This window comes from Diospyros lotus, chromosome 4 (assembly GCF_014633365.1).
Source record: "Diospyros lotus cultivar Yz01 chromosome 4, ASM1463336v1, whole genome shotgun sequence".
In the NCBI taxonomy this organism is placed as follows: domain Eukaryota; kingdom Viridiplantae; phylum Streptophyta; class Magnoliopsida; order Ericales; family Ebenaceae; genus Diospyros; species Diospyros lotus.
In genome coordinates, this window is record NC_068341.1 from 37,255,348 (window position 1) to 37,327,436 (window position 72,089).

At 35.0% G+C, this 72,089-nt stretch overlaps 3 protein-coding genes and 1 long non-coding RNA gene across 7 annotated transcripts; all 4 read right to left on the reverse strand.

The window, feature by feature from the left end:
• Positions 1 to 6,835: 6,835 nt before the first annotated feature.
• Positions 6,836 to 12,435, reverse strand: LOC127800805 (ABC transporter B family member 15-like). Its single transcript, XM_052335633.1, has 7 exons — positions 12,090 to 12,435; positions 11,931 to 11,985; positions 11,653 to 11,831; positions 11,001 to 11,458; positions 10,337 to 10,877; positions 8,495 to 9,397; positions 6,836 to 8,376 (listed from the first exon to the last, which is right to left on the reverse strand). Exons 1-7 carry the CDS (start codon positions 12,297 to 12,299, stop codon positions 7,003 to 7,005), a joined length of 3,720 nt encoding a protein of 1,239 aa, XP_052191593.1. The 5' UTR covers positions 12,300 to 12,435; the 3' UTR covers positions 6,836 to 7,002.
• A 1,264-nt stretch (positions 12,436 to 13,699) lies between these two features.
• LOC127800307 (uncharacterized) lies at positions 13,700 to 18,023 on the reverse strand. 2 transcript variants are annotated; one of them, XR_008022758.1, is made up of 5 exons: positions 17,977 to 18,023; positions 17,783 to 17,847; positions 17,409 to 17,486; positions 16,327 to 16,778; positions 13,700 to 15,724 (listed from the first exon to the last, which is right to left on the reverse strand). It is a non-coding gene; the product is annotated as an uncharacterized LOC127800307 (long non-coding RNA). The 2 variants fall into 2 exon arrangements; XR_008022757.1 differs by having other exon boundaries at positions 16,327 to 16,841.
• A 6,795-nt stretch (positions 18,024 to 24,818) lies between these two features.
• LOC127798872 (protein transport protein SEC13 homolog B-like) lies at positions 24,819 to 26,792 on the reverse strand. 2 transcript variants are annotated; one of them, XM_052332512.1, is made up of 2 exons: positions 26,693 to 26,792; positions 24,819 to 25,956 (listed from the first exon to the last, which is right to left on the reverse strand). In XM_052332512.1, exon 2 carries the CDS (start codon positions 25,885 to 25,887, stop codon positions 24,982 to 24,984), a length of 906 nt encoding a protein of 301 aa, XP_052188472.1. In that variant the 5' UTR covers positions 25,888 to 25,956; positions 26,693 to 26,792; the 3' UTR covers positions 24,819 to 24,981. The 2 variants fall into 2 exon arrangements, with proteins under 2 accessions (XP_052188472.1, XP_052188471.1); XM_052332511.1 differs by having other exon boundaries at positions 24,819 to 25,961; positions 26,693 to 26,775.
• Positions 26,793 to 50,389: 23,597 nt separating this feature from the next.
• Positions 50,390 to 54,144, reverse strand: LOC127800365 (paired amphipathic helix protein Sin3-like 2). 2 transcript variants are annotated; one of them, XM_052334942.1, is made up of 5 exons: positions 54,048 to 54,137; positions 53,881 to 53,959; positions 51,424 to 51,559; positions 51,088 to 51,183; positions 50,390 to 50,879 (listed from the first exon to the last, which is right to left on the reverse strand). In XM_052334942.1, exons 2-5 carry the CDS (start codon positions 53,955 to 53,957, stop codon positions 50,676 to 50,678), a joined length of 513 nt encoding a protein of 170 aa, XP_052190902.1. In that variant the 5' UTR covers positions 53,958 to 53,959; positions 54,048 to 54,137; the 3' UTR covers positions 50,390 to 50,675. The 2 variants fall into 2 exon arrangements, with proteins under 2 accessions (XP_052190902.1, XP_052190901.1); XM_052334941.1 differs by having other exon boundaries at positions 50,391 to 50,879; positions 53,881 to 54,144.
• Between the last annotated feature and the right edge of the window lie 17,945 nt (positions 54,145 to 72,089).

Here is a 72,089-nt window from a genome sequence, read left to right on the forward strand (position 1 = left end):
ATATAAATCCCTCATTATAACTCTACCTTCATCTAACTCCATTCGTCCAAAATTGCACACATCTTAATCTGTCATAGTGAGAATCAAATATTCCAATCCAATAATGGAATATCATACTTCAAAATAGCTAATATGAAGATCAAATAATCCCAAATAATTCCAAGCGATCGATAAGCAAAATTTCAATTGAAAACGAACCAAAATAACTGATTTGGGCCAAATCTTGACAAAAAACAAATCTAGGTTTGTTAATTTGGCTGACTGGATTTGAAGCGAGTTGGATCCTAACGGGCTAGGTCTAATTTGACCAGATCTGGCAATAATCTGGGTGAAGTTGAAGCCTTGGACTACTTCGTTCATGGCTGACCGTTGATAGAGGCAGGAAGGCTCACCGACGACAACAAGATAAGACCGATGATGGCATGGCTTGAGGAGGCGAAAGCTGTTGGTTAACGATGATGGACGCTATGTGGTCGTTAGTGACGACCTTCAGAATTATGAACGACAATAGTCAAACTAGTGTTCGAAGAAGATGAAGGGTCGATGGCGAGGGGCCAAATGTTGTGAAAACGGTTGTAGGCTAAGGCGGCTAATGGCAAAGCGACCGATGGAGGCAGATCGACAGCGAGAAAGCCCCAAAGAAATGAGAAAGGTTGCACAGATGGTGGTTGTGGGTTGTTTGCGAGTAGGAATAAGACTAGGTTATCTGTGGAGGTAGTGAAGGCGATCATCGATAGCAGTGGCAAGGGTAGTTGACGACGTCTCGAAACTGCAGTGGCGATGGCAACAGTTAGGCAACCTGTGTTTTAAAAGACGACGAAGATGATGTAGATCCAATGGCTGTGATTTGCCAAATATTAATGGTTTGATCTAATAGCTCTAATACCACTTTGTTATGAAATTGAATTGGCAACAAACTACAATCAAACCAATCAACCACACACGAACACATAATTTTACATGAAAAACCCAAATCAAGAAAAAACACGAGCAAAAAGAACAAAAATATCACTAACCAAATGTTGGTAGTATAAAAGTGATATTGACACACTCAAAATATCACAAAACAAATAATTGCTACAACGAAAGTGATATAACTGCAACTAATTCTAGAGCATTGAGCACCTATTTATAGAACTAAAATCATCTATAGATGTACACATGAAACCATATCTTAACCGGAAGGTGATTAATGAGAATATTCTTCCAAATTAGATAAATCTCACATAAAATTAAATTTAACTAACATTCTAATCACAGTAAAATTTGAAATTATAATCACAGTCAAACTGAGAGTCCCAATCTTAGTCAAATTTAAATTCTAGATCACAATTGTAACACCAACAAATGAAACACATATCAAACCATATTTGTTTGCATGATATGTAGTATCAAATGACACATCTCCAAAAGCATCATTGCTAACCCTAGATCTCTCATCCCTCCAAAAGAAAATTGCCATTTGACCTTCTTGATCGAGTTGGACATCCCAAAAAACAACCATTCCTCATTACCTTCTTGCTTGAAGTAATTCACCAAATTCTATGGATCATTTATCTTAATCTAAGAAGTCTTTATCTCATGTATATAATTATACACATCTCCTTTAGTGAACTCAATATTTTCCACAACACCACTTTCATCTACTTAATACTATAATCATTGACAAGTGGAATTATAGCATTTAACATGGACTATAACACACCACCATTGCTTTGTGATATCGATCAAGAAGATCTCAACAGATGCTTTATGTGATACTTGGCCATTTCATGATTGTGCTCTCGAATGAATTGCTTAATTTTAAAAAATCATTTTCATCACATTCAAACAAAATCATTGTCTTACAACCCGTCCTCTTATCCAATTTTTGATATAAAGATTCCCCAAAAATACTCATTTTCTCATCCTTGTATCATTCTTCCCAACAAACAATTTTTTTTGATCTAATTTTTTAAGTACCTGTGAAATAATATTATTTTGATTTCCTAAGATTGAATTCCAAAGCATGAGCATAATCACAATGCATCTGATATGCCTCTTCCTCACTATTTGCTACTTTATTAACAAGCTTATTTTCCGAATCTTGAATATAATTATTAACATAAACCTCATCCACAGCAATTTCTTCCACAACAACTTCTTCACTATTTTCTCCATCCACATTTCTATCTTTCATCACTATCAAGGCAAATAACATCCCCACAACTTGAAGTTTGATACTCTGAACTTAACATCCCTATTGAAAATAAATATTAATACAGGTAGTAGATAGTGAAGAAAATTACCTCTTGAATCGAAATTATATTTTCCTTGTAATAGACAACAATGTCGGTAGAGAGAGTCAAAGGATGACGAACTGGGCTAATGAAGGGACACAATTAAGGGTAGAGTGGATTTGGAGAGAGAGAAAGGGTTTTAGAGGGAAAGGGTAGAAAAGGTGGATCAGAGGAGTGGCACTACAAAAAAATTAATTTTTTGTGGCGATTTTTTTGTGCCAATTTCTAAAACTGCCGTAAAATTCATTAAAAACTTGAATTTAGTAGTAGTTTTTAAAGAATCGCTGCTAAATTCAGAAAATAAATAAATAATTAAAAAATTAAATTAAATTTTGTAACAATTTTTGAAAAATCGTCGCTAAATTCAAATAGAATTAAATAATTAAATAAAAATTAAATTAATATTTGCGACGATTTTAAAAAAACAGTCGCAAAATACAATTTTTTAATCAATTTAGTGGTGGTTTTAGAAATCATTGTTAAATTTAAAAAATAATTAAATAATAAAATAAAAATCAAATTAATATTTACACCAAAATTTAATTAAAAAATAATTAAAAATCAAATTTCATTAAGAAATTTAATTTAAAAAAAAAACATGCAGCAAAGTTTTAATAATTTTAAAATGAAATTTTAAAAAAATGTAAAATCTTCATTTTGATTTTTAATCAATTAATTTATTTAATTTAATCTAATTAATTTATTTAAAATTTATTCCATTATCATTTTAAAAAATAATCCATTAATTTATGTTTTTCAATTTATTTTAAATTTATATTAAAAAAATATAGAATATAATTCTGAAAAATGGAATTGGTTTAGTATATAATTTATATGTGCAAATATTTAATAAGTAGGCTTTACAGATCAGATGGTTTCGCAGGCACACTCACGTACAAGAGGTTGTGGGTTCGAATCCAGGCAAAGAAGAGGCTGGAAAATTAAATTTCCAACATGACCATGTGATGCTCAGGGTCAGGTGCGGGCGTGCCTGCACGTACCCACAAGCGGCCGGGTGCTTGGCCTTGTAACTTACTAGTGCACTGGTGCAGTAAATAGCGGCGGTTGCTAAAATGATTGCTAAATATTTTAAAAACCACGGCTAAATCACTTAGTTTGCGGCGTTTTATAAACCACCGCAAAAAATAGCATTTAGTGACTGTTACTCCAATGGTTGTTGAAAACGGCCGCTAAATGCTTCATGACGCCTAATATAACGGCGGCTTTCAAAGCTGCCGCTAAATTTCTTTAACCGTTGCAAAATGTAAAAAATAACCGCAAAATGCAAAAAAAAATCGCCACTAAATATTGATTTTTTTGTAGTGTGGGTAGAATAAAGGAACATGATTTGAACTTGTGGTGAACGAAGAGGGAACTCATGACTGGAGAGATGGTGATCGGACCTTGTGGCCAAAAATGGGTGAATCGGGTAGGGAAAGTTCTACAAATAGAAGGAGAGATGGTGATTAGGGAGGGATTGAGAAGATGGTGGCTAGAAAAAAAAGGAAAGGCAATGAATGGAAAAAGAGCCAAGGAGACTCTTGTCATTGGAGAGCGGCATCGAGGAGAGATAAAGGGAGTCAATGAGACGAGAAGAGATGAATGGTGAGAGAGAAAGAGAGTTAAGGAGACGAGGTAAGCTGGTGAATGACTTCAGTGAATGGTGAAAGGGAAAAAGTTGTGGAGACAATCAAAAAGAAAAAGAGATAAAGCTGGTGAACTAGGCAAACGGAGAGCTGAAGAGAGAGAAAGGGAGTTGAGAAGATGTCGCTAGAGCTGAAGAGATATAGCCGAAGAGAGAAAAAGAGATAAGCTGGTGAACTGGGCAAACGGAGAGCTGAAGAGAGAGAAAGAGAGTTGAGAAGATGTCGCTAGAGCTGAAGAGATATAGCCGAAGAAAGAAAAAGAGATTGGAGACGCCATCAAATCTGAAGAGATAGGGATTTAAAGAGACATCGTCGGAGTTGAGGAAATATAGTCTAAGAGAGGAAATTGGAGATGTAGCCACACACAGAGAGAGAGAGAGAGAGAGAGAGAGAGAGAGAGAGAGAGAGAGAGAGAGAGAGAGAGAGAGAGAGGGGGGGGGGGGGGGGGGGGGAAATAACTTTTTAAATTAACTTTTTTTACAACTTTTGTTACATGTGATGCGCCGCCCTTCTCTTGGCCTGGTCCACGAGTGGAGCCGTGGATTGGGTTCGGCTTTGAATTTCTCTTTACCCAGAGGTCAAGCAGAAAGAATAAGCAAAAAGGGACATATCAAAGCCATTTTCGTTGGGGAATACTTTCTGAGTCTTCCTTCGTCTCCAGAAAGACGAATTCTTGGTGTACTCATCAACAGAAAGACGACTGCTGGCATCAAGGACTGGTGACCAGTTATTAGACACTACTACCTAATATTATATATATTCATAAAGAAATCTGATCAAGTATTGCAACACAGTGCTTTCTTCATGGCTGCCTCCATCAGTAACACCTTTCGCTCAAAATCATTTTGCCTATCCCGGACCAATTGTTTTTTCTTTTTTTATTTTTTTCGGCTATCTGAGAGCAGAATTATTGAGAACAATTTTGAGCAAAAGAAGGGGACTTAAAGAATGGTTATACTTATAGCCCCCCATTCCGTCAAGGAGACCACACCACAGAATCATATCAAAACTGCATTACCTAAATGTTTGTAATCCAAGAGACCAGATAGATAATCACCAGTCAGTGACTATCACCATCGCTAGGATACCCCTATTATTAGAATTTAAATAGCTTATGGCTCTAGCTGTGTATGGGATTTTCCTGCATTTATGTTCCAATAAGCCAAAGAAGAAATAACTCTGTATCCGTAGGGTGGGCGTGAAAGCGGCAATCTCGTTTCATATGGTAATGAGAGAATAAAGCATCTAAGCTCTAGGTTTTTAGGAAAAGCTACAGTCATTGCCTTTAGGTTTAGGGTGTGGGTGAACGAAACGAAGCTTCACCAATAGCAAGTCAAGTTGGCTGGCCTCCTCTGAACATTTTTTGATAGCAAGTCAAGTTGGCTGGCCTCTGAACATTTTTTGAGAAGTTTCGGTAGTGTATTTTTCATGTTTTAGTTTTGAGTTTTTAATTTATTTTTAATTTTGTATTTTAATATTTATTTTGAGATTTTTAAAAATACATTCTTTTTATCTGAAAATTTATTTCTTAAAAAACTAAAAAACACTTTATTTTGGAATTTTGAAAAACTATTGTGTTTTTTTCTTCTTTTCTCTTTTCTTCTTCTATTCTCCGACACCAACAACCACTATCGATCGTAGATTCACACAATCAGAGCCTACTATTAGAAACTCTAAACCAAGAGGGTTAACATACACAAAAATGGGTCAAGTTTAACAGTTGAATTTTCGTAAATCTAATTTTTAATTTTCAAGCAACACCTATATATACACTATCGGTGGTTTCCGGCTATCAAAGGCAACCACTCAACACCCAAGGGTCCATCAACCAACATACCCAAAAAACAACGAGATTCAACTGCCAAATCTCCTTAGATTTAATGGCAACCAGCAAAATTGAATGGCGATTAAGAGAAGAGATGAGAGCACAGACAAGAAAGGAAACAACCAGCAAAATCAAATGGCGAGGGGCGATCTACGACGACTCGTGGCCATGACAAAGATGGCTGGTGCAGTTGATGACATGCGTGGCATGTATGAAAAACACCATCAGTTAGAGAAGACGGGGGATGGTCGATGGCGACTCGCAAGACTGGTGGCAGGAACAATTGACGACAGTGGTAGCGGGTGCAATCGACAGTGATGATAGCGACGGCGACAGTCGATGGCCGAAGGAATAAAAGAGAGGAGAAATGAGAAAAGAGAAGAGAGAGAGGAGAGATGTGGGTTTGCAAGATTGGGGTGGGGGGTGTTTCTGCGTTTTGGACGATTTTGGGTGTTTTCAATGTGTTTTGCCTTAAAACATCCAAAACAATAAAATATTATTTTGAGTTTTCTTTATAATTTTTTTTATTTTCAAAAATATATTTTTAAAAATAACAAAATAAACGCATTTTCAGTATTTTAAAAAATTAAAAACTAAAAACGAATTGAAAATAATAAAGAGAACACAACATCTTAGATTTCATCCATTTTTCATCGTATTTAGCTCCGATTTATAAATAAGTAATGCTACAAGACATGACTAATAACAATCGTCAGTATATGTGACAGTCATGTGGCATGAACCCCACATCTAATTGGACATTCTAGTTTATCAAAAAAGTAATAAAAAAAAATTTAAAAAAAAAAATCTCTCCAACTTTTCTCATGTTATTATGTCGGTTTTCATTCCTTCAAACCCATCTTCTCTCCCAGTTTGAAGAAATTTTCTCTGCACATGTATTGTCGGAGAGGGCGTCGGAATCACGAATCCCACCACAACTCACCTCCTGATTATGTTAACTACCACGATATGTGATCGAAATCACTTCAAATAGAAGTCATTCCTCATAATTGTGAGTTTAATAAACCCTAAAATCATTTATAAATCTAAACAAGAATAAATTTAAATTACTGTAGAAATATCGATATCAAAATGATTGTAAATTAATATTAGTTTGGCTTTAAAATCTTCAAAATATTTTATGGGTTTGAGTGGACAAAATTTATAGATATGCAACAGAACAGAGGACCCCGTCACCCCACCTATATGCACAAGAAACTACCATCATAGATACAATTGTCGTTTGATTAATTTAGGAAGTTCTGGGCGTTCTCTGAATGCTAACCAGAGAGTAGTAGGTTCCACTTGGACCTTTAGCCAACAAAGAAGCGTGCGTTCCTTTCTCCTCCACCTTCCCTTGGTCCAGAACCGCGATCGTATCGCAATTCTGTATCGTACTCAGCCGGTGAGCCACCACCACGCTGGTCCTTCCGATCATCACTCGCTCCAGCGCGTCTTGCACTATTTTCTCCGATTGGCTGTCCAGCGCGCTGGTCGCCTCGTCCAACAATAGAATCGCCGGGTTTTTCAGTATGGCGCGGGCTATCGCGATGCGTTGCTTCTGGCCGCCGGAGAGTTGGACTCCTCTGTCGCCGCACCATGTGTCGTAGCCGTCCTGCAGGCTGGAGACGAAATCGTGAGCGTTGGCTGCCTTAGCGGCTTCGATGATCTCTGATTCGTCCATCTTATCGGGCTCGCCGTATGCGATGTTTTCACGGATCGTGCCGGCGAATAGGGTCGGCTCCTGGCTAACGAGTGCGATGCGTTTCCGCAAGGATCTGAGATGGTACGTCCTTATATCACGGCCGTCTATTTTCACTTCTCCCCCGATCGGATCGTAGAAACGCTCTATCAACGAGATGACGGTTGATTTCCCGGACCCGCTTGGCCCAACCAGTGCCGTTGATTTTCCCGCTTCTATGTTGATTGAGAAGCCGTTGAAGATCATCAAATCGGGTCGGGCCGGATACGCGAACACAACTTTGTGGAACTCCACCCGACCCGTTATTTTGTCGGGCCTCTGACCTTCTGGGCTATCTGGTTCAATTTTGGTGGAGCGATCCAGAACGGTGAATACCGACGCAACGGAATCGGAGCCTTTAGCGAGGTCATTTGTCATGGTTCCGGCGTCAGCGATAACCCGGCCGGTGCTCAGCAAGATCATGAACGTCTGGAATAGGGCCTTGGACCCTAGGTAGCCGTCCACAATGAGTTTTCCGCCGTACCAGAAATCTAGAGCCCAGGTGCACGACATGAGGCTTTGAGCGGTGCCAAGCCCGATACCAGCGAACCATGATTGCCGGATACTTTCTCGGAGAGGGCCCTCTTGAGTCTTGTCAAACATTTTGAGAATCCGGGTTTGGGCCGAGAAGGCGGTGACCGTGCGGAGATTGGAGACGGCTTCCGCGGCTAGCTTGCTGCTCTCATCTTGGGCCTTGATAGCCTTCATGGACATGCTTTTGAGCATGATGCGCTTGAAATAGAAGCACATGACGAGGAGAGGCTGGGCCGCTATCACGACGACAGCGAGCTTCCATGCGATGAACAGGCCCATCGAGAAAGCCACGGTCACGGCGGAAATAGTTTGGACAAGAAGTGCCATCCTATCGCCCACCAGAGATCTCACCTGTGCAGTTTGGAACAGCAAGTATAGTTAGATTGTGTCTATGTTTTCCCTTAATTTTCTTGTTTGATTTTGGGCAACCCGATCCTAATACTGAGAAATAGCGGAAGAACAAACGTACCACGTTGGCATCTGTGGCGAGGCGAGAGCAAATAGAACCGGTGGCATTCTCGTCCTGATCAAACCACCCGACTTCGAACGTGAGCATCTTCGACAGCATCCTCTCTCTCACCCTCTTGGTCAAATACTCTCCCATGTAAGCAAAATTATAGTGTTGAATCACGTTAATAACCAGCGAGAAAACCGCCAAACCAAGAAAGCACAAAGCGTACATCCTCGTCTTGGACTTGATCTCGCCGTGGTCGGTCAAGAAATACACAGACACCATCGCGCCCATTGCAAAAGCATACACTGGCTGAACGGCGCCGAACAGTGCCGCGCCTAAGCACCCCATGGACGCTTGCTTCCACTCAGGCAAGTTCATAGCCAGCAGTCTCCGAAACGTCGGCACTGGAAGGACTTGCTCTTTCGCAACCGGAGGGTTAAGATTTTCCATTCTTTGGCTTAACGCCGATGAGTTTGCCGAACTCGACCGGCTCATCATTGAAAACCTCCGACTACTGGCGTTGTGGACATCGAATTTGGCGATTGGGATTGGGTTATCGCTCGTGCTCGGGAAATCTTCTCTGGGCTTTTGCGTTTGTTGGAGGCGGATTAGGGCTGTGTAGGCGCTGGTCTCGTCTCTGATTAGTTCGTCGTGAGAGCCCATTTCGACGACGTGGCCGCTCTGGACGACGGCGATGAGGTCGGCGTTGCAGATGGTGGAGAGGCGGTGGGCTATGACGAGCGTGGTGCGGCCGACGGCGGCCTTGTCGAGCGCTTCCTGGACGATTCGCTCCGATTCGGAGTCGAGCGCGCTTGTGGCCTCGTCCAGGAGAAGGATTCGCGGGGACTTGATTATGGCTCGCGCGATCGCTATTCTCTGCTTTTGACCCCCCGACATTTGGACTCCTCTCTCCCCAACCTAAACCAAAAAAAAAAGACACAGTTTTTAACATTAGTATTGCAGAAATTTGTTCAAGGATATAAATCTATTTGTAAGATTTTGATTAAAAAATTTTGGCATAATTTTCTTTTTTTAGATTACGCGCTATCATTCGCGCTTCGACCAAATCCGCTCTAGAATTATCACGAGAAAAGTAAATCAAGGATACGATTGGGTGACTAACTTTTTTTTTTTTTTTTTTTAGAGTCCTTGTAGGTAGCCTTTGCTTAGACCATGATGTATGGTATCTAACAAATAAATTTATTAGTATTGCTAGTATGATTTCATTAGATGTAGTAGATCTCATTTCAAAAAGTCAAACAACCACTATTAATACGATAGAGATATCCAAACACAATAATAAAAAAGACTAAAGATAAGAATAAAATATGTTAGTATTCAACAAAAAAATTAAGAGATATCAATTTGAGCTAGATATAGACACTTGTTGTCCCATTTTAAACTATTGAGTTGAAAATTTTGCCAACTTACATCATCAGATTGGATTCTCTTGGGTCTACAAATAATAATAAAAAAAAAAAAAGTTTTTATAAAATTTTAACCAAAAATATCTTTTTGTAATTATAAATATTTGAATAAGTGTTTTTGTTTTTGATACATGATTGTCAATAAATTCAATCATTCCCGAAGAAAAATATTGAGCTCAATTGTCAACATCCTAATTAACTTTTTTTTAAAGTGGACTTGACAGACAGTGGACAATTTTCTGTACACCTAGTGAAGAATTAACAAGCAATTTGAGCATATACGTTAAAAAAAGAAACATTTATGTATACACTATATAAAAAGAAAAAAATGAACGTGAAAGACGTATTATAATTTCTTATCATAAGGTTTGACTTGGCATAACGGCAATACTGTTGAAGGCAAAGAGGCAACAGAAGGAGCAGAACATACCTGTGAATCATAGCCCTGAGGCAACTGGGAAATGAAATTATGGGCATTAGAAGCTTTGGCAGCGGCAATAACCTCTTCCGTATCAGCTTCTTCTTTGCCAAATAGTATGTTCTCTTTGATTGTCGTGGCAAATAGAGCAGGCTCTTGACTCACCAGCCCCATCTGAGACCTGAGCCACTTGAGCTGAATCTTATCAATGGGCACCCCGTCAAGCAAAATCTCGCCTCCTAAAGGGTCATAAAACCTCTGCAACAACGCGATCGCCGTTGATTTGCCCGACCCGCTTCCTCCGACCAGCGCCACCGTCTTTCCCGCCGGGACTTTCAGGTTGAAGTCTTTGAAAATGGTGGTCTCTGGTCTTGACGGGTACGCGAATTTGACGTGCTTGAACTCGACTTCCCCAGAGATGTTCTGTAAAATCTGTCCTTCCATGGTGTATGAATCAATTTTGGGCACCCTGTTTATCACCTCCATTATGCGTTCTCCGGCTGCAGATGCTTCGAAGAAGTACTTTATGTTGGATAGTGCAGAACCAAAAGCTCTTATTCACCAAGAAAAATAAAATTTAAGCAATCAGCCCACAACAATCTAAGATAAAATTAGAAGATAAAGATGCTTGAGACACAATTGAGATGATTGATGTAAGGAGGGCAAAGAAGATTACAGTCCGCCAAGGGCGATGCCAATGCCAACCGCATAGACTGTACCACCACGAACATTATGATACATTACCAATCTGCTACCATACCAAGCCATGAAAGACCAAATTGCAAAGGTGATGCCATTGCTGCCAATGGCCAAGCCTTTTGCCAGGCCTTGCCTTAGCCCCAACTTGACGGTGCCTTGAATAGCGGCAGAGTACTCGGCCACGGTCTTGCTCTCTCCAACAAAGGAATAAACTGTTCTGACCGAAGAGATCGCCTTCTCCACCACTGCCCCCGCCTTTCTGTACTCCTGATCCATTTTCCTGGATATAGTTATAAGAGCCCTTCCATATATCAAACCAGGAATTACAAGAACAACCACAAATGGAAATCCCACGATAGCCAATCTCCATAGCATCACAAATCCCGTTATGTAGTTTCCCAGGAAAGTTGATATGTTCATCAAGAAAGCTGGAACCTGAAGTCGAATCCAAACCAAGGTCAGTCTGTAGAGCAGTTGGGAGGGGACTTAAATAGAGGTCAGGTGGACATAAAGGCTAATCCGCGGACTTAGATGAGAGCCATGGAACCCTGTATGCCACATAGACCCAGCTTGAATACTAATGAGGCAATCTCAAGCCCGAAGGCCACCACCAAGTCTTGGAAACGTACCTTTTCGCTGATAACATCCTGGATTACCAAGCTATCGCTGGAGACGCTGGTGATGACCTCGGCCGTGCTTGTCACGTGCAAATCGAAGTAACCCACTTCTTGCCGTAGCACGGCCTTCAAATATCTTGATCTCATCCTTGAAGCTTGTCTCTCTGCTGTTCTTGTCCAGCAATAGCCCTCTGCAAGTATATAATATCCCCCAAGAAATTCAACTAGTATTAATTAATTGCTTATAGTAAGAGAGAAAGAAGAAAGGAAAGGAACTGTCTAAAACCCACCAAGAAAACAAGTTACCCACTGTCCAATGGCCAAGTAACAGAGGAACAATGCATTCTGAAATCCAAAAATTCAAACGGGTTATAGGCAATACATATAAATTATGAATGTGGATTTATAACATAGCTGTAGGAAGGAAGGGAAGGAAGAAATTAATGAACCTTGTTTATGTTCCTAGAGAAGGTATGGGAGTCCAAAGAAGATGACTCGCCGACGTTGTTCATGAGCTTGCTGGTGACGAGCAAGACCACCGGCATGGAAAGGCCGTCGCCGAGAGCGCCGAGAAATCCGAAGAACATGAGCAGGTAATCTGCACCGTCGGCGTGCATGAAAATCGACCGGAAAGAGCTCTTCTTCTTGTGACCCGCCATACTACGTGTTTGCTTTGATTGCCTCTTTCAAATCCACTAGATTACTGTTCTTGTCATTGGGCATTCGCCTAACTTGCTTGCATTTCGGTGGAGAGAAATTGAAGACAAAAGTCCACACTTTTGAGAGAGAAACGAAGTGCGCACACACGTATATATATAGAGAGAAATGCATACTTGTAATTAATACCCTTGTATATATATATATATATATATATATATTGCTCCTGCCTCCATCCTAATAATTTATTTACTCATTTAACACGACCTGATTATCTATATGGTTTAGGGTTTAATTACTAAAAATAGTTCATTTAAAACATATATAATTCATATTCAAATTTCTCAAATCCAAAACCCAACTCATCACCGGCCCCCTGCTTATAATACCCTCGAGAATATATATAGTAACGAATTTACATATATATATACAAAAGAATGAATGATATATTTTGCTGTTCTTTCCTAAACTCGTCACCAGTGACGAAAAGGCTGGATATTACATCAAAAAATTGATGCGACTTACAAGTCAAAACATAAAAAAATTGTATATTTTATTGAAATTAGTATTAAATTGAGATAAATTCACTCGATAGCACACCGTCTCGGGCTGTCATCATAAATTAAATTAATTGCCCTCGGGTTGGTAATGCGAGCGTTTAGATTAAGCGAGCGGGGAATAGGATAAATAATAACGTGCAAGTGACAAGGAGAAGTTGACTTCGCTTGGTTCCTGGGCTTCATTATTAACAACAAAGAGGGTTAATGGGTCCACTGTTGGGATAACGTCAATTCAGCGCACTCATAGAAAGCGGGGCTGTGACTGTCCCCGACGGAATCTGAATCTCATACATAGCACCATTCCTACACGGAATTCAGTGTTAAAAAACGTATTCCCAAAACAGACCACCATTCATGGCCATGCGTGAATTCACTGAGTTTAATCGTGAGGCAGGCGGTAGGGGACGTTCCATGTTTGTCTCGACACTGAATATTAAAATTCATTAAGAAAAATGTGAGAGGACATTTTTCCAACACAAAACAAAGTGGAGGAAGTGAATTGTGATTTTGACATCAAAGGGAGGACGTGATTTTAATATTTTAAATAGCCCGATTTAGTAATGTCTTCTATTAATAATTCTTCCTTTTTCTCTTTTTAAATAGTTTAAATTGTAATAATCATCTTTAAAATAATTTATTTTATTGTTGTCTTGTTGCAATAATGAATTTATAGTGCGAGATCTAAGGTGGACGACTCGAATGAGCCTTCTGAGCTGAAGGACCCTTAAGGGTGATAAATAGGTCTTTGAATGACAGATGAATTTGTTAGTGAGGAATGATCTGTTGAGAAATAGAATGATTAGAGGTATAGGTGTGACAAATAAGTCTTTGAATGACGGATGAATTTGTTGGTGAGGAATGATCTGTTGAGAAATAGACTGACTAGAGGTATAGGTGTGAGTTTTTATGCGGACCCTCCAATACATTAAGTAAAATTTTCAAAATCATTTGAAAAATACTTGAGTGCAAAGAACGAATTCAAGTGATTGTATCTGAAATAAGAGGCAGTCCGGCCCCTTGTTTACAGAGGAAGAGAAAACCAACACGTGCCCATACAGGTCATCCACCCATTGGTCTCTAGGGCATAAGTCATTCAAGCATTAGTCTTCTTCCCATGACCATTCGCATGGTCCTCATTCGCACGCTCCCATGGGCACACACTCCTCGCATACTTTCTAGATCATTCGACCGTGTCTTCATGACTTAACCCACTTGGCTGTGCTTTGCCTTGGCTTGGGCCTAGCCCATTCGGCCATGCTTTGCTTTAGCATGGGCCTTGCTTTGTCATGTGCCGCCTTCATATATGTCTTGGCCTCCAGCCAGCTTCATTAATTGGCATCTCAGCTGGACGGATCATGAGATATAACAATTTTAATTATAAAAATTGTGGTTCGTATTTTAAAAGTGGCAATAACCTCTCATGAATGACTCTTTTGCCTTACCTAAGTTTCTCCTTCCTTTATCATTCTTACACAATATATAATTTTAATTATGAGAAATATTTTTCTAGATATATATAAACTAAAAACTAATGCATATATATATATAAACTAAATATAAATAAATATATTAAAAACTAATGATTAATAGTGTGAGATTACTAAACTACTATTAAAAGACGACAAATCATTAATTGCCACGTACGTGTCCTTATTGCTAAGTTATAAGACAAGGACTTGTATTCCTTTGTCCAACCTAAAGCTAAGGGATAAGTCAACAAATTCGGATTTCTAAACCTCAATTTCAAAGGACCTGAAATAGATTTGATAAATTTTTTGTTATCTTAATCTAATTTGGTGAATCCTTCGTCAGCACATGACTCTTGAGCTTGAGAATTTTGGAGATTAAAATTAGGTATCCTATCTGTCTTGCCTATATAAGGACCAAGACTTCCCCTTAGTAAGGTCATTTGATTCATCTAGGTCACTACATACTTGCTAACACTTATACATTTATGAGCATCAGAGTCTAAATTGGGGAATCCAACCCCGCTTTCTCTTGCAGGTGCTCATGTTGAGAAAAACTTAGGCGATTGGTCCCAACACTATTATCATTTGGAGTCCATTGTGGGGCTAATTGCTTATCTCTACCTCATTTAACATAGCCAAGCCTCTAAATCATTCGAGTTACCCATTATCATGGCTCTAAGATGCCATCTTACTCACAGTCAGCAAGGTGGGAACAATCCGAGCCAAACTCAGGGTAATTTGAGCCAGGCTTAAGGTAACTTGAACTGAAATCAAAACAACCTTGAAAACCCGCTTCCACCTCCAAATTAACTTAGACAGTTGGAGGGCCAAGTGCAATGCCTCATCGAGTTGTTGATGAGATTCATCCAACAATAGGGTGAGTACCACTACCAGCACGAACAATCTAGGTAGGACAATTAATCGCTAGTCATAATAGAATGGAGGAAAGACCATTCTTGCCATAATGAATGGGAGCTATGCCACTTAGAAGAAAATGAGGCTTTTAGCTTGTTCCTTACTTGAGAAGATGAGACTTTACAGGAAAAATGGCTTTGCCTCATGGAAAAAGAGAGTGTGGAACTATAAAGGAAACGAGCAGAGCCCTGAGCCAATCTTTAAGCCAAACTATCATGGCCAAAGTTCCCCAGAAAAGGTTTCGCAACTCAACCATCAAACTCTATAATGGAACCAATAACTCAACGAACTATGTGGAGCTCTTCTCCTCTCACATGTTTAAGCTACAACTAATACCATGTGGTGTAGGGCTTTCTTAGTCACCTTGAAAGGGCACGCGAGGACATAGTACTCAAACCTTCTGCATTGCTCGATCTCCAACTTCAAGTAGTTGAAAGCTTGCTTCTTTGCCCATTTCACACCCTTGAAGCTTTATCATGAATCCTAGATGACCCAAGTTAATGTGAAACAAAATTAAGGGGAGATATTAAAAGAGTTTGCAACTCAGTTCAATGAAGAAATACCAAGCATAGAATATTTTGACCAAGGAATTTCCATATTGGCATTTTAAAATGGATTGACAATATGCCCTTATACTTAGTCTTTGGTAAAGACACGTTTGAAATCTTTCATTGAAATCCTTGGCAGATCACACAAGTATGGACGAGTTTGAATGGCATTTGGCTATTGTAAGAAATAATGTCTTGTTTGGGAAGTGTTTTAGATGCCTTCCTAACATTTTTGTTTTTTTGCGATTGGTAGGGCACCTAGGGTTTGATAATCACTAATGCCCAAAATTGCGCTTGACTTGTCAAGCTGAAGCTAATGTGGTCAGATGGAAGGAAGTGATCTGGCATTGACGAGAAGAGTTGAAAGGGTGAGGCCTGAAAACCAACTCTTGGTGGATCAATGCAAGGGGTAAGGGATTTTTAAAACATTTTTCAAAACCACATGCACAACGAAAGCAAAAATTGACCCCTTGCAAGACTCGATATAAAGCACCCACATGCACAAAATCAAAAACCATAGGGGATTTTCAAAAATACCTCTGAAGAAGCTTTGATGCTGCCGGTTGCCCACAAACTTGCTCCCAAGCACCTGCAAACCGGGTGACTAGCTCACCCCTTCAAATGTTGAGGTTTTAGTCCGTCCACGCCCAAGCTGCCATTGAACCCTTCACCAGAGTATGGCTAGGGACGTTTTGGTGAAGGTGACCCAAAGCTTGAAGTGATTCTTAAGCTTGGAACTTCTGTCCAATAACAAAGACACTAGATGGGAGAAGAAAGCTCAAGAGGAATGGAGCCAGAACAAACCTCTAGCTTTAACATCCATGGAGAATGAAGAGGAATCAAGAAGCAAGAAGAGAAGAGAGCGAGGAATTGACCGTTGAGGCTCTCTGGAAACCCTCTTTTTTTTTTTTCTTCTCCAAGCTTCTGATCACATAAGTGGAGGCTCCACCATCTCTACTCCAATATATAGTGCACGATCATTGGAGGTTCTGCCAGGCAGAAACGATCGACAACCTCTTAGCCACCGGTCGACAATTCTCGCCTACAACCATCTAGAACTATATACATATTACACTTTGCCTCGCTATTATCACAAATTGTTTTTTCACTAACACTTAGTAAAACCAAGGCCCTATTAACTCTTTAACGGTGTGCTCCGAATGGATCACTAATTGGCGCAACACTGTGTGCGTGTGACGCCCCGGCCTCACTACTAACTGCCACTGTAACCTACGGTTACAACCCCGGCCTGTCTCGAAGGACGGCTATGCCCTGCCAACGTAAAATATTAAAATAATATTGGGCGCCCTGGGTGGGGTCCAGCCTTCGTCGCCTTCGACTGTCGAGAACTAGGGTTTTAAAATACTTAGGCAGCAAAATTTACCCGATTCTCGAACCCGATTAGGCCCTTAAATTATAAATCCAATTTCAAATAAAATGAATAAATATATACCCAATACAATACTCCAATGGTCGAACATATCTAGTTCACATTCACTGAGTTACTCATAGTGGGAACCTTACCTTGGTCTAAACCAAATTTTATTTAATTCATTGTCGTCTCCCATAGTTAAATACAAAACATATAAATTGCATAAATAACACAAGACACGACCTACATTCTCACAACTTGCAATCCCTGTTGACCGACGACCATTCCACCAGTATTGCTTTCCATTTCTTAGATCCCAAGCCATCTGTTGGGTTAGTAAGAGTGAAAGGGGTGAGTCTAGGGACTCAGTAAAAGTAATATACAATGTAATAAATTAATAAACATAACATCATAGATAAAAAAAAATGAAGTGCAACGTGCATGCAAGCCCGTCCACCGCACATATCTCAGACTCTAGGTGGCCCCTAGTGGTTTCCTTTATGACCCTGTCCTAGGACTCTCATGGTCCGAAACCCACGGCCCCATGCCTAGGCATTTTCTCAACATCTTATGCAAGACATGACAAAAGAAATTTACACACAAAACATATTAAACCCTTACCTTTTAATTATTTGATGCTTGGTGATCAACTCTATTTCACAAACCGATGATGTACCCACAACACCCTTATCACAATTATACATATATATATATATAAGATTAAGTAATTAATTAACTTAAACTTCAACCTAACCACTAATTAAAATAAATTTAACTCAATTAAATTAATTAAATTACATAATAAACCTAATTACCTCACTGCCGAGCTTCGTTTCACGGACCCTTCCTCTCCTCTCCTTCACTTCATGTCTTGCTTCTTTTCAATTACACTCAGCCTCCTTATATAGAGGTCTTAGCCGCCCCCTTGCATAATTCCACCGTGGGTTAAGCCCACTACTTCCCTTTAATTTAATTAAATATGTACATGGCTGGGGTAAATCCTTGGGGCTAAGGCTATGCCAAAAGCTGCCATGTGGCAGCAAGAAAAGAAGGAGCAATTCTCGGCCATGAACTTGCACAAGATTTTATATATATATATATGCATTATATAGTATATTATGTAATACTCACCCACTGATTTGATTTCACCCACAGATTTGGCCATGAGTATATATACATGCTATAAATCTTATCTGCACAACTATGTAACATATGCCTCACTACACACGTGCACATATATATACATATATATATAATTTATTATATAATAAGAATTCATATAAATCCATAAATTATATTCATACTCTCGCTTCAACCTTTGCATATTACAATTACATCATCCAATATCAATTTTATTTAGATTAAAATACTAAAATTCTAAGATTAATAATTCAAAATTTACTTGATAAAGGCCGATTTCGTCCCTGTGCCTGTACAAGATCTTTATTCCACTCAAAAATGCTTCAGGTTGCTTCATTGGTAAAATCGAACCACCCCTAAGATCCCTTCAACTTCCTGGAGGTCTCATATGACCATTCGGTATCGATATCCATTTAGACTTATACAAAAATTATTCTGGAATTTGTTTCCGATCTGACTGCTTCTAGCATCATTAGTCTTACCTCGAGACGCTCACCAATCTTATGCTCTCTTCATTGGACAGTCAAGTCCCGAGGCATTTCTTGCTATCGATTAAGCAATTTATCAATTTCTTCAAAATTATATATAAATCAATAAATCACCTTAAAACTCATAAATTAATTATTTCCAAAATTAGGGATGTTATAGTGTGTGTGACTTTTTAGATTCATAGCCATATAGTAATCAAGACACGCTAACACTTTGACGCCAGTCGAACAATTTGACGTACTAAGATGATCTCTTCAAATCCCTAAAACATCTTGAAGGTTCCTGAGTATCCCCTAACCTAGACTCAGGACAATCCTAACGGCAATGAAGGTCTGAACTTTAGATGAACCTATTAAGGTTATTCGATTATCATACTCTATAATCCTTCCACTGTTTAACATCGCGATTGAGTGAGAATCATGGACTAATTAAACTCATAGGACTCAATAACCATGTTAGATCTAGTATGGTGTGAATAAGGTAGCATCTCGGAACAACTTCCGACATTGGGAACACTTTACCGATCATGTTTACCTTGTTTACTAACCACAACCAACTAAGACCACATAAGATGTTCACCCCATCTGATGGAGGACAATGGATCTCGTTGACAAATATCTACCTCCATACACCACTTCCCGAAGACCACACAAAAAGCATTCACACCTTTTACTCCGAATGGTTATCCTCAATGGTAAATCTCTGACACCAATGCACAAGACAAATCTGTCACCTCTGGTCAAAGGACCAGATACACAATTGAGAACCAGTAACGGATTATTAATTCTCAAAGTCATGTGATTTGTCGTAAGCGTCACATTCAGTAGATGTTCGACTAACACCCACCCACATGTCTACTACTTGCATCTTATGCAAGATGGCATATGACACACCACCCATACTCATTAGCATCTTATACTAAATAATGATAATAGCATAAGTTCTAGTCCATAATAGATATATCATATTCCCCTTCTAATAAATCTCAGAACTAGGAATATCCTTAAGAAAACCTAAACTAGAAATCTTTACCATATCATATTCTTAACACTTAAGAACTAGATCTCTACTAGGAAATTTAGGGACTAATTCATAAATGAAAACGAAGAGTATGAATGAAGATATGACCTCATATATATATATATAAACATATATGTGACAAGTTTACATCAATAGTGCTAAACACATACATTGCATGTAGTGTAAATCTAGCATCCAGGACACTATCACTAACAAGGGAAATAGGTGTATGATAGTCGGACTCATAATCTTGAATCGAAGGTAGCAGAGCTGAAAGCCGAGATTGAAATCATTTCAATGAAGAACAATTCCCTATTAGAGGAATGCTAGCGAACGAGACGTTTATCCCAGGAGAATCAGAAGGCCTTTGAGGACTCTGAAGCTTCATTTGTGGCTTTGCGTGAGGAGCACGACCGTGTGGTTGAAGAGTTAGCGAGTGCCAAGGCTTATGAGAAGAGGGTGCAACGGGAGTTAGCATGCAAAAGGGATGAGAAGTAAAGGGACATAGAGATTGAATGCTCGAAGACCATTAAGGACTACAGGTTTTCTAAAGATTGCATTGAGTGTAAGGAGGCTTATGCTAGTAGTTTTATAAATTTTGGATTTTACTTGGGTCGGAGCTTTCTTGAGTCTAAGTGCCTTGGTGAGTCCTTTCATGAGATGGTTTTCTTTGATGCGTCTTTTTTTTAGCCTCCGAATTAGGGCCAATATGATCCTGACCCTCGAACCCTTGAGGAGTATCGCAATGCTACGTTGGTTGATAACATGGAAAACCTCTCTAGGCCATGGGATTCGTTTACTCTCGAAAAGAGCATTCCTTTGATGGATATTCTTGAAGCTATTCGAGATATGGGGGAAAGGGTGCCCGAACGATTAGAAGAGGGTTTTGGGGATATTCTTCCTTCATTTCCTAACCTGATTGTTGAATAACCTGACATCCCTCCCCCATCTCTGGTGGATTAGGACTCCATCACTTTTATGGTTTTTCTTTCTTTTTTGGATGTATGTTTGGGTCTGTACTTGAACATGGATGCTTTTAATGTATTAGATGGATGTTATTTACTTATGTTTGATTGTCTCATCTCATTTTTCCCACAATGCGTGTTGTTGTGTTTATGTCATGATGATGTGTGTGTGATTGATCGTGTATGTACATTGAAATACATGTATATTAGGTAATACTTGTTGACGCTATTTCCCTCTGCTTGTGTTTGTTATACATGCTAGCTAAGGAAATAAAGACAATGCTTTGTTTTTCTTCCCAACTCTCATCTCCTCTTTTCAGTCCTACCATATCGGTTAGAGTAAGAAGGATGAAACATGAAGTCATTTAAGAATACCTCGCTATAACTGTATGTTCAAATGTGTCAGCACTGTGTGGTTGTCTTTGGGTTGTTCATCTATGATACTTTTTAGATAAAGATAAGCAAACTACTTGTGGGAATATTTTGGACCACAACTTGGTGAAAGACTCTAGGATCCAAATGCAGCTCGGGATAAGGGCTTATGATTCATGCTTCGAGTACCTACTGATTCTTAACCTTGAATTTGGCCATCATAGAGAATCTAGGTTTGCCTGGGGGTTCAGTACTGGATTATCGCAAGGAATCCAAGTTTGCCTAGGGGCTTAGCATTGGATCATCATAAGGAATCCAAATTAGACTAATGGATTAGCATCAGATTGCTACAAGGAATCTAGATTTATGTCCAGGTATAACATCGGATTATCACAAAGAATCTAGGTTGGCCTGAAGGCTTAGCACCAAATTTACTTCAAGATGGCACACAAACGAGTTTTTTTTTTTACCTCAAATTTGGTCACCATAGAAAATCTAGGTTTGCTTGGAGGCTTAGCACTAGATCATCATGAGGAATCCAGGTTTTGCCTGGAGGCTTAGCACCAGATCGTCACAAGGAATCTAGGTTAGCCTGAGAGTTTAGCACTAGATTGTTACAACGGATCTAGGTTCGCCTCAAGGCATGGTATCGAATCATCATGAGGGATTCAGGTTAGTTTGAATGCTTAGCATCGAATTTGCTTCGAGTTAACACATAAACGAGATTAGGTTGCCGGTCTTACAGGCGCTGGTCTTGCAAATGCTGGTCTTATGGTTGCTGATCAGGCTGCCAATCTTATGGTCACCGATTTTGTAGGTGTCAATCTTATGGTCACCAATATTACAAGTGTCGACCTTATATATGGTCACTAGTCTCAAGAGGAAAGCCCAAACAAACTTTTGGCCATTTAGTTTTGTGTTCGTCTCCTATTATCTTTGTGGGTTTCAAAATTTTTAGAACAATAATTAAAATATATTCTTTTATTTCATGTTTTATTTTAAAGAAATGAAAATTTTATTCAAATAAGGAAAAAATAAAACACCAAAAAAGAGCTCCCATGCTCATTTCATTTCATGTTTTCTCATATCATTTCACTACAAGAAAATCATAATTTAGTGACGGGATTTGTGACGGGGGCCCACCCGTCACTAATTTGTGACGGGTTTAGTGACGGAAATCCGTCACAAAAATATTTTAGCAGCGGCTTACCTATCGCAAAATTTAGTAACGGAATCAGTGACGGAACAGTTCGTCACAGAATCTCAATGACAAAATTTTTGTCACTAATCAGTGACGGGTCACGGATTCTTGTCCCTAAATTGGGACAGCATTGGGAGTCCCATCGCAGATCAGTGATGGGACTGTCGTACCCGTCACTGATCAGTGATGGGCGTGCATGCGCGACGGGCATGGCACACCCGTCACTGATTTAAGTTTAAAACCTCTCTCCCGAATGACCATTCTTCCCCTTCCCTTCTCTGGTTCTCATGCCTTCTTGCCCCCCTCCCTCTATTTTCACACCATTTCTCTATTCTCCCTTGGTTCTCTTGATTTTTTTGCAACTGCTATCTCCCATCGGTATTGTTATTGCTCCGATGCCATTGTCACCATTCTTTTAGTCACTGAGGTAATTTTTTTGCATTGTTTAATTTTAATTATTTTGTGTTAGTTTAGTTTAATGGTTATTTTGTGTTAGTTTAGTTGTAGTTATTTTGTTTTAATTTAGTTATAGTTATTTTGTGTTAGTTTAGTTTAATGGTTATTTGTGTTTTTTTATTTTTAATTGAAAGCAATTTACTTTTAATTAAAATATAATACTGTAATTTTAAATAAAATACATAGGAAATGTTGATGTAATACTGTAATTTTTAATAATTTATTTTTAAATGTAATACAGTTTACTTTTATTGTTATAAATAAAATATACACATTAAAAAATACAAAAATTTCAATTTGACATAAAACATTAAAAATAATAAATAAAATTTCAATTCAAATATTTAAAACTAACATATGAAATAAATTAGATAATTATTTTAATTCAAATATGTAGGTAATTAAATACTAAAAATTAAAATAATATTTAAGAAAAAATATTATTTTGTTTTTATAAAATATGTAGAGCACACTAATAGATTTTAAGATTTTTATCTAAAATAAGACACTAACAAGAAGAAATAAAATTTCAATTCAAATATTTAGAATTAATATTATAAATTAGATAAATATTTATTTTATTTTATTTTAAAATTAATTTTAATATTTTATTTTTTTTATTATTTAAAACGATCTGTGACAGGGTATTCCCGTCGCAGATCTATGATAGGGCTCTATACCTTGTTGCAGATCTGTGACGAGAAAGTTTACCCGTCATAGATCTGCGAAGGGAAAGCTTGCCTGTCATAGATCTGCGACGAGATTGTCCAACTCCGTTACTAAAATTCAGTGACGTCTTTTTTTGTGACGGATTTTTACTCCGTCACTAAAAATTTAGTGGCGAATTTTCTATTTTTAGTGATGGATTTTTTCGTCACTAAATTTGATTTTTCTTATAGTGATTCTTGTTATAACAAATGATATAATATACTATTTGATGTGTTTTGGATTAGAGCCCACTTATAAAAAAGATTAGGGTCAAGAATAAATGAACCCAAAAGATAAAAGTGGAAACCATGAAAAGCCAAGGGACCCTTCTGTTTGGATCCTATCATCTAACTTTTCCAAAGACTTCCTTGGTAACTCTTATTTAGGCATTGGGTGAACTCTAAAAGAGTGATAAGTCTCATATAGACCCCTTTGAATGTGGTTGTAGTCGAAGCATGCCAACTAATCTCTAAAAGTGAAGTCTTGAAAATCGAGATAAATAATTTTAAAAGATGCGACTACTCTCTCATTTATAAGTTTCAACCTCTATAAATAGAGGTGACCCCCCACTCTCTAGATAGGCAAAAAATACATCAAATATACTAATTTCTCTTCTTTATTTTTTGGTTAAAACTGATTGAAGTAACGGAGAGTTCACTTGAGAGACACCTTGTGTTTCTAACTTTTTTTTGTTTTGCAGTCTCTCAAGGATTTGCAATCCCCAAAGACCTGAAGATGTTTCCTCGCATCTACAAATTTATTGTTATATTTCATCAACACTGTTATAATAGTTAATACACTATAAAACAATATAGTTTATTAAATTCTGGAATTGTTAATTTCTATTAATATAGAAACTAATACATCATTTAATAATATAATTATTATGTATTATTAATATATTATAAAAATAATATAATTATATTAAAAAATTGAACGCAAACACAAATCAAACAGTAGTTTGTGTTTTTTTTTTTTTTCAGATTTTTGACAAGCAAACATGAAATGACATCTACTAGCTTTCAATTTTGCAACTAAAAAAGAAACTAACACAGAATTTTATAATCTAACATTGGAATTAAACACAAAAAATGGAAAAGGGTTCTTATATTATGGTAAATTGACAACGCCATCCCAGTATTAATTTGTCACGATTGTCCCTATCATATCACGAGCTTTAATCAGAGTTGAAATGGAAGACCACCACTTGAGTTGAGCAAACAAAACCTTGATTTCCACTAAACTAAATCATTTCTAGGAACAATGGGAATGCAAGAATGGGGGAAAAAAAAAGAAAAGAAATGAATGATTAGAGAATACCCTAAACTTAAAACTTAAAAATAAGTCGATAGTCAGATTAACGCACCAGAATTTGAAACCATGCAAAGTGAAAACCAGCTGGTTCTCAAAATTGCCAAAAAAAAAAAAAACCAGGATTGTTACTAGAAAAATGGAATAAGTAAATCATGCTAATCAACTATTGTCACCTGTTGCCACTCCCCATCAACTGCTTCTTTCCACAGTGTGACATTGTCTTCCCCAGCAGCCACAGCCACCAAGTTCCCTGTTAGGGACCATGACACCCTCCAAACAGGAATCTTGAAATCGTTCAAAACTTTGCCTTCCCATTGCTCACCTTCCTTCGCCATCGTCCACATCACAACGGTCCCGTCTTGTGAAGCGCTGGCAATAGTCGACTTTGGAAGGCCCAAGTTCGGGGCCCAAGCCACATCCCTCACCCAGTCGGCATGCATCTGTAAGGAAGGGAAGCAATCCATCGTCCAATTTCCATTGCATAGTTTCCACACCTTCACTGTATTATCACAACCGCCAGAAGCCAGCTTTTGTATAGGATCCAGTACACCACATCCGACTAAGGCACCAAGAGCCGTGAACGGGGCCCATGAAATTGAGGTCACTCCAAGTGGGTGAGCTTGGTCGATCCGGGTTGTGTCCCAGCCACCGTCGGATAGTGCAGTGAAGACAGAGATATTCCCGTCGGAAGATCCACAAGCTAAGCAGAGTCCGACTTCATGAGGCGCCCAAGCAATTGAATTGACGGATGATTTATGGTCAGTGAAAACATGAGCCTGTGTCCACTCATTTTGATGCCCTTCCTTCCAGATTATTACCCTACCATCATAGGAACAGGAAGCAAGGATTGATCCAAACTTAGGATGAGCCCAGGAAACTTGCCAGACGGGGCCTTGATGTCCACTCAGAGTTGCAAGGTGTTGTGAAGCAGAGTTGTTGCTTACCCCAATTATTTTTATGGTGGTATCGGATGAGACAGTTGCTACACGCTTTCCATAGTAATCCATGGAGACATCATGAACTGTGTCACTGTAACCCATTTCAATCTTCTGGGCAGGCATCTTAGCTTGACCTTGAATACCTGTGATTCCCCTTCTAACTGTCTTCCTAATTTGCCTTTATGTTACCTCCTGAACTACAGCCACAAATCATATTATCATTACAGAAATGTGGAGTAACTGTGGAAACACAACACTAATTGGTTGATGTTATCCTCCGAAACAGAATTAACTCTTAATCGACAAGAAAAGTTTCAGCCATGATTTGTGAATCAGAATACCGATTAGACACTTTAACTTATACGCAAGTAATAGCATCGTATATATTGTGTTTCAAATTCAAGGCTACCCTGCTAAGAATTCCTGTGATTCAACCAAATAAATTGATTGAAGAAATAACCCATTGGCTCAAATTGTCCTGGCTGACGAACACTTAAAGATTCTTTATAGGTATATGTGCTGTCCACATTCCACAATCGAAATATATAAACAAACATATGTAAAGAGAGAATTCAAGGAAATGAACAATTGCAAAAAAAAAAAAAAAAAACAACAAACAACAAATTGCACTTATCTATGAAATGAGCGATTCAGAAAATTGGCAACAAAATCAATCACAAACCAAAAATTCCAGCTTCAACCCGGAAAAATTACAAAAGGTATAGGTAATACTGATCCAACAAGAGAAAAACAAAATAACAAGCACAAATCAAACAGAATCACAAGGAATATTCAGATCTGGGAGCTATCTCCAAAGATCGTAGGGAGGGATCAAAATCGACAACATTATCATCAGATCTAATTTTGATAGAGATGCCAATAGAAGAAGCGCAAAGCTAGCAGCGAGGAAGAGATGCCAATTCTATACCTGAAAATAAATAACCCCACAACTGACGAAGGGAGCAGGGAAGAGGGAGATAACAAGAGAAACTCGGTTTGGACGACTGTAGGTATTAGAGGAATATGAAATTATTTTAGGAATTTTTAGATTTTAGTGAAAGTAATTTGATTATTTTCTTGGTCAACAACTTCTTTTGCGGTCCGTCAAAAAATAAGTTACACCCTGCCAGCTTACAAATTAAGTTATTATAAGAGCTTATAAGCTCTTAAACCAAAAAATAAGTCTAAGCCAACCACCCTCTTAACAAGAATAAAAAGACTATTGCATAGATAATGCAACATCCATAACTTATCAATTTACAGAAGAAATATTGTACAGAATTATTATGTTGTTTGTGACAAACAACGCAATAATTATCCAATATGAATAATTTGAGAGAAGGGGTGTGGGCCCATGGAAGGTGGTGGGGCCCATACACCACCCCCTGTTAGTCCACATCGACCAATGTGGCAACATATCAACTCTCAAATATTGTATCTAATAGCATTGATTACGAGTTATTTATGCAATGTTTTTAAAATATGTAATCTTGTTAGGGGTGTCAAAAAATATCCGAAAACTGATGAATCGAACCGAATCATGCCTTTTGGATTGGTTTTATGGCTCAAAGGTTAGGTTTATATTTGGTTTGGTTATTATTTTTTTTTTTTCAAACCGTGGTTCGAATCAAATCAGAACTAATATTATATTTATATATATATTATAATTTTTTAGGTATATATATATACATACATATGCATAAATAGTATCACTTTCTAGAAAACTAACGAGATTTATGAACTCTTTTATTTATAGACTTTTATATGCTATTGCTATACTAAATGGTCGATGTAATCTCATTTGATGAGATAGTCTACGAATTATTTTATTCTACTTTTACTTCAAGACTTGAAGTATTAATGAAATTATGGGTTTATTTTAATTAACAAATTTGTTTGTAATTTCATATTTTACAAAAATGTTTAGAAGCTAAATGTTAATTGGATAGAACCGAAATCGGTTCGGTGTAACGAATTGGTCATGGTTTGATTTTATATATGTAATGGTTCAGTTACGATTCTTATTTTTTTGGAACCGTTAAAAATGGTTCGGTTACTAAATTCTTATAGAACCGGACCAATTCGAATTGTTGACACCCCTAAATCTTGTTGAGAACAACTGTAACATGTATTTATTTATCTGAAAATGTAGGTAATGATTATAGTTTCTTTATTACTTTTTAATATTTTTCATTTTGTTACCAATTAAAAAATGAAAAAGAAAAAGCCCCCAATAAGCCTAGGTCCTAATTCTATCGCTAAAGATATATATCTAATAACACCTGTATCTAAGTAACTTGGACTCTCTTCGTTAACCTCGATAAAACTTCTTCAAATATTTTATCATAGACTTTTCGAGGGTGTTCGACTTATTGGTTTGACCACTTATAAGCTACTGAATTAACTTATAAGGTATGCAACTTATAAACTATTTTAACAACGTTTAAGCTCTTAAATGTTGCCAAAAAGAAACTTGGTAGTTAGCGTTTGAGATAAGGTCCCCCTTCCCCAACTTTTTTGTTGACCAAGTAAATGATAGATTTGCCCTCACATAACTTCTTAATTTCCAATTTACCCATCTCTTTCATCTCACTGCTTTTTTTTGTCGCCGCCTCCCTCCAACTCCTCGCCTTCTTTTAGCTTCGGTCGTTGCCACATCCAAATCCTCCGTCACCACCTCCAGCCTTTATTGTTGCTGCCTAGTGCCTCCATGTCTGTCACCGTTGTTTGCCTTTTCTATGTCTATCGTCGTTGTCCGTCACCCACGCCTCCTCCATCGTCTACCGCTTCCTCCTCCATCGATTGTCTCTCTGTATATATAATATGTAACACACACACATATATATATATATTATTAATATACTTTTTAATAATTGTGTATAATTTATCAAAGTGTAATTATAGCAATTTTATTAGTTTGATATCAATTTATAATTTATTTTTATTAAAAATTAGTATTTATATGAATTTTATTTGTATTATTTAGCAACATGTTCATTTTTCTTTTTGATAAGTTCTGATAACTAATCAATTTTTTAAAACCAAACACATACCTATTTGATATACAACTTAAAACACATTTATCCAAATACATTATTAACTTAAACACTACTTAAATTTTAAGTTTTACACAGCTTAAAAGTAAAAAGGCTTATAAGCCCTTAAAAAAATTGTGCTTATGACCCAGTACTTAGTAGCTGGTGAGTGATCTTAACAAATCCCACATCGATTCTCCAGTGGGTGGATGCTGTGTAACAGCCCGCCTCCCGAAGTCTCCTCGTGCATAAAGAGGATTTGTGAGAGGGTCACTACTTAAATGATATCGAACAATAACACAAACTAAAATCCACCCACAACCCCTTTTTTTAAAAATCATAACTTTTTACATCACATAACATTTCATAATCATGCTTACATAAACCTTCACCTCGTGAGCCTACCAGGTTACATAATACACATACATCTCAATACCATAAAAGTTTTACCTTGATCGATCACAAAGATAGCTAGGATCTAGTTTTAGGAGAGCTCTGCACTTGTTACTAAGACTGAGCGATCTAGACCCAACCCCGCTGAGTGTACTTGGTATCACAGATGGTTCCCTTACCTGGAATGATGGAAAGCAAACATGAGTCACAAGACTTAGCAAGCTCATGAAAGAAAGGTTGTCGGTTAAGGATAAAACTCTTCCCCAATACCCTATGCAATTCATGCTAGTGCAACGACACACCATGTCATGCTCATTACATGCCTTAAATGCCAAAATGCATAACCACAAAGTCAACTACACATACACGATCATTGGGGCCCACATACTACATACACTGGCGCCCAAGTCCAGCATACAAACCTGTTAACAGCCTCGTATAGGCTACTTTATCATTGTTCCACTGTGGGTCATATCCCATTTCCCATAATTGCTCACACTGTGGGTCGTATCCCACTTCCCATAATCACTCACACTGTGGGTCATATCCCACTTTCCCATAATCACTCTTATTATGGGCCATACCCCACTTCCATCGTGGGCCACTTCCACGGCATACGCTCCGTGGTGGGCACCACCCATCCCCATCACTTATAGCCATACATCCTCACTATGCAATGCAACAAATAGGAAATGTAATGGCTTTTGTAGCATTAACATGATGACAAGGCCCCCATAAACCAAGCATTAGGCCATGCTACGCCCACATAGGAATGCACACATGCGAAATGCTCTAAATGCACTGGCTCACCTAGGGAACCCAAGTTGGCTCTTAGAACAATCGGGTCATGCAAATGCTCATGCATCCCATCACACACAAAGCAATGGGCCCATTTGTTGCAGCTTAAAAGTTACAACTTTTAGCTTCTAGCTTAAAAAAAGTGGGAATGTAGTGTTTGTTCTAGCTTTTAGCTTATAGCTTCTACTAGCTTTTAGAAGTGGTAGAAACTGACTTTTTCAAAGCTGGGGTACCCCATCTTCTACAACTTCTGCTTAAACTTTACATTTTTGTGACAATTTTGTCCCTATTTTTAACAAATAATTACTCTCCTGTCCACACAATCAAGGGTCTTTATTCTCCACCGCTATCTCCATTTTTAGATCTCTTCCTCTCTCTCGCCATCTCCCTCTCTCTCTATACTCTAATTAATTTTTGTATAACACTTAAAACTTATACATATATACTAATTAATTTTTAAATTATCATTCTATAATTACTAAGGGTATTATGGACAATTATACACAAATAAGTTATTTTACAGCTTATGATATCAAATACCACAACTACTTAACTACAACTTCTGAGAAGTTACAACAAACAGGTTCACAACTTATTCTAAGTTTTAGAAGTTATAATCTTATAAGCTAAAAGTTATAATCTCTCTAATTAAGCTACAATAAACGGGGCCAATGTCCCATCAGTAAATGCAACCCAACCCTATGCAGCACACACATCATGATATGCACAAAGTCAAGGCAAGAATCTGGTAATACCAACTCTCTTGGCCCGTCTAGCGCTTATCGTAATAGCCGATGACTGGCGCCCATACATTCAACCATCAACTGTCACGACCTACAGTCGACAGTCAGTGGCTTTGTACCCCACACCCTTAAGACACACTCTTAGATAACATTAACTTATCCTCACTACACTTAGCATTTCATAAACATTCACCATAACTCTTCATGCTACTGAGAATATAGACATCGTTGTATCATTCGCATTCTCATTTCTTCTCATACACAGGAACCCGTCTCCATATTCATAATAAATTATTAACATAATCCCATAATCTTGACCATGGCCTCTTTCTAAGAACCTACCCCCAATGGATTCGGCATCATTCTCAAGGAAAGCGGAGCGATACAAAGCTCCGTGTCAGTCGAAATGAAAGACACTAAGATATCATTGCTTAACTCATTCTATTAACAATAACATCATTAATAAATAATAATAAAATATAAATCATATGGTGGTTGCCACATGGATTATTATTATTAATGCGTGGAACTGAGTCACAGTAAGGGAGGGAATAAAATACGAGAAATCATAGAGATTTTTACGGGAAATAAAGAACATGAGGAGAGGGTTAAGAGCTTGCCTGATAGTAGCCGATTTCGACGTTTTCTGTTTCCACATCGAGTAAATAATACGCGTTACTTGATAACATAATTTTCACCCAAAAATTACTAAAATCACGTCAAAAATTAAGTTCTAACCGAGTAGTATTTTTAGTAAGTTTTTCTCACTTACCCGATCACTTGAAATCTTGATAAAACCTAATTTTTCCTTCAAAATTTTTGCATTTCCCCCCCTTTTAAACCGCTAGCACGCTCACTTCCTCCCTCCAATCTCTCCTCCTATTTCCTCCCCCGAAAATGGCTAAAATCGGCCATTTAAATAGGCTAAACAAGCCTTGGTTGCCAAGCAAAAAGAAGGGACTAGTGTGCGCCACGTGACGCCCGGCTGGCCACTGGGAAAAATTCCTAGCTTTTTCCCACTCCCCAGCTGCGTTTCAAACCCCCGACCTGCCGCACGCCCCTCCTTGAGCGCGATCGCCTGTGCTACCACTCACCCTATATATATATATATATGTGCACGATTAAATTTAAAGTGATTCACCCCCTTCTTTCCCAAATTACAGCAATGCCCCAGCTTTTCCGAAGACTAGCACTTACACGCCCACATTATAAAACTGCCTATTTCACTTATACCCATAGCCTTTTCAGAAATCAACCCATTGTAATTTAATTTTCACATTTATTATTATTATCCTTTCTATTAGTATTAGTTCCATTATTATTATTATTTTCATTATTATTATAATTATTACTAAACGAAACGAATTGGCATTTATATTACTTACACTTCGAAACTTAACTCATAGGGATTAATGCTAAAATGGTTGGACCCATTATCGAGTCGTTACATGCTGGGCATCTATATGTTGGCTAGGCAACAACTTTTTGAAGGTGGTCGCCTAGGTCTAGGTTGTTATAGTCGGAATCGAAGCCAACCTACTGGATCGGTGATGGTAGGGCTAGCACATGTGGGGATGCACGTGTCTGAAGGGGGTAGACCCAGTGCTTAGCAGCCAGTGAGTGACCTTGGCAAATCACACATCAATCCACCACTGGGTGGATGCTGGGCTCATATATGCTGACTAGGCAACAACCTTTTGAAATATATAAACAAACATATGTAAAGAAAGAATTCTAGGAAATGAACAATTGCAAAAAACAAAAACAAACAACAAATTGTACCAATCTATTATGAACAATTCATAAAATTTGCAATAAAATCAATCACAAACCAAAAATTCTAGCTTCAACTTAGAAAAATTACAAAAGGTATATGTAATACTAATCCACCAAGAGAAAAACAAAAAAACAAGAACAAATCAAATAGAATCACAAGGAATATTCAGATCTGGGAGGTATCTCCAAAGATCGTAGGGAGGAATCAAAATCGATAACATTATCATCAGATCTAATCTTGATATAGATGCCAGTAGAAAAAGTGCAAAGCTAGTAGTGAGGAAGAGATGCCAATTCTATACTTGAAAATAAATAACCCCACAACTAATGAAGGGAGTAGTGAAGAGGGAGATAACAAGAGAAACTCGATTTCGACGATTACAGGTATAAGAGGAATTTGAAATTATTGTAGGAATTTTTTATTATTTTCTTGGTCAACAACTTATTTTGCAGTAGCTTATAATTTGTCAAAAAATAAGTTGCACGCCACCAGCATACGAAATAAGTTATTATAAGTAGGGTTGCAAATGAGTTAAGCCGATCGATGTTCAACTTGAAAAAAACTCGTTCAAGTTTGTTCGTTAAGGTAAATAAAGTGAGTTTGAGCCTAACTTTGAGACTCGATTTGTAAACGAACCGAGTTTGAGCTTAGTAAAACTCGGCTCGTTAGCTGGCGAGTTGACTCAATTAGAGGTTCGTGAGCAAGCCTAATTAGAAGTTCGAGATTAGATATAATAATATGTAACATATATTATTACGTACATATCATTATCATAATCACTTTTCCTCTCTCTCCACCCAAAAACCCATTTTCTCTGCTCTATCTCTCTCCCCATGAAACCCTTTTCCTTTCCTTTTCTTCACCGATGCCAATCTCTGTTTCCTTAAAGCGATCGGTTCTTCCCCCCTTGTGACCTAGAAACAAGAATAAGGCTTCCGACAACGATCGATCATTACAAATTTTTGTATCCGCACATCAATCATCTAAGTACTCCATGTTTTTTGTTTTGTTTGATTTCATATCCTAAAACTCAATAGCCTTACTCAGTAAGAAGATGGAGGTCTATTTCGTTTGATTATAGTTTCCGTGCTTCAGTTCTTGTTTCTAACTCAGAACAAATGTGCCCTATTTTCATTCTATTTTTTTATCATGATTGTTGTACTTCCATTTAGTGGTGGCGAGCTTGAGCTCTGTTCATGTTAACCAAAAATAAAAGGCTACTGCATAGACAATGCAACATCTAAAACTTATCAATTTATAGAAGAAAAGGGGTGTTTGGCTTAAATGTTGTATAACTTATTTAGTTACACGTTTGTTAAAAATTAAAAAAGTTTAAATATTGTTGAGTTTAAATGTTATTTTAATAGCGTTTTAGAAAAGCTCCCCCCGTCATTTTTCCAAAAATGCTATTATCAACTTATTTCGTTAATCAAGTTAATTATAATTTTACCCCCCAAAAAACTCAAATATTTCCAATTCTCTATCCCTTAAACATTACACTCTCTTATCCCATTTGCTAGTCGCTTCCTCCATTGCTGACTTTCATCATCGTAGCTTTCAGATTAGCCACCGCCTCTAGCCTAGTGCTGTTGCCCTCGTCTCGATCTCTTCCTTCTTTACCACCATCGTCGCCTCAAGCTTCCAGATCGGCCATTGCCTTCAGCCCAGCACCATCGCCGTCGCCTCAATCTCCTCCTTCATAGCCTTAATCACTGCCTCCAGCTTTCAGATAGGCTGTTTGTTCTAGCCTAATGTCATTGCCTCAATCTCCTCATTCATTGCATCTATCGTTCTCTCTAGCCCAGCGCCATTGTCGTTGCCTCGATCTCTTTATTCGTTGCCTCTATTGCCACTTCTAGCCCAGCTTCGTCATTGTCACCTCAATCTCTTCATTCTTTGCCTCCAACTTCCAAATCAATCGCCACTTCTAGCTCAACGCAGTCATTGCGTCAATCTCCCCCTTTGTTTCCTCCATCGCAACTTCTTCTTCTTCTAATCTCTTTATTTATATGCATTAGTGGAAGAAAAATTAGTGGATTTTAGGATTAATCCACTCTAAAACCATGTAACCTAAGAGAGTGACAAGTGGCATGGGAGTTAGTGGACATTCCACTAACTCCTGTACCTTCCATGCACAATTTGTTGAATAAAAATTATCGATAGTATTCATCAACTAGTCGATAGTTTTCAACTTTTGAAAAACTATCGACAGTTCATGAGTGGAGTTGATAGTTTGGTGTTTGTTGCTACAAGACCCTTACTCAATTGCATTCAAATATGTCATTAACTCTTAATGACAGTTATACCCACAATTAACTATTATGGGTTCAAGAACATAACATAAGCCCCATAATTCTTATTTTGGTTGCTTTGCTTTCAAGTGCGTGACTTTCTAGATTTACTATTAAATAGAAAACAGGAAATATCAAACTCTTTTGATGTCAATCGAACTCTTCAATCTATTTTGAGAATCTCTCCATTTTCTCAAAACACCTTGATGATCTTGAATAACATTTAGCAACATATCAAGATAATCTAAATAATAATGAAGTCAATTTAGAGTGAGCCTATTTCGTTGACGATTACCATGCAATTCAATCATTCCATTACTAAAGTTCCAACCAAATGAGAGTCATAGACTGATCAAACTCACTAACTTAGTACTATGCAATAGGTCTTAGTTAATGTAATGAGATGACAGATTGAAAACTCTTCTCTAATCATTCATGCCTAGCATTGTCCAAGGACTTCTCCTATCACATACCAATAGAAGATCACAACAGAGGTAATATATCCTATTCGACAAACATCTTTCTCTATATACAACTCGAATGGGACCACACAGTGAACATTCCCATCTCACAGTTAGATGAGTCTGTATCACCAGCAAATCTCACACACCAATACATAAGACAATTTTGTTGCTTTAAGTTAGAGAATCAGTTCACAATCACAACTTATAACAAATCATTAATTTTTTCAACCATGTGATTTGATATGAATGTCACGTTCAGTGCGTTGTTCAACCAACAACCACCCACACGTTTACTATAAGCATCTCCTACTTTGTGGCATGTAACTCACCATCCTTTATCATTAGCATCTCATACTAATTAAAATAGTAAATGTCTATGCTAGTTTATACTTGATTAAAATCCCCATTTAAGGAAACTAAGGATCAAGTACAATTTAAGATTTTTTTGTATTAAAGAATCTCGCCATCATATTCTTAACAACTTAAGAATGAGGTCTCTAACAAAAAATCTAGAGACTCGTTTATACAAAATTGAAGAATAGGGAATGAAGATAAATTGTTATTTCATTATGTATAAGAACACATCAAAATGCTTATTTAGATGTCATCTAAATATAGTATTAGGTCATATCACTAACAATATGAAGAAAAAGATTCTTCTTCTATTTGTTATTTTCCATAAATAGATTCTTCGTTTATCTATTAGAGTTAAGGTTAGGAATATGCTTGTTGCCCTACCTTTATTATTATCCATAGATTCTCCGTCTTTTTATTTTATCTAATCACAAGGAAAGGGGATAAACAAAGAAGGAGATTTGATGCTCAATTTCTGAGATACTAAATGTAGGGTAGTTGATTCAATTCAATCCCTTTTTTTTGTAATTCGTCTTTAGATTTATTATTTTTTTTATCCTTTCTTCAGTGTGATATTATGATTTCTATAGTTAACATTCATTGTTGCTATTTCTATCTTTTTTGTTGGTTATAGTTCCATAACCAACATTTGAAAATAATTAGTTAATTTGTATACATGTATGACAACATCCCAAGTCATCATTTATAAGGTAATACTTTTGCATTTGTTTTTAAATGATTAAAATTGTGGCCGTCAGGATGACAGAGAAAAAATATCACTATGTAGTAAAGTTTATAACTACAAAGCTTAATATTCTCTTTTTAAATACAAATCCCATTTACACCCAATTCCTAGCTCTCACTAGTCTCTCACAAGTAATTTGCACATTTTGAATAATATGACAAGTATCCTATTTATAGATTATTTTCCTTATTTACTAAGGCTAAGGTTTTCTTGTCTAACAAGAAGTGGAAACTGACTAATAAATATAATCACAAAATAAACAGAAAACCAACTAGGAATAAGAAAGGAACTTATTAAGAAATCTTCGAGTCTAATTAGGATTTCTTACTAAAAATCCCAACAAACCACCACCTCAGCGAGAATTCCTAAAACCATTAGTCAATTCTCCAACAACAACCATGACTATCTATTACCAATAATCACCATTACCTCTATCACCAAGATCACCATACTCCACCATAAAAAGGTACAACAACTTAAGCACATATTGTTCTAAGATTTTCATGGCACGATGTTGAAAAATACCTTGTTGAAAAGCTATGGTCCAACCCCTATGCTTGGCTTCCTTAGGAGCTCTCCAGCCATCAACATCATTTTCATTACACACCTTGCATCACCGCCAAGCCAATGCCTGTGTGCAAACTTGTGGACTCGCTAGAAGTATCACATCCTCTTTCATGGCAACTCTAGAGGCATTCCATGAGGGTGTATCCATCTCTTTAGAAGACACATTCATCTCCCACAAAATTGAGAGATGAACTTCTAGTGTCACAATCTTTGGAGCCCTTTACTAGACTTGCTCTATCAGCGCAACAATCTCTTTTCACATGCCAGATTGGTTGCGCTTCTAACATATCACTTTACCAGATTTTTCAAAGTCTTCAGGAGTTGGTTTTCCCTTCAACACCTTGTGTAACCCATATTGGATCAAGATATCCTTGACTTGTATTTGCCATAGGCCAAATTGATCTTCCCATCGAACTTTTCAAAATCAAACTTCATCATGTTTGACATTTTTTTTGCATACTAGGTGATCGATAACCAAAGCTTTGATACCACTTGTTGAAAAATAAGATGAAAAACAAAATATTCAGTCACACTCAAACAAAAGAGATTTTTAGGTAGAAAACCCTAAAAGGGAAAAACCACGTTCGTCAGGACAATAGAAGAAAAATATCACTATGTAGTAAAATTTATAACTACAAACCTCAATATTCTCTCTCTAAACCCAAATCCCAATTACACCTATTTCCTAACTCTCACTGGTCTCTCACAAGTAATTTGCACACTTTGAATAACAAGCTGAACATCCTATTTATAGATTGTTTTCCTTGTTCACCAAGGCTATGGTTTTATTGTCTAACAAAAAGTGAAATCTGACTAATAAATAGAATTGCAAATTAAACAGAAAATCAACTAGGAACATGAAATGAACTTATTAGGAGATCTTCAAGACTAAGTAGGATTTCTTGCTGAAAATCCCAACAAAAATGAAGTAATTTTGTACTCAATAACAATTTTAATGGTCCAAAATATATGCTTTAAGTAACTTAATGCTAGTTAATTCAAATAGTGAAGCATTTTGAGCATTATAAGTATGGGCATTATTGTGTATTTTCAATTCTTCTTGTCTTGTTGATTGACCACTTAAATTTTGGAGTTAAGTTGTAGAATATGGTTTTGTGGTCATGTTGAGTTAACATTTTGATTTTGGTTTCTTTCATATGTATGAGTACAATGAAATTTGGAGTTGTTACATTCTAAACTTTAATAGGTTTACCTACAAGACAAGAAAGGTTGTGTCAATATTTTGGAATATCTTCAATTTTGTAATTCTCACCAACAATTTAATTTTTAATGTTGTTAAACTATAACAAAGAACAACTACTCCATTTTTGTGGATTAGTAGTAAGTTATTCATATTGATGGATCAGAAAAGGGCTAAATAACATTATTTTGTAAATTATGATATGAGTAGTAATACTTTTGGTTCTATGACCTTTGTGTTTAATTGATTTTGAAATGATTTTGATGATGAGTGCCACTACACAAAACTTTAACTAAGTGTTGTTTAAGAGTTTGGTCTTCAAGGTTCTTAAAATAAAACACTACTTCTATTTTAAGTCTTCTTCCAAAATGAAAGTGTTATCATCAAGTGATCATCAAGTTACTTCAAGCTACATCATTTGTGATTATTAAGTCTTCAAGTTTTTGAACATGTCAAACTAATGTTTTGGAAATCAAAGCTTTTGATGTTAAACGTACTGTAAAAATGGATTTGAACTTGTCTTTTAAAAACCATGGAATCTTGTGAAATCCAAATATTGTTAAAGTTTTTAAAAGATAAACAAAATAACTTGAAAATGCAAGAAAAATCAATTAAGTTTTGAATCCAGTGAAAAACTATCAATCTGTTCTTCTAAATTGCCAATTGGTTCTTGAAACGAGTCGAGCAGTTTAATGCACTCATTCTAGACCAATGTTTCAAGGTCAAAACAATCGACTGGATTTTTATTCTTTTTTAAAATTGTCAATCGACTATTTTAAACTCTTGATAGTCCAATATGCATATTCTTAGTTGTTTGTTGTTGATTGATTTTTTAAACTTGGCAATCAAATTTTTTACCAAACTGTCAATTGGCTTTTAATATTTTGAAATAACTAGTAACTTCATTATGAAAACTATTGATCGTTTCTATCGAGAAAATCTCTAACGCCTACTTTTTTGATATCTGAGAATTACATATTTGACCTCCAATGGCTACATTAATTGAAGAGTGATACAAAACTAAAAATTCCAATAAGTTTGAAGTTAATGATGAAGAGAGATGAAAAGATTAAAGAGATGATCGTGCTAAAGCTTTCAGTTCTATATTCTCACCATTCTTTACTCTTTCACTCTTTTATAATATTTTTTTTCTCTTTCACAAGGCTTTAATTTCTATCTTCAGCCTTGTTGTGATGGCATTTCAAGAGAGAATTTTGTTTTCTAGAGTTGCATCTCTTATTTTATTAAATATTGTATTTTGTTGTTTCCTAGTGGGTTGTGCTAGAAGAACTAGTTTGGAGCTAGTTGATATAAAAATGCTGTGGTTTGCAACCTAACATTTTAATAAGGGATTTGAAAATCTCTAGTGAGGACCTAGAGTAGTGTATGTAGATTTGGGATAGCCAAACCACTCTAAAATTTTCTTATCTCATGTGCTTGAATAATATTTTCTCAAAAACTTTCTATTACTTTGCATTTTATTTGTTATATTCCAACATTCTCACCCACTATTTTCAAAATATTATTCTTCAAAACAATTTTTTAAGCGGCCAATTCACTCCCCCCCCCCCCCCTGTGGTGCAACCAACGGTGACTTAACACTTGGTATGGTAAATCTAGTAGAATGGGATTTGTCCAAAAACCTTCTTTAATTACCTTAAAGCCTAGTTGTGTGGTGGCATTGGCTTTTGGGTTGTAGTGAAGTCCATGTGTTTGTTCTATTTATTGTTGTTGTCTTTTATAGTTTACATGTTAATGGATAATCAACCATGTACTTGTTACTACATAAGACATAGTTCATACATCTTTTGTAAATTTTGGTCAACTTCTTGTGTTTTTTTGTTGTGTACTTGGGAGAGTATCTCTTGATGATGAAGTTATAATGCCAAGGACAATCCCTATTTTTCTCTTTTTTACTTTGGACAAATTTATTTTAGCAACAACTATGTATCTTCAACTTCAAGCAAGAATGAATTGAAAGAAGATAGTATAAGACTTAACTTAAGGACCATGTGAAAGTTTTAAGAGTTGCACTTAAAGAATTTGAGAAATTTAGGAGTCGAGATAAAACCTCCACGTCTCAATCTACTCAAATAATATTTCTTTATCTTATAGTATTTTGCTAATTGTGGAAGTTACTTAATTTGGGCGAAATAAATAAGTTGTTTCATTGATAACTAGTAGAAACAAACTTTTATACTATCTATAGTAATTGTTAAGTTATTCTTTTCTGTTGGAACGGGAGGTGCTATGGCACACACTAAGAAGGGGGGTGAATTGGTATAATTTAAAAATCTTGATAGAACTTGAAAACTTTTTGACCCAATTACGGTTTTAGTGATTTAAAATATAGAACATATGAAATGACAAATGTAAAGCAAGAAGAATAAATGACACAAAGGATTTATAGTGGTTCGGCTTAAACCAAGCCTAATCCATTACCTTAGCTCCCACTAAGGATTTTAAACCAATTCACTAAAACCTCCTACTTACACAAGTAGGCCCTCTAGCTACACAAGCTAGGAAATACAACCTCCTACTTAAACTAAGTAGTCCTTCTAGCTACACAAGCTAGGACATACAAGAAGAGTACAATTGGAGAGAATCTAAGAAATGAATCTCTTAGTTACAATGTCTCTCAAAAATGATACAAGACTTGAATGAAATAATACAAGTTAAAATCAAAGCCTTGAAAAGAGAAAATTAAAGCACAGTTAATATAAATACAAATGTGTGTACAATGTAAGCTCAAATAATTTCCTTTCCTTCCATTAGCCTTCTCTTGATCATCCATGACTTGTATTTATAAGCTTCCCAAAAGATTGAAGAGAAATGTAGTCGCTTGTGACCATTGGAGATTGAAAAACTAGTCGTTGAAACTTTCTGCAAAAGATATAGTCGACAGAAGAAAATGCATAGTTGACTATTTTTACAAGTAAAGCTGAGCATAGTTGACAGACAAAATGATAGTCGACTATTGCTAACACAAAAATTCCATAGTCAACAGATGTAAAAATATAAAGAGGATTTTTAATTTTAAGAACAAAAATAGTCGACAGATGAAAAGTCATAGTCGACTATTCTTATATGATAGTCGACAGATCCAAAAATAGTCGACAGATGCCTTAAATAGTCGACAGATCAAACCGGCATAGTCGACTATCCTTATGCATAGTTGACTATCCTTATAACATAGTCGACTATTTTCAGGCATAGTCAACAGCATTAAATTACATAGTCGACTATCCATTTTGAAAAAATGAAAACTAAACAAATCCTCATTTCGATTCTTTTGAAAGCAAGTTGAGATTATTAAAAACATATTTATTTTGAAACTAAATACACTCAACCACACTTTAACATTTCTCCTATATAAATTTTCATAACTTTGCTCAAGAAGATTTAAAGATTGATTTTCTCATTCCTATTGATTAAAAAAAACTTTGTCCATATATATTTACTTACTCATAAAGATTTAGAGATTGATTTTCATATAGTCATTATCAAAATCACTATTTTATTATCTAAGAGTAAAATATCAATCTCCCCCTTTTTTATGATAACAAAACAAGTATGAAAATCAATTTATTCATTTTATCTCCCCCTTTTTGTCAAAATCAAAAAGATTAATACTCCCCCTTTTTGGAACATACCGAGAGCAAATAAAAAGAGGCTCCACCAAAAATCAAAACCTCATAGAAATCATTCATCAATTTAAGCATGCAATGAAAGGCAAACATTCATTGGCAAGAGTAAGATGTTCATTTTCTTTAGGTGAAAACTCCCCCTTAATCAATGCATATATCACAACACTATAATTCTCCCTTATTAATAAAGATCTTCAACAAAATCATAGAGGCAAACTTATAATTCAAGATCATCAAAACTCATAAACAGAGAGAGATTTAGGGAAAGAAGGATACCACCAAGATTTTAATTAATAAAATCTTTCTTGCACTTGGTTGGCAATACATCATTTAGGGTTGAATTTCTTTTTCATCCCCTTTTCTTTCATGCTTGATTCATCCTTAAATATTTTTCTTTGAGATATATTTGGATGACAAGCAACCTACAAAAGTAAATCCACAAGCTTTTGGTGCCCAAACCACTTTGGGGTCACCATAGTTAGCATTGAAATTTTCTTTTGGAACCCATATTTGTTTATATCTTGTAGGATGGTTTCTTATAAAGCATTTGTTTACTGAATGCCCACATTAACCACAATAATGACAAATGATTTTAGAATGTGAGGCAAAATTTTGTTTTCTTTTCACAAAGCCACCTTGCCCTTTTCTTCTTTTATGAAAATCTTTTCTTTGAATCTCAAGAGCATTTTTCAATTCTTCTTTTTCTTTGTTGGCTTTTTCAAGAGAGAATTTTAAATATTTATGTTTCTCTTGAAGTTCATCATTTTGAGCTTTCAACATTTTCTTCTCACTATTCCAAGAATCTTTTTCTTCTTTCAATAAGCTTAATTCTTTATCTAAAGATTTTAATTTCTTCTTTAAGACATTGTTTTCATACTAATATTTTCAAATTCATTCATCAAATCATTGAATGCATCATGCAATTCATCAAGAGTAAAACTTAAAATTAAATCACTAGAATGGGAAGGATTCTCTTCTATGTTGGTCATAAGACATAGGTTGACCACTTCCTCCACTTGAGATTCGCCACTAGAGGATGAATCATATGTTTTCTTCTTGAACTTCTTTCCATACCTCTTAAATGATGGACATTCGGATATGATATGCCCATACTTTTGACATCCATAACATTTAACTGCATTTCTATATTTCTCCCCCTCAAGCTTATCTTTCTTCTTCCTTAGGTTTCTTCTTTCCAATTCTTTCAACATTTTTCTACTAAGAAACTTTTTGAATTTCCTAATAATTATCATCAAATCATCATCATCATCTTCATCGTCATCATTACTAGATGAGTGTGAAACTTTGAATAGAAGATTCTTATCTCTATTTATCTCATCATTATCTCTCTTCAACATGATCTCGTGAGTCATGAGAGATCCAACCAAATCATCAAAAGATAAGTTATCTAAGTCTTTAGCTTCTGTTATGGCAGTGACTTTGAATTCTCACGATCTAGGTAAACTTCTTAGAATTTTTCTAACTCTTTCTCCATTTGTAAATGTTTTACCTAAGGCCTCTAAATTTGTGACAATATTATTAAACCTACTAAACATCTCATTAATAGGTTCCCAAGATTTCATAGAAAAAAGTTCATACTCATGAATTAGTAGATTTACCTTTGATTCCTTGACTTGACTGGTGCTTTCATGAGTGACCTCTAATTTGTCCCAAATCTCCTTGGCCGTTTTGCATGTTGAGAGTCGGTTAAACTCTTTGACACAAAGAGCACAAAACAAAGTGTTCATGGCTCTTGCATTTATCTTCATATCTCTTCTTTCCTTTACTGTCCAAGTCTCCATATTTTCCATATTGGCCAACGTAACCCCTTTCTTAATCACTTGCACAAGGCTTGTATCCTGCATAAGATAGATGAGCATTTTTGTTTTCCAAAAATTAAAGTTAGTACCATTAAAGAAAGGTGGACGAGTGGTACTTTGACCCTCTACTTTTGATGAGCTGAAAATATGTGCCATTTGTGGATCTTTATCCCTAGGTTGTTAAACCAATGAAAAACAGTGGGAACAAGGCTCTGATACTAATTGTTGGAACGGGAGGTGTTATGGCACACACCAAGAGGGGGTGAATTGGTATAATTTAAAAATCTTGATAGAACTTGAAAACTTTTTGACCCAATTAAGGTTTTAGTGATTTAAAATATAGAACATATGAAATGACAAATGTAAAGCAAGAAGAATAAATGACACAAAGGATTTATAGTGGTTCGGCTTAAACCAAGCCTAATCCACTACCTTAACTCCCACTAAGGATTTTAAACCAATTCACTAAAACCTCCTACTTACACAAGTAAGCCCTCTAGCTACACAAGTTAGGAAATACAACCTCCTACTTAAACCAAGTAAACCCTCTAGATACACAAGCTAGGAAATACAAGAAGAGTACAATTGGAGAGAATCTAAGAGATGAATCTCTTAGTTACAATGTCTCTCAAAAATGATACAAGGCTTGAATGAAATAATACAAGTTAAAATCAAAGCCTTAAAGAGAGAAAATTAAAGCACAGTTAATATAAATACAAATGTGTGTACGATGTAAGCTCAAATAATTTCCTTTCCTTCCATTAGCCTTCTCTTGATCATCCATGACTTGTATTTATAAGCTTCCCAAAAGATTGAAGAGAAATGTAGCCGCTTGTGACCGTTGGAGATTGAAAAACTAGCCGTTGGAACTTTCTGCAAAAGATATAGTCGACAGAAGAAAATGCATAGTTGACTATTTTTACAAGTAAAGCTGAGCATAGTCGACAGACAGAAAATGATAGTCAACTATTGCTAACACAAAAATTCCATAGTCGACAGATACATATGCATAGTCGACAGATGTAAAAATATGAAGAGGATTTTTAATTTTAAGAACAAAAATAGTCGACAGATGAAAAGCCATAGTCGACTATCCTTATATGATAGTTGACAAATCCAAAAATAGTCGACAGATCAAACCAGCATAATCGACTATTCTTATGCATAGTCGACTATCCTTATAACATAGTCGACTATTTTCAGGCATAGTCAACAGCATTAAATCACATAGTCGACTATCCATTTTGAAAAAATAAAAACTAAACAAATCCTCATTTTGATTCTTTTGAAAGCAAGTTGAGATTATTAAAAACATATTTATTTTGAAACTAAATACACTCAACCACACTTTAACATTTCTCCTATATAAATTTTCATAACTTTGCTCAAGAAGATTTAAAGATTGATTTTCTCATTCCTATTTATTAAAAAAACTTTGTCCATATATATTTACTTACTCATAAAGATTTAGAGATTGATTTTCATATAGTCATTATCAAAACCACTATTTTATTATCCAAGAGTAAAATATCATTTTCCACTTAGGGAGACAAAAATCAGATAAAAACCATAACTCAATTTAGGGCATGGAAGCACAGTTTTCCTAGTTTTGAATTTAAAATGTGCACTTACCATCATGACTGAAGAGTGATTAAGTAGCCACATTGTTGAATATCAAAAATTAGTTAATTTGTAACTTTGAAGTGATGTTTTATTGACTTTTTAAAATCATAATAAGTGCTCTATTGATCATATTTTGCTCTAATGCCTACCAAATTACTTTGTTGCATTTACCAACTCTTCTAAAATTTATGTGGTATGCTAACTATATCATATCCATTTGGTATTTGAATATAAAATATAAACCTTTATGTGTATTATTTTCTTAAAGCAAATGACTAGCATTCTCAAAAGCAAATGATAATTTTCTTCTCCTACTAAAGGGAAATGGTAATTGTTGCAAAATTTTCTCACATAATAAGTTGTTTGGGAAGGAGTGATGGATTATACAAACCTTTATGCATATTGTTTGCTACTTTTCTCTAGCTAACAACCTTTTTTAGACCTTGCATGGGCATTATACAAGTGTCTCAATTATACTACTATGGATTCATGCACTTAGAAAAATATTCACGTTCTAACAATTTTAATTCTTTGTTTGTTTGTTTTTTTTTTTTTTTAATATTTTGTTGAACACATTTTTTTATGTGATTGAAACACTTGCTTGTGTTGAACATGTATTTTGGTATAGTCCGATGGTAATTAACACTTAGTTTTGGTATAAGAAGTTTTAATGATCGATGAAGATACTACGTACCTTGTGTTTGAATGTTAATGGATGATGATGGTTTATATTTTATTAAAACATATATTAGTTTTGATGTTATCTATTGATAGATTTAATTTTACACGAGATTCATTCTATAATTTGGTGTATATAGTGATAGGGTTAGTAGTGAATATCAATGATAAGATTAACTATGAGACGTTCTTGTCATTAACGATGGTCTTGTCATCTTTATTTATCAGTTCAAACTATTAATTATGGAAAATGTTGTTATTATTGACTTGTAATTCAATAGCTTTTTTTTTTTAAAGTAAGAATATTAAAAAAATAAAAAAATAACACCGAAGCGACTAGAGCCAAGCCAAGGCATACCCTAAACCACAAAAAAACTAAGGGGAACACAACAACAATCACCCTCTAAACCAAACTAAATAAAGGAATAAAGAAAATATGTATAATGGTCAGAAGATAAATGTCAGGAACACCCAAACTGTAAAGAGCTACTCCTTTGAGATCACTCACATAAGCATAACTGAAGAGAGCACAAGCCTAGAAAAATGAGGCAATAGGGGAGCATGAGCTTAGAATGCACTAGCACCAAGCATGAAATTACACATGATCGCAACAACCATCCTCCATAAAACATACAAATAGCCACTCGTCATGGGAAATGGGCTAAACTCTTGGAAGCCTCCAGACATGACGAAGGGCATGACTCTGTAAAGATGACCTGAAACGAACAGTCGTCATACAAGTCCAAACAGCACACTAGATTTAATGTGCCAATTGAGAAGTATATCTCTTCTAATCTCGAAAACATATGTTGTTACGTTCCTTCTAGATATAATACACCAAAGCACGAAACACCAGCCTATTAGCCACCTGCTAGGGGCTCTTTCTGCTTAATCTAGCAGCTGCCTAGAGCACACCCGTATCCCATCGATGCCATGGTCAGCTAAATTTCTTGGATCTATGAAAGAAAGACAAATCTTCTTGAGAAGATGGACACTCAAAAAAGAGATGGCAATGACTTTCCATATCTGTTGTGCAAAGAAAACATCTATTCAGGAAAGATAAAAATAAGTTAGTACGATCAAGTATAGATAAACGCTCCCAAATTGCCAACTAGAGAATAAACTTATGGGCTGGGATACCCACAAAAGACTATACTAGCCTATACCTAGGAACCCAAAGATGCTGAACTTGAAGATCCTGGAATGCTGCCCTGATAGTAAAGGCCCCATTCGAGGTCGAGAGCCAACATGGCTTATCACGATGCTCAAAACGAGGGAGACAAGGGAGATGGCTACGAATTAGGTCAGAGTGTAGGGTAAAGAAAGTCTCTGGCAAGATCCAAGAGCCATTTTCAAAAAAATCTGCTACCTTAGCTAAACTTGCAATACCTAATTCTTGGTGTAATTGGTGAGAGAAACAATCAATGAGAACACCTAATGAGTGCTACTAATCATGCCAAAGGAATGTATTACGACCATCCCCAATCTTCCATCCAAACTAGGATCTCATAACACCCTTTAGCGAGAGTAACTTTCTCTAGTACCATAGGTAGGCGTAGGGTGTTTTAAGTATCCAGAAACACGTCCCTTTGATCTGATATGAATGCACCCATTTAACCTAAAAGGATTCCTTATCCCTTAAGAGAAATCACCAAATTAACTTGGTAAACAGGGCTTGATTCCAAATATAAAGAGGCTTCATACCCAAGCCCCCTGCTCTTTAGGGTAGCAAATCTCTCTCCACACCACGCCACATTCATTTTATTAGAATCAACCTTATTACCACTCCATAAGAGATTCTTGATTAATTGCTCTATCTCTCGGATCACTTGCTTTAGAAGGATAAACACGGATGCCCAATACACATAGATGGTAGATAGAACATAGTGCACCAATGGTAAATGCCCCCCAAAGAATAGTAACCTATTGAGCTAGGAACAAATCCTATTTTTCACCTTATCGATGATGGGCTAGGAACTAGCATAGGATAGCTTGGAAGACATCAAAGGCAACCACCCAAATATCTCATCGACAAATTGACTTTCCAGAACCTTGAGAGATTGAATATATCTTCTCTTAGTGATTCATCCGTAGATGAAACAAAGCAATCACTCTTCGAAGAGTTAGCGTTGAGACCAGACACAATAGAGAACCTCTCCAAGTAAGACTTTAATAAGCTCATTGAAGCAAGGTCTCCGAGAGAGAACAAAAGCAGGTCATCTGCGAACATAAGTATAACTAGCCGGGACTGCTCTCATTTCCAATGAAACTAGAAATTCGAAGTCATCGTACTTTAGCTCACAATACCATGCGAGACCAACATCACAAGAATGAATAGGTAAGGGGAAAGAGGGTCCACTTGTCTTAGACCTTGATCCTTGGGAAAAAATCCATTAAACTGTCCATTAATCTTAACCAAATGTCGAGGAGTTGTAACGCACTCATGAATCTAGGTACAAAATTGTGAAGGGAAATTCATTAACTTAAGAACCATTAGGAGGAAATTCCACTCCATCGTATCATACGCTTTAGCTAAATCCACCTCCATCTCACAACAAGGAGGTCCCTTATAGAGATGGCATTGAAAAACTAACTCTTAGGCCAGCAAGACATTATCGCTTATAGACTGCCCTGGCACGAACGACGCCTGAGCCTCATCCACCAAACCAGCAAACACTAGCTTAATTCTATTGGCCAGGATCTTAGTAATGACTTTATACAATACGTTACAACAAGAGATAAGCTAAAATTGCAACAACTTAGGGTTAGGGACCTTGGGAATAAGATAAATGACAGTTGCATTCATTTTCCTTAATTAACAAGCAACTTGTAGAGAAGAAACCAAAGATCACATCTACCACATCGAGACCCACAATCTCCTAGGCCTTTTGAAAAATTTAACAGTAAAACCATTCGACCTAGGGGCTTTATTATCACCCATACTAAAGAGGGTTCTCTTAATTTCCTCAACTGAGATGTCGGTGATGAGCTCCCCCCCCCCCCCCCCCCGAGACAAACACCTCTCAATTAATAGGGAACATCATCAGGGTGTAAAGGAGCTGAACGCATACTTTGACCAAGAAGATTCTGGAAATAAGATACTATAATACTCGCAACCTCCTCTTTGGAATCTGCATCAAAGCCATCATCTCTTTGAAGGCTAATAATGCGGTGTTGATTCCTCTAAGCCAGCATAGATTAACCGGTACAACGATCCTCTTCTGCAGACCATCTAATCCAGGCATGAAGGCAAGAAAACTCATATTCTTGCGCTAGACCTACCATATATTCCTTGGTTAGGTCAAGATCCTATTGCCAGAGCAGAGGGTCATAAAGGGTTATCATGCAAAGTTTGTTAGAGCCTAAGTAATCTAGCATGAAGATCCAAGACGTTCTTTGAGACATGACCACTAGCTAGAACAATTAAGGGTCTTCATAGCATCCTTAACTACTTTAAGCTTATTCGCTACCCTAAACATTCTATTTTTAAAATTCTTAACATATTTTCATGGGAATCAAATCGGAAAAAGAAAAAACCACATTTATTAAAAAGAACTTCAAGAAGCCCATGGCGTTTCCACATTCTCCTAACAATATTCTAGACTACCAAAAAAGGCAACTTCTTATCCACAAAATACCCCACTAATGTATTCCTCTAATATTTCGAGCATTCATCAACATCACTAGGTAATTTAACTAAAGGAATGTCAGATGATGTACCTAATAGTGGAAAAATATTCCAACCATGTAGGAACTCGTTGGGCTTGACCTTCAGTGACATCTGCCCAAGATTTGATTAGTTGCACAAGAGGTCTCAATTGGCTCTTATTAATTAGTCTTTGCTAATGAAAGAAGCAAGTTGAGAAGAATTATTGGGCCTAAGTTGATTCCTGTAATGTGGTTGTCTTATAAGGCTATTGGGCCTTATCATGTGGGCCATTGAAGCTAGTCCTGCTCGACCCGACCTGATCACGACCCAACCTCTCGCATGCCATCTTCCAAACTACCCAAACCATCACCAAGGGCCCAATCATCCTTCTCCAAATGGCCACTTTTCGGTTGGTAATTGGAGTGAGTTTGACGCCCAATAAAACCTTGGTTTGATGGGTTCTCCTGCCCAGATCTCGCTTCAAGTATGGATCTATCCTTCAATAGCTTAATAATTATTTTTAGTGACAAGAATCATACAATCACTAATATAATTACAGACGGATGATGTTGTCATTATATTCCTTTGACTGTAAAAGCAAAAAGAAAGGTGAAATGAATGAGAATGATGGACAATTAGTAGCATTCCTTAGCAATACACAACAAAGTAATGGAAACCTCTCAAAAACATGGAGCCACTATGATATACAGAACTAAATTTCTCGATTATCGTTGTTTTCAAACATTGACCAAATAATCATTCATCCCACACAATACACCAATAACAGTTGCTGTTCAGTTTTTTAGGACATACAAAGATTAACTTGAAGACCATATGCATGTAATTTAAGAGCCAGCTTTTTGACAGTGAGAGGATGTTATAAATCACTACTGCTTCTGGATTAATAAGGATAGAACAAAAAAAGAAAACAAGTACAAAAATAAGGAAAACACATTTTCAGGAGGCATCTTTATAATCATAAGCTGTACTACACAATCACTTTTAAAGTCATCTATATTATCATATAATGCTGAAATAGGATTGACTCCAAACTATTCAGTCTTCAATGCAGATTTATTTTTGTCATTAAGGTATTCCATATTGAAGTCATGTTCTTTATAGCTTACTAGCCTTGATCCTTTTCTTTGTCCCTTTTCTCCATTTCAACAAGCTTTTTCCGATCCTTTTGCAGTTTTTCCACTGATTTATCACCATCCATGTCATTCTTTATTAAAGGAACATCTTTTGCTGATAGTGGAATTGTACCATCAGGTAAGAATTTTTCGAACTCCACAAGCAAATCTGGATGGTCCGTAAGAAATGTAGCAACCTGCAAAGAAAACAAATATAATCTCTAAAACAATCAAAATATTTAGAAGAAAAGTAATTATTCAAATTATAAACATCCCAATTGGAAACTAAGGAGAAACATGGATAGGAAAAGGGCTAGTATATATGAATATTTTCGTTGATTAATGTCTAATATTGCCTCATTTTTGTCATATATAAGACTATTAAAGGAAAATCTACAATTATACCTCACCATAGACCTCAGTAATATCCTGCTTTGTGCTATACATATTGATGATCTTTAGAAATGATTTATATGCACCATCCTGGTTGGAAAAACGTTGCTGTAGAAAGAAAACTCATCTATCAGAACCCCAAAATTAGAAACATGACGTCAATATAAATAATTCTTTCACCCTCACTAAGACACCAATTATATCAAATCATGAAATGAATTTGACAAGATTTTTCCCATTTTCCACTTAATAATCACACAAGGACCAAGCTTGTACCTTAGGGTTCTAAAATCTTTCATGATATCGAGCAACATGTCATATATTTTTCCATTTGAGTAATAACATTACCTTGACTTCCCTGAGATAGGTTAAGGCGTCATCGTATGTCACCTCCTGAGTATTGCCCATCCTGCATCTTCCTTCTCCTTCTATTTCTCCTTCTCCATGTCCTCCTCCTTTCGGAATTTCGGATTGTCCATAGTTTCTTACCAAAAAAAATATCAAAAAGAAGAAGAAAAAAAGAAAATGCAATGTTTGTAATAAGTTCAATTTTTTTTTTTTTTTTTACACTATAATAACACCTGCAACCTGATATATTCAAAAAGGGTAGCCATGAATGCAGTTATGTTCTACCATATTTTCTTCCTTCTATCTTTCTTTCTTTCTAGAAAAATATTTTACCCTTCTAAATTGTTTATTTCCAAAGATCATTTATCAAAAGATAGAAATGTGCTCCAACATATTGTATAGTACGACTAGAGTTGCAATCTAGTGAGAGGTGATAATCTCGGTGCATTTAAAATCTCACGTTAGAGTATCGTAAGTCTTAGTTATTTTTTTAATAAATCTCAAGTGATATAATCTTACTTATTAAAAATAAAAAAAATTACATGGTATAAATTTATAATCAATCATATCATGTTGTGTAATAAAGCTCATGAATCAAGCAATTTTTGTCAATAGATCATTGAGATTTTGTTAGAAGAAGAGCTGGGTGTTTACATTTTGATATACTATATTAATATAATGCTGATAATATATCATGTTTTCGTATCATGAATCCTGTTAATAAAATGTTTTTTCTAAAATAATCTTTATATATCTTGTTTGAAAAATAAAAATTAATAAAATATGAACTCATGATCTCTAAATATGATTATTAATTTATCAAATAACTTTATTATTACATAAACCTTCATTCTGATTAAAATTTTGACTTAAAAAATTAAAATGTAAATTATGTAATAAATTTTCATTTTTTAACACAGGGCACCCCCTCTTAACTTTTTTTTTTTTTGGGTCCAACCACTTGTGGCCTAACACAGGGCACCCCTCTTAGCATATTCTAGATTCCAAGACTCATACAATTCTATAGTGTAAAGTCTTGAATGGAAACTACACTGCTCCTTCTCTTTAAAGTCAAGGTCTACCACAACACCGGAGCAGCTTATTTAATACGTCCAAATGAACAAATCATTAACAAGGCAAATTGAACCAAGTTACCTAAACATAAAAAGTGAAAATATTAAAAACTAGCTAATCATGCCTCAAACAAAAAGGGAAAGTAAAGCATTTCACAAAATTAAAAAATGATTTGAGGCCAAATATAAATTGTAAGTAGGAGATTCAAAATGAGTTTGCGAGTCATAATCATGTTATATTGAGATACAGATATAATATGTATATAGTTAATTTAAACACAATCTAATTAAATAATTGTGTCACATCTCAACACAAGCATATTTATCAAAAGAGTGTTATGACTAAACATGTTTAACCCGACCCATTTAATTAAACGGATTAAATAGATCATGTCATACATAATATAACTGTTAAACTATTTGTTAAATATGTTATATTAGATATGATACGAAAAAACACATTAACACAAAAAACACGTTAAATATGTTAAAAAATCTGTTAAACATGTTAACACATATAATATATTAACATGTTAAAACACATTTAATCTGTTAACAAACAAATAACTTAAATTATTCTCCCACATACATACTTAAAAGTTTAAAATAACAAATGCAACAACATACATATTCAAAAGATTTAAAATATCATATGAAAATATTCAAATCCCAATCCCAAATATTGTCTATTAAACGAGTCATTCCGTTTATAATAAGTTAAATGAGTTCGAGTTTAACAAGTCATTTAGTGTGTGATCAGATTAATGGATCATTTCGTATACAATAAGTTAAATGAGTTTGAGTTTAACAAGTCATTTAGTGTAAAGTCAAGGTCTACCACAATCTAGAAATTCTGCAACAACTAAAAGTCATAAAACAAGGCATTTAATACAAATGACTAAATTTAAAAATCAAAATAAAAAAAAATCATACTTGAATTCAAGAAAATTTCATAAATCATCATCAAGCACATTATTTAACTCAAAATGCTTGATACAACTAGCCATCGGTCAACCGAGGAGTCACCGAACAAGAAATTCACGTATCAACTTTACAGTAAAATCATCACTACAAGAGCTAAAAACATAAATTTTCTAATCAAAACCCACTTGCAAGTCAAGGAATGAACCAGAATGAGGTCAACAAATCCTCAAGAATCAAACAGTTGCAAAACAATACATATATTAACATATAAATATACATATATAAGAGAGAGAGAGAGAGAGAGAGAGAGATCAAGGAATGAACCAAAATGAGGTCAACAAATCCTCAAGAATCAAACAGTTGCAAAACAATACATATATTAACATATAAATATACATATATAAGAGAGAGAGAGAGAGAGAGAGAGAGAGAGGAATATGTAGATAAAGAAGGAACTTACGATGATTCCCCACACAAAGAACCACATGGTCGCTTTGACGGTGAGTTAGCAACAATGTCTCCTGCTAAATGCTTCATCTCTATCAAACAACAGCAAAAAAAAAAATCTTAATTCTTGTTTTATAAACCAAAATCACTAACCGCAAATGTACAAAAGAACGTTCTCACAAATAGAGCAACCCAGAATATGAAGCAGATCTAACAGCCTAAAAAGCGGTATATATAGAGGCAATTTGCTTCGATCAGGTTCTAAGAAAGTTAAACATTTGCGTCTCTTTTTTTCTTAAGATTGACTTCAGAAAATAAGGAAACTTCTTAGCATAAAAGAGTAAGTGAAACGCCTATGTTGAGATTGAGTTATTCTCACTCTGTCTCTCCACTTGTCTGCCTATTCACACGACACACACTATACGTAGGCAATAGACTAATTTTCATCGAGGTTGTCTCTTTATTTTTCTTTTGGGTGAGTAGGATAATCTACAAATTAAAATATTATATGATAGTAAAACAAAAATTTTAATGGAAATTTAAATATCAATATATTAACTCAACTAGATCGTCAAAATTTAGAGGATAACAATCGAAACACCTGTAAGAAAGGTAAAAGAACTACGAGTAGCTCATTCAACAGTTGGCTAAGCATTATAAATTGTTGACCCTTATGTGTTGCTTATGGACTGATCACGTCTATGTGTTAGTAGTTGGTCTCCTAAATGTTCAAAGTAAAAGGGGATTGTATAGAATTTGACAAATAACTTGCATAATGCTGAGATCAAGTGTTCATTAGGTTGATATGCTCATATAAGGTTGACTATTCTTATCTGTGTTAATCTAATAAGTGCATTTGATATGATTATTAATGTTAAGTCATTAACTTCTCACTTGTAGTGCTCTTAATATTACTAAGATTTATGCCAAACTGTAGAGTTTCAATGACCAAAATCATAGAAATACAAATAATAGGAAGAACCCAATTCCTTCTAATAAACCCATTACAATGCTTTGTTGTTTCTAGTATTCATGTCTACGAACATACATTGGAATGTATTTTTCAGTTTTAAAATATAAATGGTAGTTGATTTTTGAGAAGAGAATAGACATGAGGTTCAAACATTATCACAGAACCATATTTAGCTAGTCAAAGTCTAATGTTGAGCAAGGGAACCGTTATATTCACTCTAAAAAGGAAAAACATAAAAAAACGAAGATTAAGCTCAAAATATATTGAAATGTATTTAGTTCCAAGATATAAATAGTAGTTGATATATGAGAAGAGAATATGAGACCTCGTGGTCCAAATGACTAACAACCATTATAGAGAAGAAAGACAAACATAATAAAAGTAAACAAATAGAACAATGAATGAGGAATGAAATATAGCAAAAGCAACATCATTCATAAGTAATATTAGAAGATACACTTTGCAATGTTATAGAAAAGGTTAATAGATACAATTAGATTATTCGGTTTAAATGCATTAAAAAAATGGCTAGCATATTTCTCATTTTTTTTAAAAATGATAAATTTTATTAAATTAGAAAACTGAACTCTAAAGATAAAATACAACCTCAACAATATTATTAGAACAACAAATAGAGAGGAAAGATTTACAGCCTACAAACTACACAACCAAACCCATACAATTAGCTATGAAAACCAACAAACACCATGCCAGATGCAAAATATCACAACAAAACCAATATGGAAAAGGAAGAACAAAAAATCCATACCAAAAATAGCAAATAGCGAAGTAGTAAATATCAAACCCAAAGACAAAACAAATCAACTAGCCAAGAAATAGGGGGAAAGTAGACAGCCCCTTTTCAACATGTAAGCAAGAGTACAACCTAAAGCAAAACAAACAAACCCCCACACCAAATTGAGCAGAAAAGCACAGATGACTTAAAGCTTGCAAGAATTATAAAGTGATAACATTAGTATATGCTCAAAGAAACTACTATAATTAGTTATAAACCCTAAATCCACAATAAACATCAATGAACCAACAAAAAAAAAAAAAAAAAAACCTAAATTCACAATAACCTAGAGCTAAAAACTAAACACATTGAGGAAAACAAACTCGATGAGTGAGCTAGTGCACTAAAACCATGGCAAACAAATGGGGGAAAACAAAACACAACAATAAATATAAGAAATCGACAAAAAAATTTCACATACCAAATGATGATTCGAGTATATTGAGCAACAGCAACCAACGACAACAAGGGAACAATGTCGAACAATAACAATAATCGAGATGGTGTAGAAATGACTAAATAACAATGGTGAACAATAACAAGAGAGTGACAGAGAGAGATAAAAATCACACTGAATAGAGAATGAATAAGTGTGAGAGAGAGAGGGGGGTCAAGAGAAGGAAATGGAACCGAACAAAAAAGGGAAAAGGGTCTTGCGGAGTGAAATATGCTTAACCAAAACGATGTCATTTTACTAGGCGTATATTTGATGATTTTAAGCCAATTGTCGGCATTTAAATGGAGAGAAACTCACATTGATTCATTCAATAAATATGATGATTTCTCGAAACTTGGAACCAAAATCAATAGAAAAGTCTATCAAAACCACTTTTTCACAATAGTGAACTAATTAAAAGATAAATTGGAATTTTATAGGTTCTTTTAATTAATCACCAATTTTTTGATTTATGACATTTTAGCACATAATCTAGAACCATGTTAATAAAATGATTTTTCAAAATATCTTTTAAATATTTTATTTAAAAAATAAATATTTGTTATGTGAACAAGATTTGAATCTATAACCTCTCAGATTTAACATAAAATTAGCTTAAAATTAATTATACTACTACACCTAAACTCATCTTCATATAAATATTGTCAAAAGAACTTAAAAACTAAACTTCAACTATTAAGTGCATTTTTAACTTGCATATGCATAGCACATGCCACACCTCTAGTTGCCATATCTCTTAATTGCATATTACCCAAGTTCACAATGGTAATTTACTTTCATTCTTTCTGTGAAACTCTATTGGTCTTAGATTTTTTTTTCTTTGTAATAGAAAACTCTTTAAGCATATAAAAAAATGAAAAAGAACTTTAAGATCACTAAATTCATTATTTTATAATAGAAGAATTGTGATAATCGTGACTTAAAATTTAAATTCATTTGAGATTGGAATTCCTGATTTGACTATAATTAGAACTTCGAATTTGACTATATTAGGATATCAAATTTGAATGTGATTTTGATTTATCTCATTTGAAAACTTATCTTATTAGTTCTTCTTTTGATCAAAATATAATTTTTGTATAGATCTACAGATGAGTATTGTGACTCCTAATCTGACCATGATTAGTACTAATTAATATCATCATAATGATATTTTGTTCTTTTTGCTCGTGGCTTTCCTCGATTTGAGTTTTTCATGTTAAATTTTTTGTTAATTTGTGTGGTTGATAGTTTGATTGTGGTTTAATATTTTGGATCCAAAATCCCAACAAACTAGTATTAGAGTCATTGGATCAAACTATTAGCTTTTCGCAAATTTCACCCGTTGGATATATAGATCTTCTTCATATTTTTCAACTATCACCGTCAGTCCCTATCCTCCTAGTCATTGACTACCATCATTTTCATCCTTTGGAGCAGCCATTACGACTGTTACTTGGCCTTCCCCCATAATTGGTTTGCCTTCACCAAATGTTGTCATTTGCTTCGCAGTCACCATTGACCACCACCTCCTCTTCACCTAACTGTCATCGACTTGCTCTGATCATCTTCTTCATCTCCCTCTTGCATCCCAATCTCCATCACCGACGACTTGCTTTGCCCTCAGCCTCACCATTGTTGTTGATCGTCTACCCCCCTTGCATCTCTATTTCCGATCTTTGCCTTGCTCTTTGTGCGACCATTAGCCCTCAGGTCACCATCTTCGTTGGTTAACTTGCTTCGTTGCCCTTTGCAATGTTCGCTATTAATGAAGCTTCAAGGTCCTTACCCAAATCCTAGCCATATTCGATAGATCTGGTCTAGATCTGCCCAACTAGCTAAGATCCAGATCCGCTTCAAGTCTATTTAGTTCAGATTTGACCTATCAGACCAAATTCGACCTACAAGATCTGCAAATGTCCGTTATTCTAGTTTGTTTTCTATTGGGATTTTATTTATCAATTGTTTGTCTTTATATATTTGGGGTTATTAGATTTTTGTAATGGCAACTTTGAAGTATGATATTCCATTATTGGACTGGAATATTATATTCTTACTATAGTAGATTCAGATGCATGCAATTTTGGCATAAGTGGATTTAGATGATGCACTTTTAGGTTTTGATAAAATGCCATAATCATAGAGTATTGAAGAAAAATAGTGTAAGGATTGTAAGGCCTTATCTCAAATACATTTGCATTTGTCGAATCAAATTTTATAGGATGTTTTGAAAGAAAAAACTACTACTACTTTATGCTTGAAACTAGAACAATTGTTTATGAGTAAAAGCTTAACCAATAAGTTGCATCTCAAACAAATGTTATATTCTCATCAAATGGTAGAAGGTATGTCTATTGAAAGCCATTTAACAATTTTTAAGAAAATTGTTTATGATTTGGAAAGTAGGAAGGTTAAATATAATGATGAAGATTTGGGTTTAATTTTGTTATGTTCTCTACCAATCTCGTATTCAACTTTTAAAGAAACCATACTCTATAATCATGACACTCTCACTTTAGATTAAGTTTATGATACTTTGTTCTTGAGAGAGAAAATTGATAAGCAATTATTGAGAAATTTTGAAAATCAAGGAATGGGTTTGTTGATTAAAGGGATAACATATGATAGAAATTATGGTGGAAAATGAAAAAGTAGATCAAAGTCTAGAAATAAAGATAAAACCTGTAATTATTGTAAGAAAAAATTATACATAAAAAAAAGAATGTTTCAAATTGTAGAACAAACTTAAGAGACAGGAATCTGACTAAAAAGGGAAACAACCAGAGATTTTAAGTGAAACCAATATTGTTGAAGATAACAATAGTGATGAGGAACTTATGGTGGTAACAAATGAAATTACCAAGTCTAGTGAAGATTGGATATTTGACACAACATGTACGTTTCATATGTCTCTTAATAGAGATTGGTTTTTGAAAAATGAAACTTTCACTATTGGTGATGTGTTGAGGGGAAATAATTCTTCTTGTAAAATTTCTAGTGTTGGAACAGTTAAAATTAATATATTTGATGGCATTGTTAAAACTTTAACTGATGTCAAACATGTTCCTTGTCTTAAAAGAAATTTTATTTTATTAAGTACTTTTGATTTAAATGGGTACAAATTCATTGATGAAGTTGGAGTCATCAAGGTCCATAAAGGTGCTATTGGTGTAATGAAAGGTAAAAAACAATATGATAGATTATATGTTATGTATAGATTTACTATTACAAGTGATGTTGTTACTTCTACTTCTTTGTCAAATACCGATATCACTTAATTGTAGTATATGCATCTTAGACATATGAGTAAAATATGTATCATTGAATTGAGCAAAAGGTGATTTCTTGAAGGGCAGAGTACTAGAAAACTAGAGTTATGTAAGCATTGCGTGTTTGGTAAGTAAAAACGAGTCAAACTTAATAAACGCATTCACAATACGAAATGGATACTAGACTATGTTCATTCTGATCTTTGGAGTCCTGACAGAGTACCCTCTAAAGGTGGTGCCAAATATATATAAACTTTCATCGATGATTTTTCAAGGAAAATTTGGGTATTCTTTCTGAAATAGAAGAGTGATGTTTTTGCTACGTTCAAACAGAAGAAGACTATGATTGAGAAACAAACTAGAAAAACATATTAAGTGTCTCTACATTGATAATGGTTTCAAATTTTGTTCAAATGAATTTAATGATTTCTACAAGAAAGAAGGAATTCTAAGGCATTTAACAGTACACTACAACAAAATGATGTAATCGAGTGGATGAACAAAATCTTAATGGAAAATGCACAATATATGTTGTCTAATTCTGGTTTATCTAATCCATTTTGGGTTGAGGCTGCAAATATGACATGTTTTCTAGTTAATCAATCTCCTTCCTTTGCTATTGATAAGAAAACTCTAGAAAATGTATGGTTTGGTACTCTTGCAAATTATTCTAATTTGAAAATTTTTAATGTCTTGCATTTGTTCACGTTGATGATGGGAAATAGAACTAACGTCTAAATGGTGTCTCTTACTTAGTTATAAATCCAGTGTTAAGGGCTATAAGAAAGTGAATTTGTGTATAAATAAGAGTCATACATCTAAGTCATAATCTCAGATCAAGTCAAGCATAAAAGAAAGTATTAGTCCATCAGAATATTGCATTGCTAAGGATAGACCCAGAAGAAATATCAAACCTTATCAAAGGTATGCTAAAGTTGATCTTGTTACCTATGCTTTGAGTGTGACTGAAGATATTGACTGCAGTGAAGAGCTTTCCACTTATTCTAAAGCAGTTAGTTATGATGAGTTTAGGAGATGGATTATAGTAATGTAAGAAGAGATAGAATCTTTACAACACAAAAATGTACTTGGAAGTTGATGAAACTACACAATGATAAGAAAGCATTTAAATGCAAATAGATATTCAAGAAGAAAGAAGGTACACCAAGAGTTGAAAAAACAAGGCTCAAAGCCAAATTCATATATAGTAAATGGGTATTGTTAGATTCCAAGTGTGTACTTTATAGATGTATTTTTTCCAATTGTGAAACATAGTTTCATCCAGGTATTACTTGGTATTGTGGCCATTCAAGATCTTAAACTTGAACAATTAGACGTTAAGACAATTTTTTTTACATAGGGAACTTGTTAAGGATATCTATATACAATAACTAAAGAGTTTTGAAGTTCCAGTCAAAGAAGACAATGTGTGCTTGTTAAAAAAAAGTCTGTATATAGCCTGAAACAATCTCCTCAATAGTGGTACAAAAGATTTGACTCTTATGATTAAGCATAATTTTAATAGATGTAATTATGACAGTTGTGTCTAATTTAAAATGAACAAAAATGGGTTATTTATATATTTGTTTTTATATGTTGATGATATGCTAGTAGCATCGAAGGAAAAAGATGAGATAAGCAGACTGAAAGTTTAGCTCAACAAAGAATTTGAGATGAAAGATTTGGGAGCAGTAAAGAAGATACTTGGAATGCAAATTTCAAAAAACAATGAGGCATGTGAATTTTATCTAAGTTAAAAAGGGATACATTGAGAAAGTTTTGACTAAATTCAATATATAGAAGACTAAACCTATAAGTACTCCATGTAATATCCCGAGAGTCCAGAGAGGGGTAGTATATATCGATGATAAGTAAGGAAAGAAACAACACCAACTAGATACCTTTTGGGTTAAATGTAGGCAAATAACTTCCGGGTTAAGCGTTCTTAGGCTGGGGAAGCTCAAGGATGGGTGATCCCCTGGGAAGTTCGCGTAGACTCATCAGGGTAAGTTGTTCCTATCTTTCCTATCGCTCGATGTGGGATGTTACATACATAGCTAATCTTGATAAAGAACATTAGAAGGCAATCCAATGAATTTCCCGATATTTGCATGGTACCGTCGATGCTTGTTTATAGGGGTGAACAAGAGTTTGGGTAAATTGAACTAACCGAACTGAACCAATCAAACTTGTCAATTCAGTTTGATTTTTCACCTATATCAGTTCAGTTCAATTATTTCCCTCAAGATTTTTGATTATTCAATTCGATTCGATTATTTCCTCTAATAATTTTGGTTATTCAATTCGATTCTGTTGGTATTATTAACAGAAAAACCAAACTAAACCAATAACCCAACCCTCTTATATTAGGTTAACTTCAGTTATTAGGTTCGGTTGGTTTGTTTTGGTAAGAATTTTAGTTCTGTTATAGCAGCTCAAAATTCGGTTAGTTCGATTTCGATTAGTGTAGATGACTCGGTGGGTTTGGTTCGGTTAAATGCCTTGGTTCATTTAGTGATTTTTGGTTGGTTCAGTTTGATTATAATCGATTGCACACCCCTACTTATTTACACTTTGAAAAGACTAGAGAAGAAGTTACAGTTTTTGTTGATTCTAATTTTGTAGAAAATCCTGACAAGAGAAGATCGCTACTAAGTATGATTTCACCATTGATGATTATGTTATTAGTTGGAAGGCTACTTTATAGTCCATTGTTTCCCTATCTACTACTGAAACTGAATATATGACAATTACTGATGCTATTAAAGAAGTCATTTAGTTGAAAGGGTTAATGGGTAAAATTAGTGAGAATCTTCAAGATAGTTGGTTAATTCCTCACTAAAGATCATATGTTTCACGAGAGAACAAAGCACATTGATGTGAGATATCATTTTATTCAAGCTATTATTGTTCGTGGTGAAGTTACTATGAGAAAAATTAGCACCCATGACAATCTTGCAGATATATTAACCAAGTCCCTACCTATTGCAATGTTTAAGCATTGTGTGGATTTGGTTGATATTCATTTAGGAGATTATTTTTTCATGATTTTGTTAGAAGAAAGAATTTTGGATAATTCCATATTTGAATTTTGTGTCAAGACAGAGATTATGATAATTGTGACCCAAAATTCAAATTCATCTAAGATTGGGATTCCTAATTTAACCATGATTAGGACTTCGAATTTGACTATGATTAAGATGTCAAATTTGATTGTGATTAAGATTTATCTCATTTGAAGATTAATCTTCTTAGCTCATCTTCTAATCATGATATAATTTGTGTACATCTGCAGATGAGTGTTATGTCTATAAATAGATACTCGATGCCCTAGAATTAGTGTGGCAATATCACTTTTATGGTACTAATATCATCATAGTGATATTTTATTCTTTTTGCCCATGATTTTTCCCAAATAGGTTTTCCATGTTAAATTCTATGTTCATTTGTGTGGTTGGTGGTTTGATTGTGGTTTGTTTTCAATCCAAAATCCTAACAAGAATGTTATATTTTAGAAAGTGCATGCTAATAACACTACAATAAAAACAAGCATTAACGACCAAAAATTAGCAACAACATTAGTTTTGGTCGTTAATGTAGTATTATTAACGACTAAATATAAATCCCGTCGTTATTAGATAACTTTTAACGACAGGCAAAATAAGTCGTCGTTAATATACCATTTTCCCGTCGTTAATAACTAAAATTTTTAATTTGTACTATAAAATAATAATAAAAAATTATTAAAATTTAACTAAAATTTATATAAGCAATTCTTAATATAATTATATTTTTCTATAAATGCATAAATATAATTATTAAACTATGATAATTGAGCATTAGTTATTTATTGATAATATTATATATTAAAAAAACATGAACATATTAAAAAGAATACAATTTATCAAACTAATTTATTATAATTATTAGATTTATTTATAATATAATTTTATTTTTAAATAATTATTAATTTAATACAATCATTTAAATTATTTGATCAATTATCATAATCTTAAATTATTTTATTTTTATCAATCAAATAATTATTAATATTATTTTTATAAATTATTATAATTTTTATTAATTAACAATTCAATATTTAAAAAAAAAAAACAAAATATTTGGCAGAAATTGCCCTGCCTTTTCCCTCTGCGCATTCCCAAATCTCTTTCCCCCCAAATCCCTAATTCCCAAATCTCTTTCCCTTCACTCCCCCCTGCCTCCCTCTTTCGCTTCTGCTACCTCAACGCCTCCGCCGCCTCAACACCGCCGCCGTCTCCAACTCCATCGAGGGCTCTTCTCCGCCGCCTCCGCCTCCTCAGCGCACTCATCTCTCCAGGTTTCTCTCTCTCTCTCTCTCTCTCTCTCACCCTGTATATATATATGTAGATGTATCTATGCGCCCCCATCATTATGCACATATATGTATTATATATATGATCTTAATATTGTACCAGATCTTCTGTTTCGCTGCACTACTTACTGTCTACTGAAGTAAACAAACAAACAAAAGAGCAAAGTGGCTTCGTGCATGAAACTCTTCAGTCTCCATCCTCATCAGAGCTTAGGGAACCCAAAGAAAAGATGCAAAAAGAATAGATGCTAATTCTCCATCACTAAAATTAATGCTTAACGAGCGGTCCTCATATTAGGAAAATCGCATTCTAACGGAATTCTTATACTAATATTATTATCACCATACTTCTATGGTAAATTCCTTCTTCTTTTGATTACTAATTATGAGCCATTTCCTCTCTCTGTTCTACATCAATTTGCATTATATTAGCCAATTGACTCCAGTAGATACGTTGTGTCCCTTGGTTACTCAAGTAGCAAATATCTATATATATATATATGTATCATTCTTAAGTCTCTTTTAAATTTTTGGATAAAGAATTAACTTTATTTTTTTTATTAATCATGTTTGATTGATCTTCATAGAATAATTGATTCAAATACTATATTAAATTATTAATCACCATCTTAATTAAAAATTAATTTATTAAATAAAAAATTAACTTAATTTTTATATTATTAATTTTACTCTATTCATATATTAACATATGAAAGTATTATTCTCTATACAAATTCAGCAAATGCAAAATTGAATGCCAATACTATAGATATGCTAGTCACAAAAAGGCTCTTGTGGATTATTATTCTAAAGGGCATGCAGAAAGAGGAAGTAATGTTTGATTGGAAAAATGGATGCTCTCAACACACACACACACACATATATGCTTTATATTTGATTTGGCTGTGCAAAGAATGTAGGCTTAGTCACTTAGCTATCAAACATTCTCTGTGAGGTCATGAGTTTTACAAGTTAAATGATATATATAATTTAACATAAAAAAATTATATATAAATAAAATAATAAGTCTAATTGTCCACTGTTAAACAAATTTGCTGACTGTTTCAAATATATATATATATATGGGGGTAAATGTAATGAATAAGGAATAAAAATTTTGCATGATAGCATCCTTCAATTATTTAATCCTTTAATATTTTTAACTTAATGCATACGTAAACAAATATATGCATATATATGTAGGTATATAAGTCAGTGAGCTGCCAACATTGAAGTTCAAATATACTGATGCCTCTCAATTTATTCTTTTTAAATGAAAACTAAACCTAAGACAAGTTGCGTGCAGTGATTGTCTGGACACATGGACAGATTGTGGCCTTTATTCTTGTTTTATAGAAATGATCATGAGTGAAAGCACTCTTTGGTTAGAAACTTACTATTGTTGTAATTTGTTGGAGGTTTTATTTTACTTTTAGTTGTTGCAATTCATTTTTTTTCTTCCCCTGTTGCTGTTCCTTTACTGCTCAGAATTGAAACCTAAATGCCTTGATAGTTTTACAGTTCATGGAATTGACCTTAATTTGATCATCACCATGTTCACATGAACTGTCCTCGGTTCGTCAGCTTTAGTGAGTTTAGCTGTTCCAAAGTTTTTAAGTCGACTTCTATCCCAACCTCAACCTTGGTTTGCCATTCAGTGTGGGAACTTAATTCCCAAACCAAAATTGTTTTGAAAGATAACTCCCCGAACCATGTTGTTTATTGAAGTATTGTTTCCCAAACACAATTTCGACCTGGACATGGGTTTGAAAGATCAAATGCATTTGGCTGATGAGTTAAAAGTAACTGAGCTTAGGAAACAAATTTTCAAACCAAAAATCCCTTCTAACATTTGCTATTTTTATCATGGTGGAGGATATGAGAAGGTGTACCTTGTCGTACTAGATAAAATATATTTTGTGTAAGCTTCCATGCTTCCTTTTCCTCGTCTCTAAACTTCTAGTGTGTCCCCCCCATGTCTCTCATTTTATATTTTTTCATCATGTTTAGCTTTGTCCTAACACGACACATGTTTCAACTAGGTTGTTCTAGATGTTGTCCTTGTTAAGGTACTTGTTTAGAAACTAGTGACTTTTCCTCAGTTTAGGCAAGACAAGTTCCTGGGTCTGTTACTGTTTACTACACCACATGCCTTTTTAGAAATCATCAAGAGAGACATACTTCGAATCATCTAGGACAATAGTATGCCAACAAATTTAACTGTCTATTCTTATGCTAACAAATGAATTATTATTCTTAATCTTCATATTTATATCTGAAATTTATTTTATCGGTAATCCTAAAGCATAATGCCATGTTTACTTATTTGTCTGCATAATTATCTGGCATCTTAAGTTGTTTTAGATTTGCATGAGAAAAAGTTTGCAAGAATTTGTATTGCAAAAAGAAATCTCTGGGCCTTTTGCTTTAAGTATCCTAAATTTAAAAGTAGTGGGTGGTACACATTAGGAGTTTCACTTAGGGTTTGTTATTCTGTATTTAGACCTTTCATCTACTTTGCCAGCTTAGAAAACGGATGTTTATTTTTTTTACACTTACTAAGCTGACATATCATTGCATTTCAAGTTAATCATCTGTCTTTTTCCTTGGTAGTTGATAAGTATCATTATTATCTAAAGGTAAAGGAATTCCCTGCTCATACTGCTAGTGTTAATTATCTTTGCTTTGACACAAGAGGTGAATATGTTGGAAGCTGTTCAGACAATGGATTTGTTATAAGAAACAGCCTTTACACTGATGAGAGGATAAAATTTGAATATAATCATCCAATAAAGGCAATTGCTTTAGATCCACAGATTATGCAAAAAAAAATCTTCCAGAGGATTTGAAGAATTGGATTGGCTACCGTGACCAGGTTTTTTCTAGATGCCTAGTTTGTCTCTCATCTAGAAGGATCCAATTAAAAGTTCTTTCTAAATTTTTTGGTTCCTGACTTGATAAATTTATTTGGTCTCCAGGTTCTACACTCTGGTGAAGGCCCAGTTCATGCAGTGAAGTGGCAAACAAATCTCATTGTATATTTTTGAATAGTATATATAATTGTCAAAGTGTTATTTTTAGTTGAACTTAATTTTTGATGTAATTTGTTGGCAATTAACATTTATATATATACTACTTTTGGTGTATAAATGCTAATGGATAATGATTACTTTTGTGTTATTTGAATGGCATGTTTAATTTTATGAGTTTTACTCCAATTTGATATGGATAATGATATATAGGTTTGGCGGTTTATATCAAAACAAGATATTTTTGTCATTGATGACTAGCAATTGTTTTCATACTATTAAAAAAAATTAAAAAAATAATAATAATTTTTTAACGATAGGAATCATCACGTCGCTAATTGTTCACATTATTAACGAGAGGAAATTTTGTCGTTATTGGTTTGTGTTTTGATAATTAAAAAGTTATTTTTAACGACAGGAATTATACGGTCGTTAATTGTTTAGACTATTAACGACGGAAAATATTGTCATTATTGAGTTATAATTTGGTAGTTAATAATTATTTTTAACGACGGGAATCATATGGTCGTTAATACAATTAACGACGGGTTTATCATTCCCGTCGTTAAAGACTTTTATCCTCGGAGGCAATAACGACAACCGACGATGGGAAAATTTCCGTCGTTAATACTTTTTAACGACCGAAAATCAACTTTTAACGACTGATTTTCTAGTCGTTAAAACTCGTTTTTCTTGTAGTGTAATGAAATTGTAAAAATTAAATTATTATTCATTATAAATCATTTCTACAACAAATTTATCTTAGGGTAATAGCCTGATTTATTCTAAACTTTTCTTCATTTTTTAATTTAATCCTATTTTGAGAATTACTTTAATTTATGCCTAATACTTTAAGATTGGTTACAATTGTATCCTAATTTGCCCTGGTGTGTGCCCCTACTGATGTGGTGAGCTGAGTTGGCATGTTGATGTGCAAATTGCTAACTCATCAATGAAACAACACCATTTTATCGCCCTTTCCTTCTATCAAATTGCTTCAATTTTGCTTTTGTACTTTTATCACCCCAATCCTGAATTAGGGTTTCTCTTTGACAAAAGTGAATTAAAGGAAAATGAGGGATAGTTGCACAGCAACGGAAGCACTAACGCACGGTAACAGAAGCATTGATGCACGGTGATAGAAAATGAGGGATTGTTGCACGACAACAATGACGGAAGCACCGATGCACGACAACAAAAAACGAGGGACTGTTACACGATGGCGGTAGTGAAAGGACGAAAAAGAAAGGACTACTACACGGCTATGGAAAATGAAAGACTACTTCACAGTGATAAAACATCAACAGAAGCACTCCAGCTTCTCTCTTAGGTAACTCGACAACATGACAAAAGCACGCCATACCAGTGGTTTGTTGAAGCAACAAAATCAAGGAACCTGGCGATGCGACAGATATTCAAGGAACATTGACGTGATCTTCAGTACCTGTGGTCTGTTGTCAACATGGGCAAAAAGTAAAAAAGACAAAGAGAGTAAGATTCTTTGACTGCAAATGGTAAAAATTACAACTATATATTAATTGGTAGCTAGGAATTTATGATATAGAATTTAACAAGTTAGTATTTTGATTCTTCAATTTCAAAGCTACCTACTTATGATTTTAAAATGGATAGGGCTTTATTGTTTATTAGGTTAGGCTAATATTTTATTTTTCTTTTGTATTCTTTTAATAAAGTTGTAGTTGTGTCAATGGTTTGTACTTATAAACAATTTGATTACTGTAAGTGCCATAACATATACTTTAACATATACTTTTCATGGTGACAACATACCTGTGGAGTTATGACATATGGGTACATTTGTAAGTGAACTTGTGATGGTGTATAAAGGTGGGAAGCTGTTTTGTTGCAAAATATGGGAGGTTTGACATATAAGGATTTAGTTAGTAGAATGGAAGACTTGGGATACAACTACATCATGAATGTGACATATCAGAAGCCTAGATCTAAATCTTGGGAAGGGTTGGTGTTTGTTGCAAGTGATAAGGAATTCTTTGAGATGTCTGAAGATGGTTTGGGGTATGGGTTCTTAAAGGTTTATGTTGAAGCTACCAACAATAAGGATGCACTAGTTGAAGATGGGTTGCATACAATTGATGTATGTGGAGAGACAACATATACGCATGCAATAGTTGATGAAATAAATGAAGAGTATGATAAGGGTGATTACGAGAGTGAAGATGATGACTATCGACCTAATGAGGTAGAAGAATCAAAGAGCTTATCAAATTCTGCTCCAAGGTCTTCTGATGATGATGACTATTAAATTACAAGGCAAAATAGAAGAAATCTAAAAATAACTGTTATAGACCATGAATATGGTCTAGGGCCTGATAGCATGGACAATAGGAATAAACAAAACTTGATAAGGGGTGTTGAAGATGATGATGTAAATAGAGTTAATTGTAGTGATGATAGTGGCTACCATGGTGTATACAATGACACTAATAATGTTAATACACTAGACAGTAGTGATGAAGAGGACCTAACTGTTAGGGTATGAAGAGACCTAACTTAGTGTTTTAACTTTTCTATTGGTATAAGGTTTAACAATGGTGCACAGTTCAAGCAAGCTGTTTAGAAATACGAAATTAATCAAGGGTACAACATTAGATGTGTTAGAACATGTGTTATGAGGATGGAAGCTAAGTGTTATGAGTTGTGCAAGTGGATGATATATCCCTCTAAGAATAAGATTGAGAGAACCTTTTTAGTTAGGACTTATGATTCCAACCACACTTGTTTCAAAGCCATGACCAATAAGCAAGCCACAACAAAGTGGTTGGCAACATAAATTTTATCAAAGTTTAGGAAGAACCCTACCTATCGAATGTAGGCAATGGAGAAGGATTTGATAAAGAGATAAGCACCATCTGTGAGTAAAGTTTCTTTTTACAAGGTAAGAACAAGAGCTTTAAGCAAGATTATATGAACCTTGGAAGTATATTGTGGATGGTTGAGAGATTATGTTCTTGAGCTAAAGAGGGTAGATCTTGATAACACATTTGAGTTGGGAGTTGATAGGGACAATGAAAACAACCTGTATTTAAATGGATGGATGTAGGATTCAATTGTTTGAGAAAGTGGTTTATTGAGGGTTGTAGGCATGTGATTAGTATAGATGGTGTTTTCCTTAAAACTCTAATTAGTGGGGTCTTTTGAGTGTAATAGGAAGAGATGGAAACAACCAAATGTTTCCCGTTGCATAGGCAGTTGTTAGAGTTGAAAATAAAGCTATTTGGACTTGGTTTTTATCTATGTTGGCAACAGATTTAAGGATGGATAGTGATCTTGGTTATACTATCATAAGTGACTAACAAAAGGTTAATCACTATTACTTTTTCCATTTATGTCTTATACTTAGTTTACAATGTTGTTGCTTTTTATATGTTATTAAATTTGATGTTATTTTGTATTTTTTCTAGGGATTATTAAATGTTGTGAACAATTTCCTAGTACATGCTAAGCATAGAAATTGTGCATGCCACATCTATGTGAATTTGGAAAAAAAAGTGCACAAGGGACAAGAGATGAAAACTCTTTTCTGGAAGGTTGTATATGCAACTTATGATGCTAAATTTAATGCTGCTATCAAGGAGTTAGGCGATGAAATACCGTAAGTCGCTGGAGATTTCTTAAGCAATGAGGTTCACTACTTCTGCAAGGCATTTATAAGCATTATTTTTAAAAGTGATAATATGAACAACATTGTTGAAACCTTCAATGCGTATATCTGTAAGGCAAGAATAATGTCTATTAGTTGGATGTTAGGAGAGATTATGATAGCACTTATGGAAAGCATGCACAACAAGATAACCAAGCTAATTCATCTCAATGAGAACCAAGCTAGTTCATCTCAAACCCAATGTCCTCCTAGTTCATCACAAACTCAGTCTATTACTTTTGAGGCACTACAAACACAAGCTAGTCAAACAAGTTCTAGAAAAGTAAAGAACAAAGAGAGAGCTTAGGTATAATTGTTAAAAAATGAATCGAATAAGTATTCTCATTATTGTTCTTGTTAAAGACAAAATTTTTGATTGCTTTTAGTTTGATTTCCACAAACTAGAAAAAGATATGGAGTGAGGGTGTTCTCTGAAATTGGAAATATGTATTTGAGGGTATAAGGCTTCTTAATATCTTGATTTAAATTAATTTGTATTTATTGAAATATGATTATTGTATTTTATATTTTTCATAGATATCGGGACAGAGAAATGTTAGATTTGTAAGTGGGTCTTCTACAGCATGCAGTAACTGTTACTATAAGGTAATTTCTATAAGAACAGTTGTTAAGGCAGTCCCCAAAAGAGCAGCTGATAAGGTAGTCCCCAATGTTAACCAATCTATTTCATCTAGGTCTCAAAGCAATTATATCGAATCAAGAATCCTTTTCCTTCTTAGCAAGATACTGGAAATTAGTCTCAATCTGTTCAACCAAGTCCTACCACTTATTTGCCTCATTACCTACTACCAAGACTAAAACTACCATTAAGGAAGTCATCAAGGATTGCAAGTTAACTCAAGAATAGTTGTGACAAGAGGATTGATGAGGTTATTATTGATTGATGAAGTTATTTTTATTTTGAGTCTTTTTATTGGTGTTTCGAACATCTTTAGAGACTGGGTTAGAAACAAGCTTTTTGTGAGTGAACTTACGGATATGAATGCTTTTATTTTTGTGATTGTAAATTTAACTGATGATTGATACAAGCATTATTAATACAACTATGTGGCACATGCAACTTAATGTGTTTAATTTGTGTTATGGTACACTTTTAACATGTCTTATGTGATTTGCACAAGTATGACATCGCATACCCAAGAGGGGGTGAATTGGGTATTATAAAAAATACTTTAAGTTTTGAAAATTTTTGCTTAAAATGATGAAGAGATACTATAAACAGTGAGTGTATATTGGAGTTTGCAAAGCGTGAAAGAACTTAAAGCAAGAATAAAATGAATAATATAAGAAATTTATAGTGGTTCGGCTAGAGTAACCTAATCTATTTCTACAAAATTCATTTGTTTTCCCTTGTACTAGCAATCTGCTTTGACATGCTTGTACTTCCTGCAATGATGACATTGAATATTGTTCTTATGACCTTTTTGTTCACTTGTGAAGTGTCTCTTCCTCTTCCTCTGCCTCTCCTTTACCACGGAATCCACCTCTTCCTCATCTACTTCTTGTTGTCTTTTTAGATTCTTTTTTATTAGATGCTTCCCTCTTCACTTGAAATGCCTTTCTTCATGAGCGAACCCGTTAGTTCATCAAATGAAAAAAGAATAGTTTGGAGTTAAGCTCCTCACAACTTTTGCAACAATAGTTTGATTAGTAATTTACTCA

Bases quoted from the DNA above. Each gene is read 5' to 3' on its own strand.
- LOC127800805 (XM_052335633.1), bottom strand. From the start codon at position 12,299: ATGGCGGGTCACAAGAAGAAGAGCTCTTTCCGGTCGATTTTCATGCAC. The intron at 11,986-12,089 runs GTTCATTAATTT...TTTGGATTTCAG, and splicing joins TCTCTAGGAACATAAACAAG to AATGCATTGTTCCTCTGTTA. The intron at 11,832-11,930 runs GTGGGTTTTAGA...ATATACTTGCAG, and splicing joins GTGGGTAACTTGTTTTCTTG to AGGGCTATTGCTGGACAAGA.
- LOC127798872 (XM_052332512.1), bottom strand. From the start codon at position 25,887: ATGCCTGCCCAGAAGATTGAAATGGGTTACAGTGACACAGTTCATGAT.
- LOC127800365 (XM_052334942.1), bottom strand. From the start codon at position 53,957: ATGAAGCATTTAGCAGGAGACATTGTTGCTAACTCACCGTCAAAGCGA. The intron at 51,184-51,423 runs GTAATGTTATTA...TTCTTTCTACAG, and splicing joins CCTATCTCAGGGAAGTCAAG to CAACGTTTTTCCAACCAGGA. The intron at 50,880-51,087 runs GTATAATTGTAG...TTTTCTTTGCAG, and splicing joins TTACTGAGGTCTATGGTGAG to GTTGCTACATTTCTTACGGA.